At 48.1% G+C, this 61817-nt stretch overlaps 2 protein-coding genes and 7 gene segments (V, D, J or C); 4 read left to right on the plus strand and 5 right to left on the minus strand.

Moving 5' to 3' along the window:
• Positions 1–2455: 2455 nt before the first annotated feature.
• On the minus strand, positions 2456–26394 carry LOC116501615. The segment is given in 7 exon segments: positions 2456–2850; positions 4426–4752; positions 6227–6544; positions 9099–9404; positions 18684–18724; positions 25927–26233; positions 26340–26394. Coding segments are annotated over 7 exon segments (1749 nt in total).
• Positions 26395–29785: 3391 nt separating this feature from the next.
• On the plus strand, positions 29786–30328 carry LOC116501616. The segment is given in 1 exon segment: positions 29786–30328. A coding segment is annotated over 1 exon segment (543 nt).
• Positions 30329–34298: 3970 nt separating this feature from the next.
• LOC116501617 lies at positions 34299–34833 on the minus strand (the record flags this gene model as incomplete). The annotated part of the segment is given in 2 exon segments: positions 34299–34678; positions 34815–34833. Coding segments are annotated over 2 exon segments (399 nt in total), but the record flags the coding sequence as incomplete, so codon positions are not given.
• LOC116501618 lies at positions 34832–35477 on the plus strand. The segment is given in 2 exon segments: positions 34832–34886; positions 34993–35477. Coding segments are annotated over 2 exon segments (540 nt in total).
• A 2919-nt stretch (positions 35478–38396) lies between these two features.
• LOC116501619 lies at positions 38397–39716 on the minus strand. The segment is given in 3 exon segments: positions 38397–38669; positions 39427–39554; positions 39698–39716. Coding segments are annotated over 3 exon segments (420 nt in total).
• Positions 39717–42808: 3092 nt separating this feature from the next.
• LOC116501620 lies at positions 42809–43490 on the minus strand. The segment is given in 2 exon segments: positions 42809–43290; positions 43466–43490. Coding segments are annotated over 2 exon segments (507 nt in total).
• A 1148-nt stretch (positions 43491–44638) lies between these two features.
• LOC116501621 lies at positions 44639–45120 on the plus strand (the record flags this gene model as incomplete). The annotated part of the segment is given in 2 exon segments: positions 44639–44663; positions 44771–45120. Coding segments are annotated over 2 exon segments (375 nt in total), but the record flags the coding sequence as incomplete, so codon positions are not given.
• A 5734-nt stretch (positions 45121–50854) lies between these two features.
• LOC116501622 lies at positions 50855–55048 on the minus strand (the record flags this gene model as incomplete). The annotated part of the gene is made up of 3 exons (XM_032207209.1): positions 54665–55048; positions 52253–53824; positions 50855–52150 (listed from the first exon to the last, which is right to left on the minus strand). Coding segments are annotated over exons 1-3 (3252 nt in total), but the record flags the coding sequence as incomplete, so codon positions are not given.
• Positions 55049–59037: 3989 nt separating this feature from the next.
• On the plus strand, positions 59038–59999 carry LOC116501623 (immunoglobulin gamma-1 heavy chain-like). Its single transcript, XM_032207211.1, has 2 exons — positions 59038–59188; positions 59497–59999. The coding sequence occupies exons 1-2, from the start codon at positions 59038–59040 to the stop codon at positions 59997–59999; spliced, it is 654 nt and encodes a 217-aa protein (XP_032063102.1).
• The last annotated feature ends 1818 nt before the right edge of the window (positions 60000–61817 follow it).

Genomic DNA, 61817 nt, shown 5'->3' on the forward strand with positions numbered 1-61817 from the left:
AGAGCATGATGCAAAGATCGTGATGCAAAAAGCACGAAAAAAAATATAAAAAAAAGGATTTGCAAAGAGCAAAAAGCAAAGGATTTGCAAAGAAATGTGCAAGAAATGCAAAGAATTCGGAACGAGCACAATGCCAAGACCAAGATGCGAAGGATTTGCCAAGATCATGATGGAAAGACCAAGACACAAAGACCACGACACAAAGATTTACGAAAAACATGATCCAAAGAAGACGAAACGAAGGATTTACAAAGACCAAGACGCAAAGACCAAGAGTCAAGGATTTGAAATGACCAAGATGCAAAGATTTACAAAAAAAAAAACAAAAAACATGATCCAAAGAGGACGAAACGAAGGATTTACAAAAACCAAGACGCAAAGACCAAGATTCAAGGATTTGAAATGACCAAGACGCAAAGATTTCCAAAAAACCATGATCCAAAGAGGACAAAACGAAGGATTTACAGCGACCAAGATGCAAAGACCAAGATACAAAGAGGACGAAGGAAAAATTTGCAAAGACCACGACACAAAGATTTACAAAAAACGTGATCCAAAGAGGACGAAACGAAGGATTTACAAAAACCAAGATGCAAAGACCAAGAGTCAAGGATTTGAAATGACCAAGATGCAAAGATTTCCAAAAAAACATGATCCAAAGAGGACGAAGCAAAGGATTTACAAAGATAATGATGCAAAGACCAAGATACAACGAGGACGAAGGAAAAATTTGCAAAGACCACGACACAAAGATGTACAAAAAACATGATCCAAAGAGGACGAAACGAAGGATTTACAAAGACCAAGACGCAAAGACCAAGAGTCAAGGATTTGAAATGACCAAGATGCAAAGATTTACAAAAAAAAAAACACAAAAACATGACCCAAAGAAGACAAAACGAAGGATTTACAAAGACCAAGACGCAAAGACCAAGAGTCAAAGATTTGAAATGACCAAGACACAAAGATTTACAAAAAAAACATGATCCAAAGAGGACGAAACGAAGGATTTACAAAGACCAAGACGCAAAGACCAAGAGTCAAGGATTTGAAATGACCAAGATGCAAAGATTTACAAAAAAAAAAACAAAAACATGACCCAAAGAAGACAAAACGAAGGATTTACAAAGACCAAGACGCAAAGACCAAGAGTCAAGGATTTGAAATGACCAAGATGAAAGATTTCCAAAAAAAACATGATCCAAAGAGGACGAAATGAAGGATTTGCAGTGCCCACGATGCACGCAGCCGCCGCCTGCACCGCCGCGCGCCCCCCGCCCCGCCCAGCCCGGACAAAAATTGAGCTTTTGGTCAGTTTTTCAACAAAAATCCATCGTTTTGCTTTATTTCCGTCGGTTCTCCCTCGGGGAGAGGGGAGGGGGGGTACAAATCGCGGATACAAATCCCGAAGGGGGGAGGTTGACAAGTTTTGGGTTGCAGAAACAGAGTTTTTTTGGGGGGATTTGGGGTACATTTTGCATCAAAGAAACAATTCATATTTTTTTTTTGCACTGCAGAAACATTTTTTGGGGGAATTTTAAACATTTTGCATTGCAGAAACATTTTTTTTTGACATTGCAAAAACATTTTGAGGGGATTTTTGCCCTGCAGAATCACATTTTGGTGGAATTTGGACACTTTTCCCCCTGCAAAACCCAACTTTGAGGGGACTTTAACCCGTTTAACATCGCAAAAAGACGTTTTGGTGGGTATTTTACCACTTTTCCCAGCACAAAAGCACGTTTTTAGGGGACTTTATGAAATTTTGCATGGCAAAAAACAGCTTTTTTGGGGAATTCAACACATTTTGCATTGCAGAAACACGTTTTCGGGGATGTTTTGACACATTTGGCACCGCAAAATGAATTTCTGGGAGACTTGAACGTGTTCCTGATTGCAAAAAAAATACATTTAATGGGTGTTTTAACACATTTTGCATTGTAAAAGCAAACTTTTGGAGAATTTACTGCATTTCACACAGCAGAATGAAATCTGGGGGGGGATCTCAACACATCCCAATGTTGAAAAAAAAAAAAAAAAACGAATTTTGGGGGCGGTTGAAGGCGTTTTGTGTGGCGGAAAAGAGTTTTGATGGATGTTTTGATACGCTTCGCAAAAAGCAAATTTGGGGGAGAATCAGGCACGTTTGGTGTTGAAAAAAACGGATTTTGATGGAGCTTTTGAGAAGATCCACACTGAAAAATGAATTTTTTTGAGGGGGGATTATAACATCCCATGTTGAAAAAAAATAATAATGGATTATAGGGGGTAGGAGGAGACGTTCTGCATTGCAAAAATATCATTTTTTGGGGGAAGAGGAGGAGTTGAACACATTTTGCACCGAAACGGCTAATTTTTGGGGGGCGTCTTGAACGCGTTGAGGTGAAACCGACGGAAGGAGGAGGAGGAGGAGGAGGAGGAGGAGGATGGGGATGATTTAATATGATTTGATGATTTAATAGCAGGAGCTGGCGGTGTCGGAGAGCACCAGGGAGACGTTGACCGAGGTGGGTTTACCCGAGGACTTGTCCACCGACTTCTGGGCCACCTGCAAGGGCAACCTCTCGTGGCCGACCAGGCAGGTGAAGACGTTGCCGGCCCCCCAGTCCTCGGTGGCCACGCTCAAGGCGCTGTAGGTGAAGTAAGAGCGCGCCAGTTGCGATTCGGCGACGGGGGGCATGGTGACGTAGCTGGAGGCCGGCAAGGGCTCGCCGTTGCGGAGCCAACGGATGAAGAGGTCCGGGGGGTTGAAACCCTTGGCCAAGCAGGTGACGGTGGCGGTCTCGTGGGCGTTGAGCTGCTCCGGAGGAGGGGGGAAGACGTAGAGGGTGGGGGGCTTGGCGTCGCGCTCTGCAAGGAAGGGAGAAGGGCGGTGGGTTGAGGTTGGAGCGCTCTTTGTTCCATTTTTTTTATGTATTTTTCCCAATCCATGGTGGGATGGCGAAGCCCTTTCTACGTTTTTTCTAAATCTGTGGTGCAATTTCTATGCCCTTTTCTTCGTTTTTGCAAATTGGAGATGCAATTGCAACGCCTTTTAGTTCTGTTTCCAAATTTGAGATGCGATTGCAACGCCTTTTCCTCATTTTTCCAAATTTGCGATGTGATTACATTGATTTTTCTTTCTTTTTTACTAATTTGTGATGGAATTGCAACACCTTTTATTTCTTTTTCCAAATTTGCGATGTAATTACATTGATTTTTCTTTCTTTTTTACTAATTTGTGATGGAATTGCAACACCTTTTATTTCTTTTTCCAAATTTGCGATGTAATTACATTGATTTTTCTTTGCTTTTTACTAATTTGTGATGGAATTGCAACACGTTTTCTTCATTTTTCCAAATTTGTGATGTAATTACATTGATTTTTCTTTGCTTTTTACTAATTTGTGATGGAATTGCAACACCTTTTATTTCCTTTTCCAAATTTGAGATGCGATTGCAATGCTTTTTCTTTCATTTTCCAAATTTGCGATGCAATTACATTGATTTTTCTTTAGTTTTACTAATTTGTGATGTAATTGAAACACGCTTTATTTGTTTTTTTCCAGATTTATGATGCTATTGCAACACCTTTTCTTCATTTTTCCAAATTTGTGATATAATTTCAATGCCTTTTCTTTTTTTTTTTTGCAATTTTGCAATACAATTTCAATGCCTTTTCTTTCTTTTTCTAAATTTGTGATACAATTTCAATGCCTTTTCTTTGTTTTTCCAAATTTGTGATACAATTTCAATGCCTTTTCTTTTTTTTTTTGCAATTTTGCAATACAATTTCAATGCCTTTTCTTTCTTTTTCTAAATTTGTGATACAATTTCAATGCCTTTTCTTTGTTTTTCCAAATTTGTGATACAATTTCAATGCCTTTTCTTTTTTTTTTTTGCAATTTTGCAATACAATTTCAATGCCTTTTCTTTCTTTTCCTAAATTTGTGATACAATTTCAACGTTTTTTCTTTCTTTTTCCAAATTTGCGATGCAATTCCACTGCCTTTCCTTTCTTTTTGCGAATTCGCGATGAAATCACACCACACTTTTCTTTCCTCCTCAAATCCGTGACGCAACTGCAGCACTTTTCCCCTACTTTTTTCTCCCAAACCCTCAACAATTTCGCAACGCTCTTTCCCTACGCAAACCCGCAATGCAATCACACCACCTTTTTTATTTTTTTGCATATATTGGGAAAAAAAAAACAGCATCAGCAACGCCAACACCACCTTTTTCCCCCCAAACCAGCAAAAAAAAATCAACGGGTGATGTGATCGCATTCTCATCTCTCTTTTTTTTTGGTGCAATAACCCAATAAATTGGGAAGAGAGCTGCGAGCAATTGGTCGCGCTCTCCATTTTTGGTGCAATAACCTCACGAAATAGAGGAAAGGAGTCTCCATTTTCAACTTTTCCCCCCCGATTTGGCGAGGGGACTCACCGGTGGCCTTCTGCAGCTTCTCCTCGACGGGGAAGAGCAGCTCGGGGTGGCTGACCTTGCAGGTGTAGACCTCCTCCTTGTTCCACTCGTCGGCGCAGACGCTGGCCACCCCTTCCACCCCGTAGAGGCTGTTGGCTTGGAGGACGCGGGGCATGGTCTTGGTCTCCAGTTTCTGCCCGTCCTCCTTCAACCAGGAGATGACCAAGCCCTCCACCGTGGGCAGGTTGCTCACCTTGCAGGTCAACTTGGCCACCCTCTCGTTGAAGATGTCCACGAAGGACGGGGGCAGGACGCGCACCGCGATGTCGCTGCTCTCGGGTTTGTCCACTGGAAGAGGTGGGCGAGGGGGGGAGGGGGGGAAGTTGGGGTTTAGTTGGGTTTTTTCCCCCCCAAAAAATTAAGCAGGTGTGCCCAAAGGACAAGGAAAATCGGTCGGAGGTACTAAAGTTGGGATTTTGGCTGTTTTTTTCCCCAAAAAATAAGGGTGATGGCACCATTTCTACCTTATTTAAGGTTCAGGGGTGGGTTTGGTGGCACCAAAGTTGGGATTTTGCCTGTTTCTTCCCCAAAAATAAGGGTGAAGATATCGCTTCTACCTTATTTAAGGTTCAGGGATGGGTTTGGTGGCACCAAAGTTGGGATTTTCCCTGTTTCTTCCCAAAAAATAAGGGTGAAAATATTGCTTATACCATATTTAAGGTTCAGGGATGGGTTTGGTGGCACCAAAGTTGGGATTTTCCCTGTTTTTTCCAAAAAAATAAGGGTGACGGCACCATTTCTACCTTATTTAAGGTTCAGGGATGGGTTTGGTGGAACCAAAGTTGGGATTTTGCCTGTTTTTTCCCAAAAAATAAGGGTGAAGATATTGCTTCTAGCTGATCTAAGGTTCAAGGATGGGTTTGGTGGCACCAAAGTTGGGATTTTGCCTGTTTTTTCCCAAAAAATAAGGGTGAAGATATCGCTTCTACCTTATTTAAGGTTCAGGGTTAGGTTTGGTGGCACCAAAGTTGGGATTTTGCCTGTTTTTTCCCAAAAAATAAGGGTGAAGATATCGCTTCTACCTTATTTAAGGTTCAGGGATGGGTTTGGTGGCACCAAAGTTGGGATTTTGCCCATTTTTTCCCCAAAAATAAGGGTGAGCGCATCACTTCTGCCTTATCTAAGGTTCGAGGATGGGTTTGGTGGCACCAAAGTTGGGATTTTGCCGGGTTCCTCCCCAAAATAAAGGCGAGGGTATAACTTCTGACTTATCTAAGATTCAGGGCTGGGTTTGGTGGAACCAAAGTTGGGATTTTGCCTGGTTCCTCCCCAAAAATAAAGGCGAGGGTATAACTTCTGACTTATCTAAGTTTCAGGGTTGGGTTTGGTGGAATCAAAATTTGGATTTTGCCTAGTTTTACCCCAAAAGAAAGGTGAGGGTGTAACTTCTGACTTATCTAAGTTTCAGGGCTGGGTTTGGTGGACCCAAAATTTGGATTTTGCCTGGTTCCTCCCCAAAAATAAAGGCGAGGGTATAACTTCTGTCTTATCTAAGTTTCAGGGTTGGGTTTGGTGGCACCAAAGTTGGGATTTTGCCCGGTTCCTCCCCAAAAATAAAGGCGAGGGTATAACTTCTGACTTATCTAAGATTCAGGGTTGGGTATGGTGGAATCAAAATTTGGATTTTGCCTAGTTTTACCCCAAAAGAAGTGGGAGGGTATAACTTCTGACTTATCTAAGATTCAGGGCTGGGTTTGGTGGACCCAAAATTTGGATTTATGCCATTTTTCCCCCAAAACACAAAGGCGAGGTCGCCACTTACGTCCGCACTCCAGCGACTTGCTGCTGTTCCTCATCTCCCCGTCGGCCTGGCAGGTGTAGACGGTGCCGGCGTCCCACTCGGCCTCGGTGACGCTCAGCCAGCTGTCGGTGACGTAGGCGCCGGTGCCGTCGGTCCTGGCGCCGGTGGTGACGGCGCCGGCGGTGACGGGGGAGCCGTTCTTGAGCCAGGAGACGGGGGTGAGGCCGCGGGGCCCGCGGACGCGGCAGAGGAGGCTGGAGTTCCTGTAGGGGCCCTCGAAGTCCTCGCGGGACGGGGGGTGGATGGAGAGGAGCGGGGTGGTGGGGTGGGGTGGGGTGCCTAGGGGTGGGGTGGGAGAGGGTTAGGGGGGTGGTGGTGGAGAAAGAGGGAGGAAAATGGAGGATAAAGGGTTAAAATGGAGAAAAAGGGAGAAAAAGGGAGAAAATGGAGAAAAAGGGAGAAAAGGGAGAAAAAGGGAGAAAAAGGGAGAAAAATGGAGAAAAGGGGAGAAAAAGGGAGAAAAAGGGAGAAAAGGGGAGAAAAAGGGAGAAAAGGGGAGAAAAAGGGAGAAAAGGGGAGAAAAAGGGAGAAAAGGGGAGAAAAGGGGAGAAAAGGGGAGAAAAGGGGAGAAAAAGGGAGAAAAGGGGAGAAAAAGGGAGAAAAGGGGAGAAAAAGGGAGAAAAAAGGAGAAAAAAGGAGAAAAGGGGAGAAAAAGGGAGAAAAGGGGAGAAAAAGGGAGAAAAGGGGAGAAAAGGGGAGAAAAGGGGAGAAAAGGGGAGAAAAAGGGAGAAAAATGGAGAAAAAGGGAGAAAAAGGGAGAAAAAGGGAGAAAAGGGGAGAAAAGGGGAGAAAAAGGGAGAAAAAAGGAGAAAAGGGGAGAAAAAGGGAGAAAAAGGGAGAAAAGGGGAGAAAAAGGGAGAAAAAGGGAGAAAAAGGGAGAAAAGGGGAGAAAAAGGGAGAAAAAGGGAGAAAAAGGGAGAAAAATTGAGAAAAATGGAGAAAAATGGAGAAAATGGGACAAAATGGGACAAAAAGGGACAAAAATGGACCAAGAAGGACAAAAAAAGACAAAAAAAAAGGATAAAAAAGGACAAAAAAAGGACAAAAAAGGATCAAGAAGAGGTTCAGGAGAAGATGGAGGAGCAAGAATGACCAAGAAGGATCAAGAAGGACCAAGAAGGATCAAGAAGGACAAAGAAGGACAAAGAAGGACAAAAATGGACAAAAATGGACAAAAATGGACAAAAAAAGGACAAAAAAAGGACAAAAAAAGGACAACAATGGAAAAAAAGGACAAAAAAGGACAAAAAAGGACAAAAAAAGGACCAAGAAGGACCAAGAAGGACAAAGAAGGACAAAGAAGGACAAAAAAAAAGGACAAAAAAGGACGAAAAAGGTCAAAAAAGGACCAAGAAGGACCAAGAAGGACCAAGAAGGACAAAAAAAGGACAAAAAGGACCAAAAAAGACCAAAAAGGACAAAAAAGGACCAAGAAGGACCAAGAAGGACCAAAAAGGAGCAAGAAGGGCAAAAAAAAGGACAAAAAGGACCAAAAAAGACCAAAAAGGACAAAAAAGGACCAAGAAGGACCAAGAAGGACAAAAAAGGAGCAAGAAGGGCAAAAAAAAGGACAAAAAGGACCAAAAAAGACCAAAAAGGACAAAAAAGGACCAAGAAGGACCAAGAAGGACAAAAAAGGACAAAAAAAGGACAAAAAAGGACAAAAAAAGACAAAAAAAGACAAAAAAAGGACCAAGAGGAGGTTCAGGAGAAGATGGAGGACCAAGAAGGATCAAGAAGGACCAAGAAGGACCAAAAAAAGGACAAAAAAGGACCAAAAAGGACCAAAAAGGACCAAAAAGGAAGATACAACAAGGAGGACACCAACAAGGAGGACCCAACGAGGAGGACCCAACGAGTAGGATACAACAAGGAGGATACAACGAGGAGGACACAACGAGGAGGATACAACGAGGAGAACCCAACGAGGAGGCCACCAACAAGGAGGATACAACAAGGAGGACCCAACGAGGAGGATACAATGAGGAAGACCCAATGAGAAGGACCCAACAAGTAGGACACAACAAGGAGGATACAACGAGGAGGACACCACGAGGAAGACCCAACGAGGAGGCCACCAACGAGTAGGATACAACAAGGAGGACACAACGAGGAAGACCCAACAAAGAGGATACAACAAGGAGGACCCAATGAGGAGGACACCACGAGGAGGACACAACGAGGAGGATACAATGAGGAGGACCCAACGAGTAGGATACAACAAGGAGGACCCAAAAAGGAGGATACAACGAGGAGGACCCAATGAGTAGGATACAACAAGGAGGACACAACGAGTAGGATACAACGAGGAGGACCCAACGAGGAAGACCCAATGAGAAGGACCCAACGAGGAGGACCCAACAAAGACGATACAACAAGGAGGACCCAATGAGGAGGACACCACGAGGAGGACACAACGAGGAGGACACAATGAGGAGGACCCAACGAGTAGGATACAACAAGGAGGACCCAAAAAGGAGGATACAACGAGGAGGACCCAATGAGTAGGATACAACAAGGAGGACACAACGAGTAGGATACAACGAGGAGGACCCAACGAGGAAGACCCAATGAGAAGGACCCAACGAGGAGGACCCAACAAAGAGGACCCAACGAGGAGGACCCAATGAGTAGGATACAACAAGGAGGACCCAACGAGTAGGATACAACGAGGAGGACCCAATGAGGAAGACCCAATGAGAAGGACCCAACGAGGAGGACCCAACAAAGAGGATACAACAAGGCGGACCCAACAAGGAGACCCACAAGGAAGATACAACGAGTAGTAAACCCCGAGCAACCCCCCCCCCACACGCCGCCGCCTACTACTCACCGGGGTTAGTGATGGCCACCACGGGGTTGCCCCGCGGGTGGGTGGCGCGGCAGTAGAAGGGCTGGCGCCCCTTCCCCTCCTGCAGGGGCAACTCCAAGCGGCTGGCGGCCATGTTGCCCCCGGCCCCGCGGGCTTCTGGGTAGGAGACGGCGGCGGCCACGCTGCGGTTGGTGGCGTCGGTCCAGGAGAAGGTGACCCCGGCGGGGACGTGGCCCACGGCCACGCAGCCCACGGCGTAGAGGGAGGAGGAGGAGGAGGAGGAGGCGCAGGAGAGCAGCGGGAAGAGGGTGGGACCGCGGGGGGTGGCTGGAGGGGGAGAGGAAGAGAGTAGGGGGTCAGACTGGGGTGTACTGGGGGGTACTGGGGGGTATGGGGGGTGTTGGGGGGTATTGGGGGGTATAAGGAGGTATTGGGAGGTATTGGGGTGTACTGGGAGGTCATACTGGGTGGTATTGGGGGGTATTGGGAGGTATTGGGGTGTACTGGGAGGTATTGGGGAGTACTGGGAGGTATTGGGGGGTATTGGGAGGTATTGGGGTGTACTGGGAGGTCATACTGGGAGGTATTGGGTCATATAAGGAGGTATTGGGTCGTACTGGGAGGTATTGGGGTGTACTGGGAGGTCATACTGGGGGGTATTGGGCCGTACTGGGAGGTATTGGGGCATACTGGGTGGTATTGGGTCATAATGGGAGGTATTGGGGTGTACTGGGAGGTATTGGGTCATACTGGGAGGTCATACTGGGTGGTATTGGGCTGTACTGGGAGGTATTGGGGTGTACTGGGAGGTCATACTGGGTGGTATTGGGCCGTACTGGGAGGTATTGGGTCATAATGGGAGGTGTTGGGGTGTACTGGGTGGTTTTGGGTCATACTGGGAGGTCATACTGGGAGGTATTGGGTCATATAAGGAGGTATTGGGTTGTACTGGGAGGTATTGGGGCATACTGGGAGGTATTGGGGTGTACTGGGAGGTCATACTGGGAGGTATTGGGTCATATAAGGAGGTATTGGGGTGTACTGGGAGGTATTGGGCTGTACTGGGAGGTCATACTGGGTGGTATTGGGTCATATAAGGAGGCATTGGGTCGTACTGGGAGGTATTGGGCCATACTGGTCTGTACTGGCCCTTACTGGTTCAGTATGAGCACCCCATAGCCTCAGTACACCCAGTCCAGTACCACCAGTTTCAGAGATCCCCTTACTGGTTCATACTGGTCCTTACTGGCCTTTATTGCTCCATACTGGTCCCTACTGGCCTTTACTGGCCCTTACTGGTTCAGTAGGAGCACCCCATAGCCTCAGTAGACCCAGTTTGGCCCCACAGCCTGCATACTGGTCCTTACTGGTTTTTACTGGTCCCTATTGGCCCTTACTGGTTCATGCTGGGACATACTGGTCCATACTGGTCCCTATTGGCCCTTACTGGTTCATACTGGTCAAGTGCTAGCACACCATAGCCCCAGTACACCCAGTTCAGCACCAGAGAACCCCATACTGGTCCTTACTGGTTCATACTGGTCCTTACTGGCCCTTATTGTTCCATACTGGTCCATACTGGTCCTACTGGTCCAGTACCAGCACCCAATAGCCCCAGTACACCCGGTTTAGCTGCACCAGTACCAGAGCGCCCCATACTGGTCCTTACTGGTATTAGCGGCTCTCAGTATGGGCAGTACTGGTGGCAGCAAGGCCATACTGGTCCCAGTACGACCAGTACTGGTGCTGGAGCTCTTGTACTGGTCCCAGTATGGCCAGTACTGGTGCCAGAGCTCCTATACTGGTCCCAGTACCACCAGTACAGGTGCCCGAACTCCCCGACTGGTCCCAGTACAGCCTGTACTGGTGCTGGAGCCCCCTGCTGGTCCCAGTACCACCAGTACAACTGCCGGAGCCCCTGTACTGGTCCCAGTACAGGCTGCACTGGGGCTGGAGCTCCTGTACTGGTCCCAGTAACACCAGTACCAGTGTGGGAACTCCCGTACTAATCCCAGTACCACCAGTATGGGTGCCGGAGCCCCCGTACTGGTACCAGTACAGCCTGTACTGGTGCTGGAGCCCCCTGCTGGTCCCAGTACCACCAGTACAGGTGCCGGAGCCCCTTTACTGGTCCCAGTAGGGCTGTACCGGTGCCGGGGCACCTTTACTGGTCCCAGTACAAGCAGTACTGGTGTTGCAGCCCCCGTACTGGTCCCAGTGCTGCCAGTACTGGTGCCGCAACCCCTATACTGGTCCCAGTACTGCTAGTACTGGTGCCGGAGCCCCCGTACTGGTCCCAGTGCTGCCAGTACTGGTCCCGGAGCTCCCATACTGGACCCAGTATGGGCAGTACGGGCGCCGCAGGCGCCGTACTGGTCCCAGTACAGGTAGTACTGGTGCCGGCGTACCCGTACTGGTCCCAGTATGGTCAGTACTGGTGCCGGAGCCCCCGTACTGGTCCCAGTGCTGCCAGTACTGGTGCCGGAGCTCCCATACTGGTCCCAGTACTGCTAGTACTGGTGCCGGGGCCCCCGTACTGGTCCCAGTACAAGCAGTACTGGTGCCGGGGCACCTGTACTGGTCCCAGTGCTGCCAGTACTGGTGCCGGAGCTCCCGTACTGTTCCCAGTATGGCCAGTACTGGTGCCGGAGCTCCCGTACTGGTCCCAGTACTGCCAGTACTGGTGCCGGGGCTCCTATACTGGTCCCAGTACCACCGGTACTGGTGCCAGAGCTCCCATACTGGTCCCAGTACAGGCAGTACCAGTGCCGGGGCACCCGTACTGGTCCCAGTACCACCAGTACTGGTGCCGGAGCTCCTGTACTGGTCCCAGTACTGCCAGTACTGGTGCCGGAGCTCCCGTACGGGTCCCAGTATGGCCAGTACTGGTGCCGGGGGCCCCGTACTGGTCCCAGTACCACCTGTACTGGTCCCAGTACAGGCAGTACAGGTGCCGCACCTTCCCTACTGGTCCCAGTACTGCTAGTACTGGTGCCGGGAGCTCCTGTACTGGGACCAGTATGGGCAGTACTGGTGCCAGGGACCCCGTACTGGTCCCAGTACGGGCAGTACTGGTGCCGGAGCCCCTGTACTGGTCCCAGTGCTGCCAGTACTGGTGCCAGAGCTCCCGTACTGGTCCCAGTATGGTCAGTACTGGTGCCGGAGCCCCCATACTGGTCCCAGTACGGGCAGTACTGGTTCCACAGCCTCCGTACTGGTCCCAGTTTGGGTAGTACTGGTGCCAGGGCCCCTGTATTGGTCCCAGTACCACCAGTACCAGTGCCGGGTCACCTGTACTGGTCCCAGTACAGGCAGTACTGGTGCTGCAGCCCCTGTACTGGTCCCAGTACTGCTAGTACTGGTGCTGGAGCTCCCGTACTGGTCCCAGTACGGGCAGTACTGGTGCCGGAGCCCCCATACTGGTCCCAGTACAGGCAGTACTGGTGCCGGGGGCCCCGTACTGGTCCCAGTACTGCTAGTACTGGTGCCGGGGCCCCCGTACTGGTCCCAGTAGGGGCAGTACTGGTGCCGCGGGCGCCGTACTGGTCCCAATACGGGCAGTACTGGTGCCGGGGACCCCGTACTGGTCCCAGTACTGCTAGTACTGCTGCTGGGGCCCCCATACTGGTCCCAGTATGGGCAGTACTGGTGCCGCGGGCGCCGTACTGGTCCCAGTATGGGCAGTACTGGTGCCAGGGGCCCCGTACTGGTCCCAGTGCTGCCAGTACTGGTGCCGGAGCCCCCGTACTGGTCCCAGTACAGGCAGTACTGGTGCCGGGGGCCCCGTACTGGTCCCAGTACTGCTAGTACTGGTGCCGGGGCCCCCGTACTGGTCCCAGTAGGGGCAGTACTGGTGCCGCGGGCGCCGTACTGGTCCCAGTATGGGCAGTACTGGTGCCAGGGACCCCGTACTGGTCCCAGTGCTGCCAGTACTGGTGCCGGAGCCCCCGTACTGGTCCCAGTACAGGCAGTACTGGTGCCGCGGGCGCCGTACTGGTCCCAATACGGGCAGTACTGGTGCCGGGGACCCCGTACTGGTCCCAGTACTGCTAGTACTGCTGCTGGGGCCCCCATACTGGTCCCAGTATGGGCAGTACTGGTGCCGCGGGCGCCATACTGATCCCAGTACTGCTAGTACTGGTGCCGGGGGCCCCGTACTGGTCCCAGTACAGGCAGTACTGGTGCCGCAGGCACCGTACTGGTCCCAGTATGGGCAGTACTGGTGCCAGGGACCCCGTACTGGTCCCAGTACTGCTAGTACTGGTGCTGGGGCCCCCGTACCGGTCCCAGTACCACCAGTACTGGTGCCGGTACCCCTGTACTGGTCCATACTGGTCCAGTACCAGCACCCTATAGCCCCAGTGCACCCAGTTCAGTACCACCAGTACCTAGAGCCCTGATACTGGTCCATACTGGGCCAACCAGTGCAATTAAACTCATCCAATTACAACCATCAATTAGTGCAATTAGTCCCCAGCCACCCCTAATTAACCCGGCTCATTAAGTCCCCACACCATCCTCGTTAAGTGCCAGGCACTAATTTCTTTAAAAAAGCCTGAATTCAGGCAAAACCCAAATTAATGTGGTTTGAGGGCTGGGGGGGGAATCAGTGGCTAAATGTCAAAATTGGAGAATTAATGAAGATAATTAGTGCTAATTAATCCCTCCGGAAAGGTTGGAATTAAAAAAAAAAACAAACTTGAATGGCTTTTGATTTTAGCTAAAAGTGGGTGAATTTGGTTAAATTTGGGCGTCTAGGTTATCGATCGAGAAAGTCTAAGTTCTATCTTAATTATCTATTAATATAGAGCTAATTAATTAATTTTCTATAAATCTAAAGGGCATAATTAATATTCTAGGGATTAAAATCCCGTTAAGATAGAAATAATTACTGCCGATTAATTAATTCTTAGACTTATAAATATTTCTGTAAAAATTTACGGGTTTTCCTTCAGCTAATTAATTTAATTGAATTAATTTATGTATCGTGATATGTATCATTAAATAGCCTATAGTAGGTCTATAAAATATAATATATATTCGATATATTCGATATATAATATACGATATATATTATATATATTATATATACACTATATATTATATATTGTATATATATTATATATTATATATTATATATATCCTATATATTATATATGGTATATATATTATATATATATTCGATATATCTGTTATATATCCAATATCTTCTATGTATAACACATTCATTAAATATTAATTAGCGTTATATATTCGTTATAATACATGCTATACATATTAGATATTAGATATATTACATGCAGTAGATATATCTGTTGATTATATCCAATATATATTATCTATAGCTATTATATATTAGATATATCCGTTGTATATATCTAATATCGGTTATATATTATATATTATATATTATATATATCCGTTATATATATCTAATATTGATTATATAATATATTATATATATATATATATATAATATTTTAGATATATCCTTTAAACATGTATTATATATTTTATAGTTATTATATATTAGATATATCCGTTGTATATATCTAATATCGATTATATATTATCTATAGCTATTATATATTATATATATATGTTATATATACCTAATATCTATCTTATATGTTGGATATAAAACTATATACGTAAAACGTATATTTTATGTTATATTTCTATGTAAAAAATGTATATTTTTTATATATACAAAAATATATCTAATATATATGATAGATATAATAATATATATAGACACCTATATATCTAACATATACAATAGGTATTAGATATAATATATATAATAAATATACCTACTATATTAATATATTAGATATTAGACATAGCAGATTTATCTAATATATATTTATATTTATAATATATATAATATATATATGAAATATTACAGATATATCTACTAGATATATATATTAGAAGCCTGACATATATATTGGATATATTATATATATTGGATATATTATATATATTGGATATATTATATATAGGATATAATTTCTATTATACGCTTGCTACACTTAATATTTATATTAAATCTAATAATTCTATCTATATATTTCATCTAATAATTAAATCTAATAATTCTACCTATTATCTCTCTATATTTAATATATTACAAGGTATGTTATACATAGAATATACGTTAAACGAGGTGGAGTGGTGTTTCTATACATTAAAGCACGTAGCGAGGCTTAGAAATTATCGACATCTTTCGAGCCAAATTCCTCAATTTTCAGGGAAATGAAACCCGGCCAGAACCAAATGAATTTGCCTGAAACCCTCTGGTTTTAGCCCAAAGCTGCTGTTTACCACCTGCAAAGCGGGTTATTTTTCCCCAAAAACCAGGTGCTGTTTTTCAGACAGTATTTGCCTCCTCTTTGTTTTTCTTTTTTTTTTTCGTGTATTTAACATGCAAAAATGGTGAAAAACCCCCGCTTCCCCTTTTTTTTGCTGTTTTCGAAACCAGAACTGAGCTATTTCAGGCAATTCTAACCTCAAAATAAAGCCAGCTGAAAAACAAGCACAGCTGCAACTTCCGGCCACCAAACTGGGCTGAAATCAGCCATTTTAGGTGGAAAAGAGGAAAAAAAAAAGTGACTTTTAATTTAATTTCTTTATATTTTTAAAGCTTTGGGCCATATTGTTGGAAGTTTGTGGTGAAAAAAACACAACTTTTTAATAATATTTTATCACCAACTCCAGGCAAATAATTAAGCTCTTGGAGTCGATTTTAGGCTAAAATAAATGAAAAATATTTTAAATGATAATAATTATAATGATATCATTATATATAATTATTATACACTATATATAACACATATATAATAAATACTATATAAATTATGTATATTATATATTATATATTATATATTATATATTATATATTATATATTATATATTATATATTATATATGTGTGTTATATATGGTATATATTTTTGTTATATTATGATATAATATCATATATCATTAATATTATTATAATTACCAATTTAAAATAATTTTAAGCAATAAACTGAACCTGCAACCTCAAATTCCCCCCTTTTTTGACCTAAAAACCTTAAACATCACAAATTATTGAGTGAATTTAGCTAAAATTGTCGTATCTGCAGCCGGAGAGGTAAAATGTCTAATTATCTTTTTATGGCTTAATTAAGAAATGCAGTAAAATGGGTTCCCCCTCTAAAAATGTTCATCTCTGCTCTTAAAAACCCCAATTCCTGGCTCTTTTCAACCAATTATTCCTCCCTCTTAAAGAACGACTAAGACTATAATGAAAAATTGCCTAAAAATCACTATTTTGCCATAAACACCAGAAAAATCACTATTTAAGCACAAAATACCTCATTCCAAGCCTGCCTACTGCGTAAAACTATTAGAAATTGTCGTGCCAGAAACCCTAATTTTTGGATTATTAAATTAAAAATGAGACTTGTGGGGAGGTTTTGAGGAATTATTGGCGAATAAAGGCAAAAATATGCCAAAAATTGGCAATAATGGGTGAAAAATCAACGCTTAAGCCTCATTTAAAATTTAATAGTATCAGAATTTATCATTAAATAGCCAAATTTGGAAGGGAAGAAAAAAATTAACTAACAGTCTCAAGCCACTCCTGTTTTTTGTCTCAATTAATAAAGTCCCTACTAATTAATTAATTAAAAATGAGGATTATAATACAATATTATTTGGGTGGGTCTTTGCCCTAAGCAAGTCAAACTCCTCTAAAACTGCCCCAAAAATGTCCTATTAAACCTTTTCTGGGTAAAAAAGGGATTAGATTTCGACTCTGGTGAAATTTTAACAACTCTAAAAACTCCTAAAACTGCCTCAAAAGCGATTATCAATAAAATTAAGATATTTTTAGCCACCAAGACCCCCTGAAATTCACCCAAGAGCCCCCAAAATGCCTCATTTCAGGGAAAATCCATGAAAAAAGCCACAAAATCCAGGAGATTTGTGGGGACCTAGACTTAGGGACGTCAGCCTGGCAAATTTAACTCAAACCACCCCAAAACCAGCCCAAAATTAAAAGGAAGACATTACCTGAAATGTCGTCCTTCAGCCCCAATCTTCACCCACTATTTTGGGTCAGTTCACAATAATTTTTTCAATTAACTAACCTCCCTGGCCATTTTCGTTAAAAACAGGGACTTTTCTGTCCTTTTGCCCAAAAAGCTCTCAAAAAACCTCAGTTAGGGCTCGACCCCAAGACTCAACAATCAAACTGTCCTATTAAATAGAAATCTCTACTTTTTCTTCTTAGAAACTCAAACTTTGGGGCTAAATCACCAAGAAAACGAACTCCCTAGAGACGCCCCAACTGCGAAACCTAAAAAAAAACTGAAAAACTGCAAAATTCAAAGTCCTCTGTCTTCCCCTGTTCAGCCTTATCTGCCAAATATATTTTTCTGACATAATTTTGCCTGAAAAGTCCTTTTTTTCTCCACATCTTGCCCAAACTAAGCAATTTCTCCCCCAGAAAAAAAAAATATATATATTTTTAAATATAAATATCTATATATTATATAAATATTATATATATTATATATATTATATATAAACATATAGAAATATCTATTAAATATATATTATATATAAAAAAATATAAAATATATAAACTGGGGAGAGAAAAAAATCGACATTTCCACTCTACACAAAACCTCCACTAAACTCAACTCAACAAAAATGCCAAATTAAGCCCCAAAACCTTCCCTCGGGTCCCTTTTGCCCTCACACGTCCTATTTTCTCCTCCCCCCCCCAAAAAAAAATATCTAAAAATAGACATTTTAGGGCTGAGAAAGAGTTTTTGACCTAATCCTGCCGACAAATCACCTGCGCATGATTTTTTTCTAAAAGACCTGAAAATTGACTTTTTGACCCAATCCTGACATCAAACTGCCTTCAGTTAACATTTTTCCCCTAAAAACACCCTAAAATCATATTTTTGACATGATCCTGCCATCAAGTCACCTCCTCATGATTTTCTGCCCCCAAAAAGACCTAAAAATTGACTTTTTGACCCAATCCTGACATCAAACTGCCTTCAGTTAACATTTTTCCCCTAAAAACACCCTAAAATCATATTTTTGACATGATCCTGCCATCAAGTCACCTCCTCATGATTTTCTGCCCCCAAAAAGACCTAAAAATTGACTTTTTGACCCAATCCTGACATCAAACTGCCTTCAGTTAACATTTTTCCCCTAAAAACACCCTAAAATCATATTTTTGACATGACCCTGCCATCAAATCACCGCCATAATAATTTTTCCCCCCCGAAAAGACCTGAAAATCGACATTTTCACCCGGTCCTGACACCAAACTCCCTACGACCAAATTCCCCCCCCATCAAAATCAACCCCAAAAATCGACATTTTCACCCAATTCTGCCCTAAAAACCCCCTCTGGACGAAAATCCCCTGCCAAAATCGACCCCAAATCGGACATTTCCACCCATCGACGGCCGTTTTGCCCCGGTTTCGGCCCCCAAGATGGGGGCCGGCCGCCCCACGGACCCCCCACCCGGCCCAAAATTGAAGAAAATTGGCCCAAAATCGCCGTGGCGAGATTTTTGGCCGGAGGACTTACCGGAGGAGACGGTGACCTCGGTCCCGTGGCCCCACAGATCAATGCTACCAGCAGCACCACAACGGGGCAAAGTCATCGACCCGCCACTCAAAAACCCCTCCCACCTCTTTTCTGCAGCCAAAAATGTATATTTTCGCCAATTCCGGGCGTTTTCACCCCAATTCGGGCCCCTAGGGGCATCCTATGGGGTAAAAATGTGTGGGTTTTTTGGTCTTCTTGGGTGTTTTCTACGATGATCAAGTTTGGGTTTTCCTTCTTGAGTGTTGACTTGTGAGGTAGAAATGGTTGGAAAACGTAAAATGGGAACGAAAAGCAAAATATTCAACATATTTGGGGTAAAAATGGACAGAAAGAGCAAAAAAAAGCCCGTATTTGGGGAAAAAACTGTGAGAAAAGGCAAGTCAACACCAAATTGGGGGCAAAAATGGGCTTTGAGGGTATGACATCAACGTATTTCGGGAATAGCTGGCCACAAAATCTTGAGGAATGGCAATATTTGGGGCAAAAATGGGCTTAAAAGATTAAACATCCTTAAAATTTGAGTCACAGTGGCACAGAAATGTCCATATTTGGGGCAAAAACTGGGGACGAAGAGGGAAATATCTCCATGTTTTGGGGGAAAATGTCCATAAAGGGGCAAACTTTGTTGTATTCGGGGTAAGAATTGTCGTGTTTTGGTTGAAAACGTGCCATATGGGGTTAAAAAAAAGCAGTATTTGGAGGCATAAAAGGTAGAGAAATGGGAATATTGGGAGAAAAATGGGCAGAAAGGGTGAAATGTCCCCAAAATGTTGAGTATGGTTTTTTGTCATGGGATGTAGCATGGTGATAAGCACAACAATAACCGTAACCACAAGCATAACCACTACAACCCACAGTGACACAGGGTGGAACAAAATCCCTCCCCCAGAAGAGCCAAAAATGATGGGTTTTGGCCCAAATTTCCTCCCGTGGTGCCCATGGGTAGCTGAAATGGGCAAAAATGGGTAAAACGGCTCATAAAAGTCTCCAATGTTCATGGGTGTTTTAGAGGCAGAAATAGGCAAAAATGGCTCTAAAGTGCAAAAATGTGCCCATAGTAGGGGAAAAAATGAACTTAAAAGGAAAAACATCCCCATATTTGGTGCAAAACTGGCCATAAAGGGCAAAACCATCGAAATATGTAGAGGAAATATGTCCAGAAAAAAGGAAAATATTTGAGGCAAAAAAACAGCAAAAAGAGGCAAAACGTCCTCGTATTTGCTGGAGAAACGGCCATGACGGGGAAAGAAACGTCCATATCTGGAGGAAAACTTGCCCAAAATGTGAAGAAATGTCAGTATTTTGGGTAAAAATGGCTATAAAGAGTGAAATGCCCCCATATTTAGGGCTAAATTGTCCATAAAAAGGCATGGTCATATTTGGGGTAAAGAAGGTGGAAAGGGCAAAAGTTTCCCCAACGGTGTTGCAAAACTAGCCATAAAAGGCAAAAGCGTCCCTGTAATTAGGGCCAAATTGTCAAGAAAATGTAAAATTTCACTATATTTGGGGGAAAATGGGCTGGAAGAGGGAGAACTTCAGATGATTTGCTGGAAAACTTGCCAAAAAAAGTGAAAGTGATCCCACTATGAGGTAAAAAATGGATTTAAAGGGAAAAATATCCTCATATGTAGAGAAAGAATGACCATAAAGGATATGGGATTCTTCATATTTGGGGTAAAAATGGGCGTAAAGGGCAAAACAGCCCCAGATTTGCTCAAGTAGCGAAAATTGCTGTTTTTGTCATGGGATGTAGCACCGTGTAATAAGCACTGTAACCACCACCAGCACCCACGGTGACACAGCAGGGACCAAAATCCCCCGTGCCCCAAAATATCCCATTTTTGCAGCAAAAACGACAGCCCTACATGTAGGAAAAAATAAAGCCACAAAGTGCAAAATTTTTCCCGTATTTGGGAAAAATGTGGTCCTAAAAGGGGATAGCAGCCCCAAATTTTGCTAAAACTGGTGATAAGGAGGAAAAATATCCCCATAAAAAGGCAAGAAGTGATCACAAGGAGCAAAGGATCCACAGATTTGGGGCAAAATGACAGTAAAAGGGAAAAAATCCTGTGCTGAGTGTTAAAAAGAGAGTGGAGGTCCTTATTTAGTTAATTATTTAAGTGTGAAAAGTCCATTTTTAGGGCAACGCTGGCCACTGAATGTGAAGAAATGCCGATTTGGGGGAAAAAATGGTCATAAGTGGTGAAAAAAAATCATATATAATGGTAAAAGATCCATAAAAGGAAGAGAAAGGCCCGAATTTGGGACAAAGTTGGCCATAAAACACAAAAATTCTCCCACATTTGGGGCAAAACTGCTCATAAAAGGTGAAATGTTCCCAGATTTGGAGCCACCATGGCCATCGAGGACATGGAAATGTTTGCATTTGGGACAAAACTGGCCATAAATGGGAAAAAATCCCAAGATTTTGAGCCACCATGGCCATAAAGAGCACGGAAACCCTTGTATTTGGGACAAAATTGTCCATAAATGGGAAAAATCCCAAGATTTTGAGCCACCATGGCCATAAAGAGCACGGAAACCCTTGTATTTGGGACAAAATTGGCCATAAGGGTCAAAAAATCCCCAATTTTGCTCAAGGAGAGCTGAGTATTGTTTTTGTCATGGGATGTAACACCGTGTAATAACCACAACAAGCACCAGCACTCACGGTGACACAAAGGGCATCAAAATCCCCCAAAACGTCCCCCAAAACCACGAAGCTCCACGCCCGAGCGGTCGCAGGCTGAGTTCCTTCCTCCCAAATGGCCCCAAAAAAGGAGAAAAACCAGCCCTGATTTGGGGAAAGAGTGGCCAGAAAGGGCAAAATATCGCAACGTTTGGGGCAATAGTGACCAAAAAGAACATAAAAACTCAGTATTTAGGTAAAAAATATGCATGAAAGGTAAAGCATTCATGAATTTGGGGCAAAACAGAAAAAAAAAAAGTCAAGGGATGATTATATGAGGTGCCAAAATGTCCATAAAAGGACAATTTGACCCCAAGGGGTGTAAAATTCACCACAAAAGGCAAAGAAATGTCCTAATTTGAAGCAGAAATGGTCATAAAGGGCAAAACATCCAATTATTGCCCCAGATATAAAATATCCCCACATTCAGTGCAAAAAAAATGGCCATGAAGGCCAAATATCCTCATACTTGGTGGCAAATTGACAATAAAAGACAAAATTATCCCCATATTTTTTTGCAAATATGATCACGAAAGACAAAGACGATTCCATATTTGGCTAAAAAGCGCAATAAAGGTTCAAAAGTTCCTGGTGTATGGGGTAAAAATGGCCTTGAGAGGCAACACAGCCCCAAATTTTGGGGGAAAATAGGCCGTGAAGTGTAAAAGCATCCAATATTTGGGGCAAAACTGGTCATAAAGGGCAAAACGTCCCCAGATTTGGAGCCACCATGCCAATCAAAGACACAAGAATTCTTGTATTTTGGGCATAAAGGGTGAAACATCCCCAGATTTCGAGGCACCTACCCCTTAAAGGGTGTGGAAATTGTTGTATTTGGGGCAAAACTGGCCAAAAAAGGGCAAAAGGCCCCCAGATTTGTTCGTTGGCCACCAGGAATCCTTTTTGTTATGGGACGAAGCACTGTGTGCAATATTAGCACCCCAACCACCAGTACCCACAGTGACACAAAAGGGATCAAAATCCCCCGGTATGACCCCAAAAACCACAGGGCTGCACGCCCGAGTGGCCGCGAGATCAGTTCCTTCCTCAGAAATGGTCCCAAACGGCCCCAAAAAGGAAAAAACATGCCATATTTAGAGCTAAAATGCCCACAAACGGCAAAACATCCACGGGTTTTCTGCAGAAGTTGATTTAAAAGGTAGAGAAAAATCCTCATTTTGTAGCAAAAAGGGCTAAAGAGGGCAAAAGACTCTGGATATATTGAGATTTGAGAAATATTCAAGAAAAAAAAATGGTTGTTATAGGAAAAGCATTCACAAAGTCACGTCAAAAATAAGAAAAATCACAAAATGTTCCTATGAGGTGCTGGGATGAAAAAATAAAAGGGAAATTATCCCCATGTTTTGGGCAAATCTAGCCACAAAAATCCTAAGAAATGACTACATTTGGTGCAAAATTTGCCATATAGGGCAAAATATCACAACATTTGGCATGAAATTTGGTAGAAGAAGGGAAATTTTCATCTGTTTGGGGTAAATCTAGCCATAAGACACAAAACACCCCAATTCTCTTTGAGCAAATGACCCTAAAGGGGAAAAATACCACCGTAATTTGGGGTTCGAGTGCCTAAAATTGCCAAAATATCCCATATTTGCAGCAAAACCGACATTAAAGTTCAAAATATTCCATTATTTTCAGCAAAAACATCGCCATAAATATTGCATCTCCAGAGATGTTGACCAAAGGACCACCAAGGGCAAAATATTTGGGTACAAAACACTCATAAATGGCAGAAAAATGCTCATGGTTGGGGCCAAACTGGCCATAAAGGGTGAAAATTCCCCAAATTTGGAATCATCATGTCCATCACAGGCATGTAAATTCTTATATTTTGGGCAAAATTGGCCATATCAGATGAAATGTCCCCAGGTTTGGAGCCACTATGCCCATCAAGGACGCAGAAATTCTTGCATTTCGGGCAAAATTGGCCGTAAAGGGTGAAATGTCCCAAGATTTTGAGCCACCATGGCCATCAAGAACATAGAAATTCTTGGTTTTGGGGCAAAATTGGCCATAAAGGGTGAAACGTCTCCAGATTTTGAGCCACCATGGCCATAAAGGACACGAAAATTCTTGTATTTTGGGGCAAAATTGGCCATAAAGGGTGAAACATCTCCAGATTTTGAGCCACCATGGCCATAAAGGACACGGAAATTCTTGTATTTTGGCCATAAAAGGTGAAATGTCCCAAGATTTGGAGCCACCATGACCATAAAGGACACGGAAATTCTTATATTTTGGGCAAAACTGGCCATAGAGGTCCAAAAATGCCCAGATTTGCTCAAGTAGAGCAAAATACCGTTTTTGTCATGGGATGTAGCACCGTGCAGCCCAACCAGCACCAGCACTCACGGTGACACAGAGGGGACCAAAATCCCCCAAAGCGTCCCCCGATGCCACAAAGCTCCACGCCTGAGCAGCCTCAAGCTGATTTCCTTCCTCCCAACGGGCCCCAAATGGGGAGAAAAAAATAGATTTCCTCTAAAAATGTCATCTCGACATTTGTTGCTCGTACGAGAACAAAAGGCGAAGAGTTCTCCAAATTGGGGCAAAAGTTTGCAATAAGATTCCAAAACGTCCTCATTTGGGGGTGAAGATGGTCATAAAGGGCAAAGCATCCCCATAAAGGGTCAAGCATCACTGTGTTTGGGTCTAAAATGGCCAGAAAAGGTAAAAATCACCAGATTATGGGCAAAACTGGCCATGAAAGGCGATGGCATGCTAAATTGGGAGAAAACTCAGTCTACGTGGCAAAACATCCCAATATTGGGGTAAAATGGGCAATAGGAGACAAAACATCCCTAAATTTGCTGCAAACCTGGCCGAAAGAGGCAATGCATACCCACGTTTGGGGAAAAATGGCCATAAAACCATAAAAATCATCCTCCATAAAAATCATAAAAAAACATCCTTCTATCTGCTGAGAATAGGGCAATAAAGAGATAAAACTCACTATATTTGGGGTAAAAATGGCAATAAATGGGAAAATACTTCCATTTTTGGAGCCTGAATGCCCATAAAAGGCAGAGAAATGCCTGTATTTGAGGTCTAAATGGCCAAAAGGGCAAAAACGTTCCCGTTTTGGGGGCAGAAATGGCTCTAAAGCTCAAACTATCACCATCCTTGGGGCAAAACTACCCAAAAGAGGCAAAATATGTCGATATTTGGGTAGATATCAAGACTGGGTATTTGGTGTAGAAGATCTGGTCATGGTTCAGGAATTTTGGGCACGGTTCAGTAAATTTGAGCATATTGAGAGAAATTTAAACTCAGACCAAAACTGTGGGTTCATTTCAGGAAGTTTGGGCACGGTTCAGTAAATTTGGGCCTGGTTCAGCAAATTTGAGCATATTGAAAGAAATTTAAACTCAGACCAAAACTGCGGGTTCAGTTCAGGAAGTTTGGGTATGGTTCAGTAAATTTGGGCACGGTTCAGTAAATTTGAGCATATTGAGAGAAAGTTAAACTCAGACCAAGACTGCGGGTTTCGTTCAGTAAATTTGGGCACGGTTCAGTAAATTTGAGTGAATTGCAAAAAATTTGAACCCAGACCAAAATTGTGGGTTCGGTTCCGGAAATTTGGTCTCGGTTTGTCAAAAGTGGGCAAATTGTGAGAAATTTGGACTCAGACCAAGACCACAGGATCAGAGAAGAAAATCTGGGGGCTGTTGAGGAAATTTGGGCACGGTTTAGTAAATTTGGGGTGATACTGAGGAAACCTGGGCATGGTTCAGTAATTTTGGGGTGATACTGAGGAAACCTGGCCATGGTTCAGTAATTTTGGGGTGATACTGAGGAAACCTGGCCATGGTTCAGTAAATTTTGGGTGCTGTTGAGGAAACTCGGGCACGGTTCAGTAAATTATGGGTGCTGTTGAGAAAATTTGGGCACGGTTCAGTAATTTTGGGTGCTGTTGAAGAAATTTGAGCACGGTTCAGTAATTTTGGGGTGATACTGAGGAAACCTGGGCACGGATCAGTAAATTTTGGGTGCTGTTGAGGAAACCTGGGCTTGATTCAGTAATTTTGGGTGCTGTTGAGGAAACTTGGGCACGGTTCAGTAATTTTGGGTGCTGTTGAGGAAACTTGGGCACGGTTCAGTAATTTTTGGTTCTGTTGAGGAAACTCGGGCACGGTTCAGTAAATTATGGGTTCTGTTGAGAAAATTTGGGCACGGTTCAGTAAATTTGGGGTGATATTGAGGAAACTTGGGCATGGTTCAGTAATTTTTGGTTCTGTTGAGGAAACTTGGGCATGGTTCAATAATTTTTGGTTCTGTTGAGGAAACTTGGGCATGGTTCAGTAAAGTTGAGTACTGTTGAGGTAATTTGGGCACAGTTCAGTACATCTGAACGCGCCGCAAGAAAATTCGACCTCAAACCAAGACCGTGAAGGAAATTTGGGCACGGTTGATGAGCCTTGGGCACGGTTCAAGGTTCTGGGCACGCTTGGGCGGCTCTCGTCGCGTTGGGTTTTGTGACAGCCGTGCACGGGCTCTGAGCCACCGTGAGCAGCTTTCGCGCAGTAGTAGGTGGCGGTGTCTTCGGCCTTGAGGCTGTTCATCTGCAGGGTGAGCGTGCTCTGCCCGTTGTTCCTGGAGATGGTGAAGCGTCCCTTCACCGCCGACGCGTACAATGTGCTACTACCACCGCTGTTAATAGCTGCGACGTACTCGAGCCCCTTCCCGGGTGCCTGTCGCACCCACTCCATGCCATAGCTGCTGAAGGTGAAGCCGGAGCCCTTGCAGACCAGGGTCAGGGACCCCCCAGGCTTCACCAGGCCCCCTCCGGACTCATCCAAGGTCTCGGCCGCCCGCAGCCCTGTGGAGGAAGGACAGAGAGCGGTGGGCTCAGCCGCACGGCACGGGCCCCCGCACGGCCGTGGGGAGCCGGGGCCGCCGGCAGCCTCCGCGGGACCAGGTCCTACCTGGGACGGCGGCCAGGAGGAGGAGGAGGGCGAAGGCGTGAGGCCGAGGACTCATGGTGGGGAAGGGAAGGGGTGCTGGGTGCTGTTGGGACGCTGTTGACGGGCGTATTTGAAGGCGCCCGGAGTGGGGATTTGCATGGGGAGCGGGCTCCAAGGCGGGGGGGGGTCGGTTTCGTGGGGAGGGGCCAGGACCGGGTTTCGCGCCACGCTCGTTAGCGGCGTGCATCGGGATGTTTAATTGCCATCCTTGATTGGCGCCCGGCAGTTGAGCGCGTTGATTCGTTTCATTGCGCTCTCTGCCATGCGTTAATTGGGCGCGCTGAGTTGTTTAATTGCCGGCCTTGACAAGGACTCATCATATTCCCTCGTTATTTCACCCCATTCCCTACCATATCCTAATTAATTGGGTGTGTTTAATTCTTTAATTGCAATCTTTGACATGAATTTATCAAGTTTCCTCATTGATTTATTTAATTTTAATCTCCATCATGACTCTAATTGAGCCCACTTAATTATTTCGTTGCAATCGTCAACATAAACTCATCGTGTTTCCTCGTTGACTTCTTTCATTGCATTCCCTACCATGTCCTAATTAATTGGGTCTGTTTAATTCTTTAATTGCAGTCGTTGACATGAATTTATCGTGTTTCCTCGCTAATTCATTGCATTAACTACAATGGACTCATTAATTGGGATAATTATTGCATTGTAATCATTGATGAACTCTTGTGTTTCTTCATTGACTTATTTCCTTGTAATTCCAGCAATTTCATTGTGATTTCAGCTATACAATCACTAATTGAGTGCTCAGAACTATTTAATTGCAGTCTTTGACACAAACTCATGACTTTCCTCGTTATGTCATTGTAATCTTCACCGTGTGTTTGCTAATTGGGCTCATCAAATTATTTCCTTGCCATATTTGACGCAAACTCATCATTTTTGTGCGTGGGGTTATCCTGCTCCACTCCCCACCATCTTCTCATTACCTTTGTGCACTGGATTAATTAATTAATTGGAATCATTTCCGCATGCTCATCTCTTGTGTGCATTACTTCGTTGCACCCTCTGCCTGATGAGTTAATTAATTGCAGCCTCATCAGCGCCCTCATGCTGTGCACACGTCAAACTGCAAAGTCTCAGATTTTGGGTTTTTTAATTGCAGTCTGTGCAGAGCTAATTGCTCTGGGAGAGTTTTAATTGCAATCATGAGGTCATCACCTAGGTGGAATTAATTATTTAATTGCAACCTCTTCCATGCAATCATCGCTTAAGGACCTTTAATTGTTTAATTGCAATCTCTGCAGCCTGCTCATCAATTATGGATAATCAATTATTTAATTACAATTTCCCTCATGCACTCATCACTTATGGATAATCAATTATTTAATTGAAGACTCTTATATATAAACAACACTTATTGGGAATAAATTATTCAATTGCAGTCTCTTTAATGTAATTAACACTTATTGGCAATAAATCATTTAATTTAATCCCTTTTATGTAATCAACAATTATTGGGAACAAATTATTTAATTACGTGTTTTTTTTTTCCATGTAATCATTGCTCAAGGACTTGGAATTATTTAATTGCAGTCTCTGGGGTCTGCTCATCACTTCATTATTCAACCATTTATTTATTTATTTATTTAATAATTCAATCATTTAATTGTTCGATCGTCCAATTATTTATTTATTTAATCACCCCACTGTTTGTTTATTTATTTATTTATTTATTTATTTATTTATTTATTTATCTGTCTATCTATTTATACAATTATTTATTTAATTGAACGGTTATTTAATTATTTAATTATTTAATTGGTTATTTGATTATCCTTTAATAAATTATTTAATTGAAGTTTTCACCATGTAATCATCACTTATTGGGAATGAATTATTTAATTGTGATTTCTCCCATATAACTATCATTTATGGACCTTGAATTACTCAATTGCAATCTCTCCCATGCAATTATCATTTGTGGACGTGTAATTAATTAATTGCAATCTCTCACATGCAATTATCACTTATGGACATTGAATTAATTGTAATCCCTCCCATGCAATTATCACTTATGGGCACTTAGTGATTTAATTGCATTCTCTCCAGTGCAATTATCACTTATGGATTTGTAATTAATTAATTGCAATTTCTCACATGCAATTATCACTTATGGGCATGTAATTAATTAATTGCAATCTCTGCCATGCAGCCTCCTCCCCTACAACCTTCCCGGCACGGAGCTTTTGTGCCCACGGTGCCTTCCCGCCCCCGGCCCCAGGTGTGGAGGCAAAAAATGGGTCCAGAAAACAGAAAACAGCCACGTTTCGGGGCTGCTCCAGCTGCTGAGGTTTCAGGCAGTACCAAAATAACTCGTTTTCTGCCCAGAAATAGCCCCCGCGCAGACACCTGGCTGGCTGCGCTTGGGTGGGCACCCGAGGCCGGGCTGAAGGGCTCAGCAAAAACTTCTCAAATTGGGGGTTTCCAGCCCAGAAGTGGGATGACATTCCCGCATTTTGGACTCAGCCGGCCCCAAAATGTTAAAAATTAATTCGTATTTAGGAAAAAATGGGAAAAAGAGGGAAAAAATCCATCTGATAGGTGTCTAAATGGCAAGAATAATAATCAACATCCCATTTTGATGAATATTAGTGTTAAAAAGTAGGAATTGTGTATTATTTGCATCAAAAATGTCAAGAAAAGGCAAAGAATCCTCATCATGGGGCCACAATGCCCCCCAGAATGAGTCAAATACTCATGTTTTGGGGCAAAGAAGGCATATAGAACCAAACACGAGCACATTTGGGGCAAAAATAGTCACGAAAGGGCAAAAAATGCCCCTACTGAGGTAATGAGACCCTGTATTTGGAGGAAAGATGGTCAGAAATGGGAAAATACTTTTATTTTTGGAGTCTGAATGCTCAAAAAAAGGCAGAAAAATGTCCGTATTTGGGATCCAAATGGACAAAGGGGCAAAAGGATTCCAGTCTTTGGCAAATTCTTTAAGCCCAAATTCCCTTCTCCAAGCCCAAATTCCATTCTCCGAGCCCAAATTCCATCCTCCGAGCCCAAATTCCTTTCTCTGAGCCCAAATTCCCTTAACCGAACCCAAACTCCCTACTCCAAGCCCAACATCTTGCACCAAGCCCAAAGCCAGGCTCCCCTCGTCGCCTTGATGGCCACTTTTTCACCCAAATATCAGCAAGTTTGGGTCTGTACGTTGAGTTTGGGGGCAAATATGGAGATATCTTTGATTTGGACATCTATTTTCACAAAATACATGCAGATTTCGGCCATTTAGGGTTCTTTACTGCAGCAACCATCACAGAATGGGTTGAATATGCCAAAATTTGGCTACACCTGGGCCTTTTTATGTTCACCCTTCGATGGTTGGACGATGACTCTGCTCCGCCAGGTCAACCACAAGGCTGTGGGCAACCACGATGTTGGATGAGTCCGGAGGGGGCCGTGTGAGTCCCGGGGGGTCCCTGACCCTGGTCTGCAAGGGCTCCGGATACACCTTCAGCAGCTACTACATGGGATGGATCCGACAGGCACCCGGGAAGGCGCCCGAGTTCGTCGCGAGTATTAACAAGGATGGTAGTAGCACATGGTACGCGTCGGCGGTGAAGGGACGCTTCACCATCTCCAAGAACAACGGGCAGAGCACGCTCACCCTGCAGATGAACAGCCTCAAGGCCGAAGACACCGCCACCTACTACTGCGCGAAAAGTAGTAGTAGTTATACTACAGCTCCTGGTAGTGATATTGCTGGTGGTACTGGTGCTGGTTACATTGATGGTGGTGACATTGACAATGGTGGTGGTGATGTTGACGGTGTTGGCATTGATTGTGGTGGTGATGTTGGTGGTGGTTGTGGTGGTGCTGGTCACATCGCTCATCTTGATCACCCAAAACCCCAGCATTCCACCCCAAATAATTTGCTGAACCCAACTCATTCCATTGACCCCAAAGTACTGAACTAAGCCCAAATTTCCTGCTTGATGGCCCAACCTTGCCCCGGGGGGTCCCTGACCCTGGTCTGCAAGGCCTCCGGCTTCACCTTCAGCAGCCACCACATGGGATGGGTGCGACAGGCACCCGGGAAGGGGCTCGAAGCAGTCGCGGGTATTTGGAGTGATGGTAGTAGCCCATGGTACGCGTCGGCGGTGCAGGGACGCTTCACCATCTCCAGGGACAACGGGCAGAGCACGCTCACCCTGCAGATGAACAACCTCAAGGCCGAAGACACCGCCACCTACTACTGCGCGAAAGTTGATAGTAGTAGTTATAATTGGGGTTATCGGATTGATGCTGCGGGTGCTGGTGCAGCCATTATCGCTACTACTGCTGAAAATACCCACGATGAATTTGACTCTGCTGGACACCCTGCCTGTGTGAACGCTGCTGGTAGTGGTTGGGGTTGTAGTAGTGCCAGTGTTGGGGGTGATGCTGTTGGTGATGTTGGTGTTGGTGTCGGTGATGTTGATAACACTGATAATTATCATCGTGTTGATGATGTTGAGGGGGTTGATAATGATCATAGAACCACGGACTCATAAAAACTAGAATTTTGGAAAGAATCTACAAGGTCACCTACTCCAACCATCCTCCTATCGCTACTACTACTCACTAAACTACTAAGTGATGATGATGTTGATGACGATGAAGGTGTTGCTCACGCTGATATAGATCGTTATGTTAATGAGGCTGATGGTGCTGCTGCCTTCATGCCTGGCAAAAGGAAAGGGCCTGGACACAAATTCTCCTGGCCACAAGAAAAAAATCCATCAGCACCACCAGCTCTGCCCGTTGTTCCTGGAGATGGTGAAGCGTCCCTTCACCGCCGGCGCGTAGTATGTGCCACTACCACCACTGCTAATATCCGCGACCCACTCGAGCCCCTTCCCGGGTGCCTGTCGCACCCACTGCATGTTGTAGCTGCTGAAGGTGAAGCCGGAGCCCTTGCAGACCAGGGTCAGGGACCCCGCAACCTGAGCCCACCGCTCTCTGTCCTTCCTCCCCAGGGCTGCGGGCGGCCGAGACCTTGGATGAGTCCGGAGGGGGCCGTGTGAGTCCCGGGGGGTCCCTGACCCTGGTCTGCAAGGGCTCCGGATACACCTTTGGCAGCTACCAAATGGGATGGATCCGACAGGCACCTGGGAAGGGGCTCGAATACGTCGCACAAATTAGCAGCACTGGTGGTAGCACATGGTACGCATCGGCGGTGAAGGGACGCTTCACCATCTCCAAGAACGACGGGCAGAGCACGGCCACCCTGCAGATGAACAGCCTCAAGGCCGAAGACACCGCCACCTACTACTGTGCGAGAGCTCCAAGTGGTTATGGTGGTGGTGCTCCTGGTAGGATTGATGGTGCTGTTGATGCTGGAGCTGCTGGTGACACTGGTTGTGGTACTGGTCATGCTGATGGTGTTGGTGATGGTCTTTGTGATGTTTATGATGGTCCTCGTGAGGCTAATATTGTCAGCCATTAACACCACAAGCACTACCAGCACTACTACCACTCCAAGCAGTACCAGCTTCTCTCGCGCAGTAGTAGGTGGCGGTGTCTTCGGCCTTGAGGCTGTTCATCTGCAGGGTGGCCGTGCTCTGCCCGTTGTTCCTGGAGATGGTGAAGCGTCCCTTCACCGCCGGCGCGTAGAATGTGCTACTACCAGTACTGGTAATAGCTGCGACGTATTCGAGCCCCTTCCCGGGTGCCTGTCGCACCCAAAACATGTTGTAGCTGCTGAAGGTGTATCCGGAGCCCTTGCAGACCAGGGTCAGGGACCCCCCGGGCTGAGCCCACCGCTCTCTGTCCTTCCTCCCCAGGGCTGCGGGCGGCCGAGACCTTGGATGAGTCCGGAGGGGGCCGTGTGAGTCCCGGGGGGTCCCTGACCCTGGTCTGCAAGGGCTCCGGATACACCTTCAGCAGCAACAAAATGGGATGGATCGGACAGGTGCCCGAGAAGGGGCTCGAGTTCATCGCACGTATTAACAGCGATGGTAGTTACACAAACTACGCGTCGGCGGTGAAGGGACGCTTCACCATCTCCAGGAACAACGGGCAGAGCACACTTGTGCATTAAATGTGTTCTAAACTTTGTAATCGGTATGTTTTAGCCTTTCATGGCTTCTTTTGCCCCACATAATTAGGTGTTTTGTTGAAAAGTCCTTGGGCACGAATTTTCCTTACCACGGCCAGGTTATTCTGCAAAGTCAAATTCATTGCCGGTATTCACAGCAGTGGTAGAGGTACAGGCTGCAACAATACCAGCAGCACCAGCAGCACCATCAATCTGATAAACAGCACCACCACAATCACTACGAGCACATTTTGCACAATAGTAGGTGGCGCTGTCTTCGGCTTTGAGATTGAACATCTGCAGGGTGACAGTATTCTGCCCGTTGTTCCTCGAGAGGGTGAAGCGTCCCTGCGACACCCCCGAGTAGCTTTTCCTACTACTATCGCTTTTAATGGTGGCAAGCCACACGAGCTCCTTTCCTGGCGCCTGTCGCACCCACATCATGGTGTAGCTGCTGAAGTCAAAGCCGGAGGCCTTGCAGACCAGGGTCAGGGACCCCCCGGGACTCACACGGCCCCCTCCGGACTCATCCAAGGTCTCAGCCGCCCGCAGCCCTGTGGAGGAAGGACAGAGAGCGGTGGGCTCAGCCTGGAGGATACTTGACCCTTTTCTGCAAGGGCTCCGGATACACCTTCAGCAGCAACGACATGTATTGGGTGCGACAGGCACCCGGGAAGGCGCTTGAGTGGATCGCGACTATTAACACTGGTGGTAGTTACACAGGCTACGCGCCGGCGGTGGAGGGACGCTTCACCATCTCCAGGAACAACGGGCAGAGCACGGCCACCCTGCAGATGAACAGCCTCAAGGCCGAAGACACCGCCACCTACTACTGCGCGAGAGATGCTGATAGTTATGGTGCTGGTGCTCCTGGTTGGATTGATGGTGCTGTTGATGCTGGAACTGCTGGTTACACTGGTTGTGGTACTGGTCATGCTGATGGTGTTGGTGATGGTGTTTGTGATGTTTATGATGGTCCTGGTGACGCTAATATCGTCAGCCATCAACACACCAGCACTATCACCACTCCAAGCACTACCAGCATAACTTTTCGCGCAGTAGTAGGTGGCGGTGTCTTCGGCCTTGAGGCTGTTCATCTGCAGGGTGAGCGTGCTCTGCCTGTTGTTCCTGGAGATGGTGAAGCATCCCTTCACCGCCGGCGCGTAAACTGTGCTACTACCACTGGTACTAATACCCGCGACTGCTTCGAGCCCCTTCCCGGGTGCCTGTCACACCCAGAGCATGCCGTAGTTGCTGGAGGTGAGGCTGGAGGCCTTGCAGGAGATCCAACAGGTCTGGAAAGGTCCCAGACAAGGATTTTGGCCGCAGGACAGACGTGGGCTGCAATAGGGTTTGTACCGTGCGGCTGAGCCCACCGCTCTCTGTCCTTCCTCCACAGGGCTGCGGGCGGCCGAGACCTTGGATGAGTCCGGAGGGGGCCGTGTGAGTCCCGGGGGGTCCCTGACCCTGGTCTGCAAGGCCTCCGGCTTCACCTTCGGCGACTACAGCATGTTCTGGGTGCGACAGGCACCCAGGAAGGGGCTCCAGTGGGTCAAAGATATTAGCTATGATGGTAGTGACACATACTACGTATCGGAGGTGAAGGGACGCTTCACCATCTCCAAGAACGACGGGCAGAGCACGCTCACCCTGCAGATGAACAGCCTCAAGGCCGAAGACACCGCCACCTACTACTGCGCCAAAGACTATCGTGGTGGTCAGGCTCTTGATGGTGCTGGTGGTGGTGTTGACAGTATTGGTGCTCTTCATGATGATGATCATGGTGGCGTTGGTGCTGGTGCTGTCCATATTCATGGTGAGAAGAGCTGCGGGAAGTAGGGAATAGTTGTATCGGGTGTATTCCCTGGGCCATGAACAATGCCAGCAGCAGCAGCAGCACCATCAATCTCAGCAGCATAACTACAACCACCACTACCAGCACGTTTCGCGCAGTAGTAGGTGGCGGTGTCTTCGGCCTTGAGGCTGTTCATCTGCAGGGTGGTCGTGCTCTGCCCGTTGTTCTTGGAGATGGTGAAGCGTCCCTTCACCTCCGAAGGGTAGTATGTTTTACTACCATCGCTGTTAATAGTTGCGACCCACTCGAGCCCCTTCCCTGGTGCCTGTCGCAGCCAGTACATGTAGTAGCTGCTGAAGGTGAAGCCGGAGCCCTTGCAGACCAGGGTCAGGGACCCCCCGGGACTCACACGGCCCCCTCCGGACTCATCCAAGGTCTCGGCCGCCCGCAGCCCTGTGGAGGAAGGACAGAGAGCGGAGAGCTCCGTTGACTTATTACGAATTAACTCAATGCAATGAAATAACCCAGGGTAGAAAACGCAATTAATGCCCTCTTGAGCGCCTTCAAATATGCAGCGTCCCCACAGCACCCCTTCCCTTCCCCACCATGAGTCCTCGGCCTCACGCCTTCGCCCTCCTCCTCCTCCTGGCCGCCGTCCCAGGTAGGACCTGGTCCCGCGGAGGCTGCCGGCGGCCCCGGCTCCCCACGGCCGTGCGGGGGCCCGTGCCGTGCGGCTGAGCCCACCGCTCTCTGTCCTTCCTCCACAGGGCTGCGGGCGGCCGCGACCTTGGATGAGTCCGGAGGGGGCCTGGTGAAGCCTGGGGGGTCCCTGACCCTGGTCTGCAAGGGCTCCGGCTTCACCTTCAGCAGCTACGGCATGGGATGGATGCGACAGGCACCCGGGAAGGCGCTTGAGTACGTCGCGAGTATTAACAGTGGTGGTAGTAGCACATTCTACGCGTCGGCAGTGAGGGGACGCTTCACCGTCTCCAGGGACAACGGGCAGAGCCTGTTGTTCCTACTGATGAATGACGTCAAGGCCGAAGACACCGCCACCTACTACTGCGTGAAAAGTACTGATGGTTATCGTATTGGTGGTGACGATATTGCTGCTGCTGGTGCTCCTGGTGATCTTGGTGCTGGTGCTGGTGATGTTAATACTGTCAGCCATCAACACCACCAGCACTACCACCACTCCAACCAGCACCATAACTTTTCGCACAGTAGTAGGTGGCGGTGTCTTCGGCCTTGAGGCTGTTCATCTGCAGGGTGAGCGTGCTCTGCCCGTCGTTCCTGGAGATGGTGAAGCGTCCCTTCACCGCCGACGCGTAGTCTGTGCCACTACCACTGCTGCCAATACTCGCGACGTACTCGAGCCCCTTCCCGGGCGCCTGTCGCACCCATGCCATGAGGTAGCTGCTGAAGGTTGAATCTGGAGATGTTTGGGAGTACCCATGCACTGCAGCGAGCTCTGTTTTACCCACACTATCACAGCATTTTGTTCCAAAAAATAAAGTATTTTCCCATTTGTGGCTACTCTTGCCCCAAATAGAAGGACGTGTTGCCTCTTATCCATACTCTTATCCTCCATATGGGCAATGCTTTTGCCTTTTCATGGGTATTTTTGCCCCAAATACAGACCTGTTTGGCTCTAGATGCCCTCTTTGCCCCAAACATTTGCACCTGGCTCATTTTCAGGGGCATTATGGACACACGATGGGGGTTCTTTGCCCTAAATGGATATTTTTCAATGCAAATAATACACATTTCCTACTTTTTAACACCACTTTGAATGAAATTGGGGTGTCGATTATTTTCCTGGCCATTGACGCACCTATCACATGGATTTTTTTCCTCCTTTTCCCTTTTTTCCCAGAATACACGCATATTTTTAACACTTTGGGGCCAGCTGAATCCAAAATGTGGGAATCTCGTTCCACTTTTTATATGAAAATGCCCAATTTGAGAAGTTTTTGCTGAGCCCTGCAGCGCTGCCCAGCCAAGCGCAGCCAGCCAGATGTTTGTGCGGGGGCTATTTCTGGGCAGAAAAACGAGTTATTTTGGTACGGCCTGAAACCTCAGCAGCTGGAGCAGCCCCAAAACATGGCTGTTTTCTGTTTTCTGTGTCCTTTTTATAGAGATTGCAATTAAATTACTCAGCATTAATATTAAATAATCCATCCAATTAAATATTTCCATGTCGTAAGTGATCAAGGATCACGATTAAATAAATAAAAGATCCCCATGAATTAGTGCGTGGTAGAGAATTAAATGAAATACAGAAGAAATGAAACAAATGCTTGTCAAAGATCTAAATTTAATGATTCCACAGGCACAATTAATTAGAACATGGTGGAAAATACAAAAAAAAAAAAATCAAGTTTGTTGAGTTCCTTGTCTTCAGGAAAGAAACATGATGAGTTCCAGTCAAGAATCAACCATGAAATAATTGAGTGCATGCAATTAATTATTGCATGGTGTGGAATGCAATGAAATAGGCCAAGGAGGATACGTGATGAACGACCCCTCCCGGCACCTTCAAATACGCCCGTCAATAGCATCCCAACAGCACCCAGCACCCCTTCCCTTCCCCACCATGAGTCCTCGGCCTCACGCCTTCGCCCTCCTCCTCCTCCTGGCCGCCGTCCCAGGTAGGGCCCGGGCCCGCGGAGGCTGCCGGCGGCCCCGGCTCCCCACGGCCGTGCGGGGGCCCGTGCCGTGCGGCTGAGCCCACCGCTCTCTGTCCTTCCTCCACAGGGCTGCGGGCGGCCGAGACCTTGGATGAGTCCGGAGGGGGCCTGGTGAAGCCTGGGGGGTCCCTGACCCTGGTCTGCAAGGCCTCCGGCTTTGACTTCAGCAGCTACTACATGAGATGGGTGCGAGAGACGCCCGGGAAGGGGCTTGAGTTGGTCGCGAGTATTAGTACCAGTGGTAGTTACACATGGTACACGCCGGCGGTGGAGGGACGCTTCACCATCTCCAGGAGCTACTGGTACAGCACGCTCACCCTGCAGATGAACAGCCTCAAGGCCGAAGACACCGCCACCTACTACTGCGCGAGAGCTGCTTACGGTGGTGGTATTTATGGTCACGCTGATCAGATTGATGGTGCTGCTGGCATTGCTCATGGCCTACAGAAAAGCCCCGACACAACTCAACCCAGCAGGTTCTCCACCCAGAGCTCTTCTCACCATCAATATCAAGAGCACCAGCACCAATGTCACCATGATCATCATCATGAAGAGCACCAACACCAAGATCTCCAAAACCATCCTTGTAAAGAGCACCACCAGCAACACCTCCAACATTACCAGCATCACCACCAGCACCATCGAGACCCCAACCACCACAACAGTCTTTGGTGCAGTAGTAGGTGGCGGTGTCTTCGGCCTTGAGGCTGTTCATCTGCAGGGTGAGCGTGCTCTGCCCGTCGTTCCTGGAGATGGTGAAGCGTCCCTTCACCGCCGGCGCGTACAATGTGTCACTACCATCATTGTAAATACCCGCGACTCTTTCAAGCCCCTTCCCAGGCGCCTGTCGCACCCATCTCATGCCCCAGCTGCTGAAGGTGAAGCCGGAGGCCTTGCAGACCAGGGTCAGGGACCCCCCATGCTGAGCCCACCGCTCTCTGTCCTTCCTCCACAGGGCTGCGGGCGGCCGAGACCTTGGATGAGTCCGGAGGGGGCCGTGTGAGTCCCGGGGGGTCCCTGACCCTGGTCTGCAAGGCCTCCGGCTTCACCTTCAGCAGCAACGAAATGTTTTGGGTGCGACAGGCACCCGGGAAGGGGCTCGAAGTAGTCGCGGGTATTTACAGCAGTGGTAGTCCCACATACTATGCGTCGGCGGTGCAGGGACGCTTCACCATCTCCAGGAGCTACTGGTACAGCACGCTCACCCTGCAGATGAACAGCCTCAAGGCCGAAGACACCGCCACCTACTACTGTGCCAGACATGATCGTGCTCCTGCTAGTGCTGCTGGTGGCGGTGGTGACTGTGATGTTGACAGAGGTGTTAGTGGTGGTGATGGTGCTAGACATGATGATGCGAGGCGGTATGGTCGTGGTGGTTGTTGTGGTGATAGTGCGTGAATCTGTAACTATCAGCACCACCAGCACCATTAAGATGACTGAGACATCAATCAACATCATGAACACCTTCATCAAGATCAACGTCACCATTGCACAATTAACACAACAATATTAACATCACCAACACCAGCACCAGCACCAGCAATATCATCAGCACCAACACCATAACCATCAGCACTTTTCGCGCAGTAGTAGGTGGCGGTGTCTTCGGCCTTGACGTCATTCATCAGTAGGAAGAACAGGCTCTGCCCGTTGTCCCTGGAGACGGTGAAGCGTCCCTTCACCGCCGGCGCGTACCATGTGGTACCTCCATCGTTGTTAAAACCTGCGACCCACTCCAGCCCCTTCCCAAGCGCCTGCCGGATCCATGCCATGCTGAAACTGCTGAAGGTGAAGCCGGAGCCCTTGCAGACCAGGGTCAGGGACCCCCCAGGCTGAGCCCACCGCTCTCTGTCCTTCCTCCACAGGGCTGCGGGCGGCCGAGACCTTGGATGAGTCCGGAGGGGGCCGTGTGAGTCCCGGGGGGTCCCTGACCCTGGTCTGCAAGGCCTCCGGCTTACACCTTCAGCAGCTACCCCATGCAGTGGGTGCGACAGGCACCTGGGAAGGGGCTCGAGTGGGTCGCGGGTATTACCAGCAGTGGTAGTTACACAGTCTACGCGCCGGCGGTGAAGGGACGCTTCACCCTCTCGAGGAACAACGGGCAGAGCACGCTCACCCTGCAGATGAACAGCCTCAAGGCCGAAGACACCGCCACCTACTACTGCGCGAGAGAGGCTTACAGTGGTTGTTGTAATCCTGCTGAAATTGATGCTGCTCCTGGTGCTGCTGGTGACATTTGCTCTGGTGCTGGTCGTGATAATCGTACTGGTGATGTTACTATTTTGACCCATCAACACCACGAACACTACCGCCACACCAACCACTGCTCTAACCTTTCGGGCAGTAGTAGGTGGCGTTGTCTTCGGCCTTGAGGCTGTCCATCTGCAGGGTGAGCGTGCTGTACCAGTAGCTCCTGGAGATGGTGAAGCGTCCCTGCACCGCCGACGGATACTCTGTGTAACCACTATCGCTGCTAATATGTGCGACGAACTCGAACCCCTTTCCGGGCACCTGTCCGATCCATCCCATTTTGTAGCTGCTGAAGGTGAAGCCGGAGCCCTTGCAGACCAGGGTCAGGGACCCCCCGGGGCTCACGAGTCCCCCTCCGGACTCATCCAACGTCATGGCCGCCCGCAGCCCTGTGGAGGAAGGACAGAGAGCGGAGAGCTCCGTTGACTTATTACGAATTAGCTCAATGCAATGAAATAACCCAAGGTAGAAAACACAATTAATGCCCCCTTGGGTGCCTTCAAATATGCAGCGTCCCCACAGCACCCAGCACCCCTTCCCTTCCCCACCATGAGTCCTCGGCCTCACGCCTTCGCCCTCCTCCTCCTCCTGGCCGCCGTCCCAGGTAGGACCTGGTCCCGCGGAGGCTGCCGGCGGCCCCGGCTCCCCACGGCCGTGCGGGGGCCCGTGCCGTGCGGCTGAGCCCACCGCTCTCTGTCCTTCCTCCACAGGGCTGCGGGCGGCCGCGACATTGGACGAGACCGGAGGGGGCCTCGTGAAGCCTGGGGGGTCCATGGCTCTGTTCTGCAAGGGCTCCGGCTTCACCTTCAGCAGCGTTGGCATGTATTGGATGCAATAGACACCTTGGATGGGGCTCAAGTTCGTCGCGAGTATTTACAGTGATGGTAGTGGCACATACTACGCGCCGGCGGTGGAGGGACGCTTCACCATCTCCAAGAACAACGGGCAGAGCACGGTCACCCTGCAGATGAACAGCCTCAAGGCCGAAGACACCGCCACCTACTACTGCGCGAAAAGTGCTGGTAGTGGTTATGGTTATGCTTATGCTTATGAGTTTGATCGTGCTGCCTGCAATGGTGCTGCTGGTGATGTAGGTTGTGGTGTTCGTCATGATGGTAGTGTTGGTGCTGCTACTGGTGTTGGTGGTGTTAATGGTGTTGGGGATGTTGAAGGTGTTATGGCTCTTCATGGTGTTGGTGCTGTTGATTATGTTGGCCATGGTGACGATGAAGTTGATGAAGGTCTTGGTGGTCTTAATACTGCTTGTGAATGTGATAGTTACATATTCGAGCGCTATCACCACTCCAACCACTGTCACGATACCACGATACTCTCTCTCCTCATTATGACTAGCATCATCATCACCGCAAACACCTCTATCAACAGCGCAGTCACCATCACCACCAGCAGCAGCAGCAGCACTACCTGGAGCACGATCATGTCTGGCGCAGTAGTAGGTGGCGGTGTCTTCGGCCTTGAGGCTGTTCATCTGCAGGGTGAGCGTGCTCTGCCCGTTGTTCTTGGAGATGGTGAAGCGTCCCTTCACCGCCGGCAAGTACCATGGGTTACTACCATCCTTGCTAATAACTGCGACCCACTCGAGCCCCTTCCCTGGTGCCTGTCGCACCCACCACATGTAGTGGCTGCTGAAGGTGAAGCCGGAGGCCTTGCAGACCAGGGTCAGGGACCCTCCGGGACTCACACGGCCCCCTCCGGACTCATCCAACGACACGGCCACCCGCAGCCCTGTGGAGGAAGGACAGAGAGTGGTGGGCTCAGCCTGGGGGGTCCCTGACCCTGGTCTGCAAGGCCTCCGGCTTCACCTTCAGCAGCTACAACATGTGGTGGGTGCGACAGGCACCCGGGAAGGGGCTCGAGTTCGTCGCGGGTATTTACAGCGATGGTAGTTACACATACTACGCGCCGGCGGTGAAGGGACGCTTCACCATCTCCAGGAACAACGGGCAGAGCACGGCCACCCTGCAGATGAACAGCCTCAAGGCCGAAGACACCGCCACCTACTACTGTGCGAGAGGTTATGCTGGTAGTGCTTGGAGTGGTAGTAGTGCTGGTGGTGTTGCTGGCTGTCAATATGAGCATTACCAGGACCATCATAAACATCACAAACACCATCACCAACTACGTCAGCATGACCAGTACCACAACCAGTGTCACCAGCAGCTTCAGCACCAGCAGCACCATCAATCCTACCAAGAGCACCACCACCATAACTATCAGCAGTTTTCGCACAGTAGTAGGTGGCGGTGTCTTCGGCCTTGAGGCTGTTCATCTGCAGGGTGAGCGTGCTCTGCCCGTTGTTCCTGGAGATGGTGAAGCGTCCCTGCACCGCCGGCGCGTACCATGTGCTACCACCACTGCTGCTAATACGCGCGACCAACTCAAGCCCCTTCCCGGGTGCCTGTCGCACCCACTCCATGTTGTAGCTGCTGAAGGTGTATCCGGAGCCCTTGCAGACCAGGGTCAGGGACCCCCCAGGCTGAGCCCACCGCTCTCTGTCCTTCCTCCACAGGGCTGCGGGCGGCCGCGACCTTGGATGAGTCCGGAGGGGGCCGTGTGAGTCCCGGGGGGTCCCTGACCCTGGTCTGCAAGGGCTCCGGCTTCACCTTCAGCAGCTACGCCATGTATTGGGTGCGACAGGCACCTGGGAAGGGGCTCGAATACGTTGGAGCTATTAACACTGATGGTACCACATACTACGCGCCGGCGGTGGAGGGACGCTTCACCATCTCCAGGAACGACGGGCAGAGCACGACCACCCTGCAGATGAACAGCCTCAAGGCCGAAGACACCGCCACCTACTACTGCGCGAAACCTGCTTACAGTGCTTATGGTTATACTCCTGATCCGATTGATGGTGCTGCTGGTGCTGCTTGTGATGGTTCAGGACGTACCACTACCACCACAGTAAATAACCACAAGGAATTGGACTCTGCTGGACACCCTGTCTGGGGGAAGGACAATTCCTGCCCAAGGTCTTCACAGCACAGCACCGCTAGATCTGGGGAAAAGTAGCCATGAAATAATAAAAGTGTAATCATAGTAATGTGAACAGTAAGGCAATAAGAGTCAACGTGTGCCTCTATTTGTGGTGTCCCCAACTTCCCCAGCTTCAGCAGCTACAACATGTGGTGGGTGCGACAGGCACCTGGGAAGGGGCTCGAATACGTCGCACAAATTAGCAGCAGTGGTGGTAGCACATACTACGCGCCGGCGGTGAAGGGACGCTTCACCATCTCCAGGAACAACGGGCAGAGCCTGTTGTTCCTACTGATGAATGACGTCAAGGCCGAAGACACCGCCACCTACTACTGCGCGAGAGCTCCTAGTGCTGATGCTGATCGTATTGATGTTGCATGTGGTGGTGGTGTTGGCCTTGTGTAGAGCACACGGAAGGGCCTTGGACATGCATTTTGGGGTCTCCTCCGCCATCACCCTTCCATTTTGTGGTGTTTTAATGACCACCCTTCATCCATTGGCCAACCTCCATCACCCTCTGCCCACGCAGCGCATCCATCGGGAGATTCTTCAGTAGGATCCGGGCCATGCGGTGGTCCAGCCCTTGCAGAAACCCAAGGGGGACACCAGTCAACCATCACCCTGAGAATTTCATGGGTGAAAAGGCTCAGAATCGATGACCCCAAAGGCCAGTGCTGCGTGAGAAGAGCTGCAGGTGGACAACCCGCTGGTGGCCGGGGTGAGGTGTGTCGGGGCCTTTCCCTGGGCCATGAACAACGTCAGCAGCACCAGCAGCACCGCCAATCTGTCCTAGATAACCATAACTACCACCAGTGTAAGCAGATTTCGCGCAGTAGTAGGTGGCGGTGTCTTCGGCCTTGAGGCTGTTCATCTGCAGGGTGAGCGTGCTCTGCCCGTTGTTCCTGGAGATGGTGAAGCGTCCCTTCACCGCCGACGCGTATCTTGTGGTACTACCACTATCGCTAATACTCGCGACGAACTCGAGCCCCTTCCCGGGTGCCTGTCGCACCCAGTCCATGCTGTAGCTGCTGAAGGTGAAGCCGGAGCCCTTGCAGACCAGGGTCAGGGACCCCCCGGGACTCACACGGCCCCCTCCGGACTCATCCAAGGTCTCGGCCGCCCGCAGCCCTGTGGAGGAAGGACAGAGAGCGGTGGGCTCAGGTTGCGGGGTCCCTGACCCTGGTCTGCAAGGGCTCCGGATACACCTTCAGCAGCTACAACATGAACTGGGTGCGACAGGCACCCGGGAAGGGGCTTGAGTACGTCGCGGGTATTACCGGTGGTGGTAGCACAGCCTACGCGCCGGCGGTGGAGGGACGCTTCACCATCTCCAGGAACGACGGGCAGAGCACGCTCACCCTGCAGATGAACAGCCTCAAGGCCGAAGACACCGCCACCTACTACTGCGCGAGAGAATCTGGTAGTGGAAGTAGTGCTGATGAGATTGTTGCTGCTGATGATGCTGAGGCTGCTGGTGATATTGGTTGTGGTGCTGGTATTGATAATGGTGCTGGTGATGTCAATATTGTCAGCCATCAACACCAGAAGCACTACTAGCGCTCCAACCACTACCAGTGGTTTTCACGCAGTAGTAGGTGGCGGTGTCTTCGGCCTTGAGGCTGTTCATCTGCAGGGTGGCCGTGCTCTGTCTGTTCTTCCTGGAGATGGTGAAGCGTCCCTCCACCGCCGGCGCGTACTCTGTGTCACTACCATCATCGTCAATACCCGCGACGTATTCGAGCCCCTTCCCAGGTTCCCGACGCACCCACTGCATGGTGTAGCTGCTGAAGGTGTATCCGGAGTGCGTAGAAAGGTGCTGGTATTGGTGTTGGCACAGCTGAAGGTGTTGCTGGTGTTCCTGGTGCTTGTGGCCAGGGTGAGTTGTGTCGGGGCCTTTCCCTGGGCCAAGAGCAATGAAAGCAGCACCAGCAGCACCATCAATCTGACCAGCCAGAGGGTAACCGCTATTATCCATTTCTTTGGCGCAGTAGTAGGTGGCGGTGTCTTCGGCCTTGAGGCTGTTCATCTGCAGGGTGAGCGTGCTCTGCCCGTTGTCCCTGGAGATGGTGAAGCGTCCCTCCACCGCCAGCGCGTAGTATGTGCTGCTACGGTCAGTGATACTCGCGACAAACTCAAGGCCCTTTCCAGGCGCCTGCCGTATCCACAACATGTCGTAGCTGCTGAAGTCAAAGCCGGAGCCCTTGCAGACCAGGGCCATGGAGCCCCCAGGCTTCACCAGGCCCCCTCCGGTCTCGTCCAACGTGGCGGCCGCCCGCAGCCCTGTGGAGGAAGGACAGAGAGCGGTGGGCTCAGCCGCATGGCACGGGCCCCCGCACGGCCGTGGGGAGCCGGGGCCGCCGGCAGCCTCTGCGGGACCGGGTCCTACCTGGGACGGCGGCCAGGAGGAGGAGGAGGGCGAAGGCGTGAGGCCGAGGACTCATGGTGGGGAAGGGAAGGGGTGCTGGGTGCTGTTGGGATGCTGTTGACGGGCGTATTTGAAGGCGCCCGGAGGGGCATTCATTGCGTTTACTCCTTGGGGTATTTCATTGTTCTGAGGTAATTCATAATAAGTCAACGGAGCCCTCCACTCTCTGTCCTTCCTCCCCAGGGCTGCGGGTGGCCGAGACCTTGGATGAGTCCGGAGGGGGCCGTGTGAGTCCCGGGGGGTCCCTGACCCTGGTCTGCAAGGGCTCCGGCTTCACCTTCGGCGACTACGGCATGGAGTGGGTGCGACAGGCACCCGGGAAGGGGCTCGAAGAGGTCGCAGCTATTAACAAGGATGGTAGTAGCACATGGTACTTGCCGGCGGTGAAGGGACGCTTCACCATCTCCAGGAACAACGGGCAGAGCACGCTCACCCTGCAGATGAACAGCCTCAAGGCCGAAGACACCGCCACCTACTACTGCGCCAGAGGTTATGCTGGTAGTGCTTGGAGTGCTGGTAGTGCTGGTGCTGTTAATGGCTGCCAATATTAGCGTCACCAGCACCATCATAAACATCACAAAGACCATCACCAACACCATCAGCATGACCAGTACCACAACCAGGGTCACCAGCAGCTCCAGCATCAACAGCACCATCAATCCAACCAGGAGCACCACCACCATAACCACTAGCATATCTCGCGCAGTAGTAGGTGGCGGTGTCTTCGGCCTTGAGGCTGTTCATCTGCAGGGTGAGCGTGCTCTGCCCGTCGTTCCTGGAGATGGTGAAGCGTCCCTTCACCGCCGACGCGTAGTTTGTGAAACTACCACTCTCGCTAATACGCGCGACCAACTCGAGCCTCTTCCCGGGTGCCTGTCGGATCCATCCCATGGCGTAGCTGCTGAAGGTGAAGCCGGAGCCCTTGCAGACCAGGGTCAGGGACCCCCCGGGACTCACACGGCCCCCTCCGGACTCATCCAAGGTCTCGGCCGCCTGCAGCCCTGGGGAGGAAGGACAGAGAGTGGTAGTTATGAATGCGCGGCAAGGAGAGTGGCCCTGGTCTGTAAGGGCTCTGGCTTCACCTTCAGTGACTACTACATGTATTGCCCGTTATAGGCCCAATAAAGTTGCTTGAATACGTCGCAGATATTAGCTATGATGGTAGTGACACAGCGTACGCGTCGGCGGTCGAGGGACGCTTCACCATCTCCAGGAACGACGGGCAGAGCACGCTCACCCTGCAGATGAACAGCCTCAAGGCCGAAGACACCGCCACCTACTACTGCGCGAAAACCACTGGTAGTGGTTGGAGCGCTAGTAGTGCTTCTGGTGTTGATGGCTGACAATACTGACATCACCAGCACCATCATCAATACCAGCACCACAACCAATATCACCAGCAGCCTCAGCAGCAGCAGCAGCAGCAATCTCATCAGCACCACCACCATAACTATCAGCAGGTTTCGCGCAGTAGTAGGTGGCGGTGTCTTCGGCCTTGAGGCTGTTCATCTGCAGGGTGAGCGTGCTCTGCCCGTCGTTCCTGGAGATGGTGAAGCGTCCCTTCACCGCCGGCGCGTAGGATGTGATAATACCATAGCTGTCAATACCTGCGACCCACTCGAGCCCCTTCCCGGGTGCCTGTCGCACCCAGTACATGAAGTAGCTGCCGAAGGTGTAGCCGGAGCCCTTGCAGACCAGGGTCAGGGACTACTGAGGCTGAGCCCACCACTCTCTGTCCTTCCTCCACAGGGCTGTGGGCGGCCGAGACCTTGGATGAGTCCGGAGGGGGCCGTGTGAGTCCCGGAGGGTCCCTGACCCTGGTCTGCAAGGGCTCTGGATACACCTTCGGCAGCTACTGGATGTATTGGGTGCGAGAGGTGCTCAGGACGGGGCTCGAGTGGGTCGCACAAATTAGCAGCGATGCTGGTGACACAAGGGACACAGCAGCAGTTCAGGGACGCTTCACCATCTCTAGGAGTGACATTCATCACGTTCATCGTGCAGATGAATAGCCTCAAGGCCGACGACACTGCCACCTGCTGCTGCATGAAATGTGCCCATGGTGGTTATGGTTATGGTTATGGTTATGGTTATGGTCATGGTTATGGTTATGAGATTGTTGGTGCTGCTGGTACTGGTGCTGCTGGTGATGTAGGTTGTGGCGCTGGTGTTGATGATGGTGGTGGTGACGTTAATAATGTCCTCAGCACCACCAGCACTATCAGTACTCCAACCACCACTACCAGCTTCTTTCGCGCAGTAGTAGGTGGCGGTGTCTTCGGCCTTGAGGCTGTTCATCTGCAGGGTGGCCGTGCTCTGCCCGTTGTTCCTGGAGAGGGTGAAGCGTCCCTCCACCGCCGGCGCGTAAACTGTGGTACTACCACTGCTGCTAATACGCGCGACCAACTCGAGCCCCTTCCCAGGTGCCTGTCGCACCCAATACATGGCGTAGCTGCTGAAGGTGAAGCCGGAGCCCTTGCAGACCAGGGTCAGGGACCCCCCGGGACTCACACGGCCTCCTCCGGACTCATCCAAGGTCGCGGCCGCCCGCAGCCCTGTGGAGGAAGGACAGAGAGTGGTGGGCTCAGCCTGGGGGGTCCCTGACCCTGGTCTGCAAGGGCTCGGGATACACCTTCAGTGACTACTACATGTATTGCCCATTATAGGCCCAATAAAGTTGCTTGAATACATCGCAGAAATTAGCTACAGTGGTGGTAGCACAGTCTACGCGCCGGCGGTGCAGGGATGCTTCACCATCTCCAGGAACAACTGATTCAAAGATCGAAGCCGAAATTCCTTTAAGTGGTATATTCTTTATTGCAGCGCTGGATGCACGGGGGATCTCTCCACCTATCGTGCATACCCAAAGCAAAAAGCAGTCTTGAATTTATACAATCAATCTATCAATATTCTACAAGCACCTATACATATGCATTACCTATCCCCGCCTTCCCTCGCTTCTCATGCTAATTAGCCTTTTGGCACCTTGCGCCTGCGTAGAGCCTTCCAAGAATTGTGGGCAGGGGTCTTTGGGACGTGGGCAGGGGTCTCTGGGAGGAAGACCCCGAGTCTTCCTCACAGTGTACTTTTCACCTTTGGTCAGGAATCTGCTGAATTGGCATGTTTCTTAATTGCGAGAGCTGGTTGTTGCCAATTCTTCCGTTTGTTGTATCTTTATAATGAATTCCAATGTCCAGTTTTGAGATTTATAGTCCTTACGTTTGTTTCTCTGTCCGTCTGCCGCTTCCTTATCATGAGTTTCAGTGTCTTGTTTCGAGATATACAGTCCATGTCTGGGGATTGTCCTTGCCTCCCCAATGCCTCCCCAATACCTCCTTAATCAATCCCCCCTTTTCTTTTCCCATGCAAATTCTTTTGCATCAGATACTTTCATTATTTACAGTAACACAACAAAGCAGGCATCTAAACAACATGCACACAAATATTCCTAATACTACTAATGCGATTAGAGCAATGAACACTTGTTTCAACCATTGAAAATTGGGCAACCAGGAGGTTAACTTATTCCATATTTCACTAAAACTCCACGAAAGATCATCTTTACTGATATCATGTAGGACCCTTGTCTGCTTCCATATTTCTTCCAGGTCAGTAGAGATCCTTCCACTCTGATCTACATACACACAACAACTTGTATTTATTACTGTACAGACTCCCCCTTTTCTGGAAAATCTAGTAAATTCTTTACTTAATATGGAAATTTTCTTTCCCAATCATTATGATATGTACCCCTCAATACCTTACCATGCACATTTGTCAAGGAGGCTAACATGGACATTCGTTGTAACAATTTCCAATTCCAAACAAGTAATACAAAAGACAATATTAAACTTATACCAACTAATATCAATAAAACAATAATTGGGTGACTCAGTGTGTTCAAAATCCCAGTTGCAGTTGGCGACCATCCAAAAAGTGTATCCCACCAGTTGTGACTTGTGTCTCGTTTCACTCTTTGCAAAACTCTGCTTATTTCCTTTGTATCATGATGGACAGTAATTAGAGTCTTCTCTCCATTTTCCTGAATACCTTTTAAAATTCTAATCAGGTCTTGGTGTTTAACTAGTTGCTTCACTAGTGTGAGGTTCATCCCAATAGGTGTAGGTAGTAACTTATGATACATTGTGTTGTTAGACTTGATCAGCTGGTGGGATACCACTGGTGCCAAATATTGAAAATCACACCCGACGATTCTAACAAAGTTACAAATACAAAAATTAGAATGATTTTTGCTATGGAGAGTTATATTCTCCTTGTCTATTTCTACAAAATCACAAGCAGTTCTTAAACACACGCACCCTTTACCAACATATACAAGCACAGTCTTTTGACTAGTATTTGGATGAATTTCAAAGTGGCAGATACCTTGCTCCGTGTCAAAACATACGTCCTGAGCATCAATTGTATTACTTTCACAAATAAATCCTTGTTGTTCCCGGGTAACACATGATTCTAGATTTACGGACTGCCATTTCCCATTCTCCATTCGTGCCCATGTTCTATGCTCTGAAGGATAAAGCACTGTCTTCTCATGGTTTAATCCTAGTGCAAGGATTGGGTGTATAACATAAACTGTAGCATTACGTATAGTAAGCACGAAGGCAGTAGCCATGTTAACAACGGGATCATAAGTAAAATTCACCAGGGTCCACCAAGACTGGAACTTCTTCTCAAAATCATTGGCATTGTCCCAAACTGCCTTTCGGATTTCAGCTGGAAAAATGCCTTCACTTCCTTCCCTAATAATCAGGGCAGCCGTTGCCTGCAACCATAACTGTGCTTGCATACAACTAAGAGCTAAGGATACATTATCTTGAATCATACTAAGTGCATCTATTATTAGTTTGTGGTCTTGGTCTTCTGCATTTTCCCATTTCGGTAACACCTTTGAAACTTGCCATTGGCTAGTTCCCAATGCCAATAAGGATGATTGTAAGGGTTGTTTTAATTTTGTCAAATCACTTGTTGCTGTGGCTAGCTTATTCATTAATATTTCTGAATCAATTCCATTTAAAATTCCTAACCCTGTTCCTAGCATTCCAGTTAAGTCTCTTCGTGTCCTGCCCCTGAAGTGCACTTGCTTCTGTGACCATATTGTCCAGTCTTCAAATGATGTTCTTAAGAAAGGAGAACAGGCTGGTTGAACTGCCGAGATGTTGATTTGTATTAGCAACTCAACACGCTTGAGTGACCATTCTGGATTAAATAACAATTGCTGTTGGCCCGTGTTCCTTACTACATATGGGCCAGTTTCATAAATTTTGGGTTCCAGTTTGATTAGAGGTGGGGTGTGGGTTGTAGAGGGTCTCACTGTTGTAGGAAGTGCCGCATATATTGTAAAATTTAACATGAGGCCCTCACCATTATTGTCTTTGGACTGTTGGCCATTATTATTATTCCAAAAACAGCTGATTTCTACATTCTCTGTTAATGTAAAATTATACCAGCAATCCAATTTACCTGGGCGAATACAACCCTCTTGTTGTCCATTTTTGGAAATCGGTTTAACCAGAATCCCCGTTGCTTTCTCGTCAGTCGTTCCATTAAACATTTGACACCCTATTTTAATTTCATCTCCTATGGTTCTTTGATGTGTCCACCCTTCCCCTAATTTTTGCCATTCTGATGGTTTATATAAATAGTTAACATTTGTTCGCCAGATGACCATGACTGATAACCTTCCATTAAGATTCTTATCCTCTGTTGTTACGGCTTCAGTCCAAGGCCACCCACCATTCTCTATGATCACAGAGGCACCTTCTTGAATCACAATTACAAATATAAGCCATAAAAACAAAACAATTCTCTGAACAAATCTTCTGCCAACCATATTACCAAATACTCTCAACCTTAATGTCCTCATTTTGATCGACTAAGCTTTAGTTTCAGTTCATCGTCACCTGGTGTTACTTTCCAAGGAGCTCCTGGAGCCTTCTTCACTCGGGAATAGTGGATCCAAGCAGCTTGTTCTCTAATCTTGATAGCAGTGTGAGTTGTCAGCAACACTTGATACGGTCCATTCCATTTTTCCTCTAGGGGTTGTCCTGAAAAAGTCTTTATATATACATAGTCCCCAGGCTTAAAGGGGTGGATTGGTTGATCCAACCCTCTAGCTCTGGTCCCTAACACAAATTTATGTACTTTATTTAATTGTTTTTGAAGTTCAGTTATATAAGTATATAAATATTCTGATCCCAGCTGCGTTAGATCCTCCCCACTAAATAGAAATTGATATGGCCTTCCATATAAAATTTCAAAGGGGCTCAAATTCTCTTTTACTCTAGGTTTAACTCTAATTCTGAGTAATGCTAAAGGGAGGGATTGAGGCCATGACAAATTAGCCTCTTGTCCGATTTTAGCTATTTGTTGTTTAATTAAATGGTTCATTTTTTCTACCTGTCCACTTGCCTGTGGTCTATAAGGAGTGTGAAGATGCCAATCTATCCCTAAAGCCTGGCTTATTCGCTGAACAATCTTTGCACCAAAATGCGAGCCTCTATCTGAGGAAATGGTTGCTGGGATCCCGAATCGGGGTATTATTTCATTCAATAATGCCTTAATTACCTCCTTAGCCTTATTAGTTCTGCAAGGGAAGACCTCGGGCCATCCCGAGAAGGTATCTGTTAAAACTAATAGGTACCGATACCCCCCTTTTCTTGGTAGTTCCGAGAAATCAATTTGCCAATGCTGCCCAGGATAGTTCCCTCTATCAATGACACCAAATGTCACCCTATTTCCTGTATTGGGATTATGACGCATACAGGTGTCACATTGTTGGGTTACCTGCCTTATTGTGGTATACAGATTTCTTGCTACCAAGACTCGATTTAATAGTTTATACAGGGCATCGGCTCCCCAATGGGTTTTATTGTGTTCCCCCAAAACCATAGGCCACACCAAATTAGAGGGCATAACAACCCTGTTGTCCTCCAAATGAGCCCACCCATCAACATTCAGCTTCCCTTTTAGATCCTCGATCAACTTTAAATCTTCTTTTGAATATTTAGGAGCCTGTCCTTTCTCTAATGCCTGAATTTTACCGTCTGGTATTAAAGCAAGCACTTCCACTTGGCCTCTTTCCGCCACCCTTCTTGCCTCTTTATCAGCCAATCTGTTCCCAATCTCAGAGTCGGTGGATCCTCTTTGATGCCCTCGGCAATGCATAATAGCCACTTTTTCTGGTTGTTTTACAGCCTCTAACAATTTTAAAATTTCTTCAGCATGTTTTATCTGTTTTCCCTGAGCAGTCAGTAATCCACGTTCTTTCCAAATCGCTCCATGAGCATGTACCACGCCGAATGCATATTTAGAATCTGTCCAAATATTTACCCTTTTTCCAGCTGCCAGTTCCAATGCTCTCGTGAGAGCAACTATCTCCGCCTTTTGAGCTGATGTTCCAGGGGGTAAAGGCTTAGACTCAATTACCTGTTGAGTAGTTGTTATAGCATATCCAGCTTTACGTTGTCCTTGTGTAACAAAACTGCTCCCATCCGTGAACCAAGTTTCTTCCGCATCTTCCATGGGCTCCTCCTTAAGGTCTGGTCGGCTGGAATACACAGTCTCCATAGTTTCTAAACAATCGTGAATCACAGGTTCCGCCGGAGCATCACTAAGAAAAGAGGCTGGATTCACAATATTAGTTACCACAATTTCCACATCGTCCTGTTCTACCAATATTGCTTGATATTTCAAAAATCTCTGAGGAGATAACCAATGAGCCCCCTTTTGTTCTAAAACTGCTGACACAGTGTGTGAGACAAACACTGTTATCTTCTGCCCCATTGTAAATTTCCGGGCTTCTTGTATATTCATAATTACGGCTGCCACTGCTCGCAGGCAGCCTGGCCATCCTTTACTTACTTCATCCAATTGTTTAGAGAAATAAGCCACTGCCCTTTTGTAAGGTCCCAACTTTTGTGCTAGTACCCCTAAGGCCATACCCTGTCTTTCATAGGAGTATAACCAAAAGGGTTTAGACAAATCTGGTAAACCAAGAGCTGGGGCTCGCATCAACTCCATCTTAAGCTTCTTAAAGGCTGCTCGGGCTTCTCCTGTCCATATTAGTCTTATGCAGTTATCTTTAATTAAATCATACAAAGGCCTTACAATTAATCCATAATTGTTGATCCATAATCTGCACCAACCTGTCATTCCTAGGAAAGTTCGTAATTCTTTAACAGTCTGTGGTTCTGGGGTACGACAGATTGCTTCCTTGCGTTCCGTCCCCAATTCACGTTGTCCTCCTGAGATCTCAAATCCTAGGTACGTCACGTGGGTTTGAACCAATTGTGCCTTCTGTTGTGAAACCCGGTATCCATTCATTCCTAGGAAATTAAGGAGGCTCACCGTCCACTGTATGCAGCTTCCCCTGTCTTCGGTAGCAATCAAGAGATCATCAACATATTGCAGCAGGACCCCTGCAGAATTGGGGGCTTCCCAGGATTCAAGTTCCTTTGCAAGTTGATTACCAAAAATCGTAGGGCTATTTTTAAACCCCTGAGGAAGCACTGTCCATGTCAACTGGACTTTTCGTCCTGAGTCAGGATTTTCCCATTCAAAGGCAAAGAGGTTTCGGCTTTCTGGGGCCAAGGTTAAACAAAAGAAAGCATCCTTTAAATCCAGTACGGTAAACCAGACCAACTCGTCCCTTAACTTGGTCAATAGCGTATAAGGGTTTGCTACCACAGGGTGTATGTCTTCAGTGATCCTGTTTATTGCTCTCAAGTCCTGTACTAACCTATAACTCTTCCCATCCGGTTTCTTAATTGGTAAGATGGGAGTATTATATTCTGATTCACACTCGACCAGTAACCCATATTTCAAAAACTTATCTATTGTATCTTTTATTCCTCTTCTATCTTCTATTCTAAGGGGGTACTGCTTAACCTTTACTGGCTTCTCTCCTGGTTTTAATTTTACCACAATTGGTGCAGCATTCTTTGCTTTCCCAGGGACATCAGGTTCCCACACCCCTGGATAAACCTGATCCTGGATTTCCGGAAGGGTTTCATTAAAAGAATCAGTTTGGATCAATACCAAACTTAGTGCACTTATAAGTCGGTCTTCTTTTACTCTTAACTCTACCCTTCCCTTTTCAAAAACAATTTCAGCTTCTAATTGCTCTAATAAATCCCGTCCCAATAAAGATCTAGGAGATCCCGGCAAATACAAAAACCTATGTATTCCCATTTGCTTCCCCAATTCATATTCTAATGGCTTTAAAAAGAAAGCTTTTTCGTGCCTACCCGTTGCCCCCACCACTGTCACAAAATCTTTATCTTCTGGCATCAACTTCTGATTTAACACTGAATATGTAGCTCCTGTATCTACTAAAAATTCTACTTCCCGACCCAATTTCCCTAGCTTAATTTTAACCAGTGGATCTGCTAGGGTAGAGTCCCCCGGTCTCCTTCATTGTTTTGTAGCCATTAATAGCTTGTTTTCCTCTTGCCGCTTCGGGCATTCCCTTTTCCAGTGTCCTATCTCTTTACAGTAAGCACACTGTTCAGCCCGCAAGGGGAGTCGAATTACCTTCCCCCCCCTTCTCCTGCCTCGAAAAGATTCTTCCTGCTTTCGCAGGGCTGTCACAGTGGCTGCTGCAATCGTCTCACCTAACTTTTGCCTTTCATTCCCCTCGCGATTTCTAAACACTCTCCAGGCTTCTTCTACTAATCTTTCCAAATCCCTTACGTCTGGTTCTTTCATTTTCTGAAGTTTTCGTCTAATATCTTCCGCCGATTGACCCAAAAATAGAGATACTAATTGAAGTTTACCCCCCTCAGAGGAAGGGTCTATAGTGGTAAACTTCTGCATTGCTGCCCTCAGCCTTTCAAGAAATTCGGATGGGGTTTCTGAGGTCCCCTGTTTTATTGTATATAGTCTTGACCAATTCACAGATTTAGGTATTGCATTTTCTAAAGCAATCCTAATCCATTCTTGATATCTTTTTAGCATTTTATAATCATTCTCATCATTATAATCCCAATTGGGGTCTGCCCTAGGCACATGTACTTCCACTGTGCCGGGCAGGGCTCCCGAGGCTACCTGGATTTGTACCTGCGTTCTAGCAGTTTTAACTATTAGCTGTTTCTCGGTTTCTGATAATGCAGCCAGCATTATCTCTATATCCTTCCAATCCGGGTCTAAGTTTTTCACAATCAATTCAAATCTTTTAGCCACCACCTCTGGATCATCTCGATACCCTTTCACCGCCTCCTTCCAGGCATCTAGTTCATTAGTTGTGAAGGGTACTTTAATTCTAGCAGGTCCATTAGCTCCCATAGCCTGACGCAGAGGGGCTTGGATTATTGGTCTTATTTTACTTCGTGTACGAGCAGTTATCGGAGTAAACCCCTTAGAGTCTATGTCATTTCCAGCGCCTTCAACTTCTATTCCAGCACCTACATCACCATTTATAGGTGGTAAAACATAATCTTCCATCCTTTCTTCTGGCTCATTTAATTTTAAACACCTCTGCCCAATGCTACATGCTGAACAACACCTCTTTAATTTCCCCACTCCATCCCTTCTCATATCCTTTTCTATCGATAAAATCAAAGGGTCTTGTGGGGCCAAATTAATGCCACACTCCTTCTGCCATTCTGGGTGGTTTCTTAGAGTAAAAAACATATCCGCATATGAAACTTCATCCCATTTCCCTTCCCTCCTTAAGAATAACATTAATTGCAATAGCGTGTTGTAATTCAAGGTCCCATTTTTGGGCCATTTTTCCCCTTCTTGTAATTTATAAAGGGGCCACCACTGATTACAATATTTTATCAGGGTTTTCTTATTTTCACTTCCACCCGGAGCCCCCCCTATATCCTTCCAATGACTCAAAATACAACCCAGCACACTTTTCTTAGGAATTTCACTGCTTACTCGCCCCCCCATTTTCCAGTTTACACTTTCAGAATACACGTGTTACTTACAAAAGTGTATCACATAAATGTATCACTCACAAAATTACAGGCACGCAATATCTTTCAGTAGCGATGTCACAAAGCTACTATTACCAGCAATATTGCTAAAATCACAATAACAATAGTCAGAGTCAAATTCCACATGCGATAAGTCAGAAAACCGAACTGTGTAACACCGTAACGATATCTTTCTTATAACAATGCCACGAACCTACTATTACCACCAGGAAAATAGCCAAAATCGCAGTAACAATAACCAGAGTTAAATACCATACTCCATGAGTCAGAAAACCGAAATAGACGACACAATTCCAGATGGACCTTAAAGCGAGCTCCTTCCTTAAGGTCCCCAAATATACTTATGGTGCTTACCACAAAGTATATACCAAACACTGCCTCGCAGAAGATCACCTTCTGACTTACAGACAGTTCCAGATACAGATGGACCCCAAGGTCCCCAGATATACTTGTGGTACTAACCACAAAGTATATACCAAATACTGTCCTGCAGAAGTCACCTTCCGACTTACTGGACAGTCCCAGATGACCGGTCTACCAGAAAACCAAACCAGAATAAAGAATATACTCACTTACAATGATGGGGTCCTTGTCTGCCTCCGCAGTGATCCGGTGAGTCGAGGAGTCCCTCCGGGAAATCCCGGGGGTACCCTAGGGAGTCCTGTTCCCAGCGGGTCCTGCGGTCCGGCAGAGAGGTCGTCCCATCTGGGGTGCCAGATTGATTCAAAGATCGAAGCCGAAATTCCTTTAAGTGGTATATTCTTTATTGCAGCGCTGGATGCACGGGGGATCTCTCCACCTATCGTGCATACTCAAAGCAGAAAGCAGTCTTGAATTTATACAATCAATCTATCAATATTCTACAAGCACCTATACATATGCATTACCTATCCCCGCCTTCCCTCGCTTCTCATGCTAATTAGTCTTTTGGCACCTTGCGCCTGCGCAGAGCCTTCCAAGAATTGTGGGCAGGGGTCTTTGGGACGTGGGCAGGGGTCTTTGGGAGGAAGACCCCGAGTCTTCCTCACAGTGTACTTTTCACCTTTGGTCAGGAATCTGCTGAATTGGCAGGTTTCTTAATTGCGAGAGCTGGTTGTTGCCAATTCTTCCGTTTGTTGTATCTTTATAATGAATTCCAATGTCCAGTTTTGAGATTTATAGTCCTTACGTTTGTTTCTCTGTCCGTCTGCCGCTTCCTTATCATGAGTTTCAGTGTCTTGTTTCGAGATATACAGTCCATGTCTGGGGATTGTCCTTGCCTCCCCAATGCCTCCCCAATGCCTCCTTATTCACAACGGGCAGAGCACGCTCACCCTGCAGATGAACAGCCTCAAGGCCGAAGACACCGCCACCTACTACTGCGCGAAAAGTTATGCTGGTAGTGCTTGGAGTGCTGGTAGTTCTGGTGGTGTTGCTGGCTGCCAATATTAGCATTACCAGTACCATCATAAACATCACAAACACCATCACCAACACCATCAGCATGACCAGTACCACAACCAGTGTCACCAGCAGTTCCAGCATCAACAGCACCATCAATCCTACCAGGAGCACCACCACCATAACCACTAGCAGCTCTCGTGCAGTAGTAGGTGGCGGTGTCTTCGGCCTTGAGGCTGTTCATCTGCAGGGTGAGCGTGCTCTGCCCGTCGTTCCTGGAGATGGTGAAGCGTCCCTCCACCGCCGGCGCGTAGTCTGTGTAACTACCATCGCTGTTAATTTTTGTGACGTATTCGAGCCCTTTCTGGTTTCCTGTCTCACTCACTGCATGCGGTAGCTGCTGAAGGTGTATCCGGAGCCCTTGCAGACCAGGGTCAGGGACTACTGAGGCTGAGCCCACCGCTCTCTGTCCTTCCTCCACAGGGCTGCGGGCGGCCGGGACCTTGGATGAGTCCGGAGGGGGCCGTGTGAGTCCCGGGGGGTCCCTGACCCTGGTCTGCAAGGGCTCCGGCTTCACCTTCAGCAGCACCGATATGTATTGGGCGCGACAGGCACCTGGGAAGGCACTCGAGTGGGTCGCAACTATTAACAGTTATAGTAGCACATACTACGCGTCGGCGGTGAAGGGACGCTTCACCATCTCCAGGAACAACGGGCAGAGCACGCTCACCCTGCAGATGAACAGCCTCAAGGCCGAAGACACCGCCACCTACTACTGCGCGAAACAAGCTGGTAGTGGTAGTAGTGGTCCTGCTGGTGAGATTGATGGTGCTGCTGGTGCTGCTGACATTGCTCATGGCCCAGGGACAGGCCTAGACACAACTCATCCCAGCTACCAGCAGGATCTCCAGTTGCAGCTTTTCTCGTCACCATCAATATTGACCACACCAGCACCAATGTCACCATGGTCATCGTCATGAAGAGCCCCAACACCAACACCACCAACACCATCATCGTAAAGAGGACCAACATCAACATGTGAACATCAATACTGTCAACACCACCACCAGCACCATCAAGAGCCTGACCACTACGATAGTCTCTCGCGCAGTAGTAGGTGGCGGTGTCTTCGGCCTTGAGGCTGGTCATCTGCAGGGTGACCGTGCTCTGCCCGTCGTTCTTGGAGATGGTGAAGCGTCCCTCCACCGCCGACGCGTAGTCTGTGTAACTACCACCAGTGTTAATAAATGCGACGTACTCGAGCCCCTTCCCGGGTGCCTGTCGCACCCAGTTCATGCTGTAGCTGCTGAAGGTGTATCCAGAGCCCTTGAAGACCAGGGTCAAGGACCCCCCAAGCTGAGCCCACCGCTCTCTGTCCTTCCTCCCCAGGGCTGCAGGCGGCCGTGTCGTTGGATGAGTCCGGAGGGGGCCGTGTGAGTCCCGGGGGGTCCCTGACCCTGGTCTGCAAGGGCTCCGGATACACCTTCAGCAGCTACCCCATGTTTTGGATGCGACAGGCACCCGGGAAGGGGCTCGAAAACGTCGCTACTATTGGCAGCACTGGTAGTGGCACATCCTACGCGCCGGCGGTGAAGGGACGCTTCACCATCTCCAGGAACAACGGGCAGAGCACGCTCACCCTGCAGATGAACAGCCTCAAGGCCGAAGACACCGCCACCTACTACTGCGCCAGAAGTGATGCTTGCAGTGGTTGTACTGCTATTGATTGGATTGATCGTGCTGCTGGTGCTGCTGGTGCTGCTGGCCTCATCCACGGCCCATGGCAAGGTCCCAGCACAACTCATCCCAGCACTGCCTGCGTGTAGGTCTGCTACTACTGCTCATAACGGGTTCGTGCCATGTGCTACCATCGCTCTGAATACCCGCGATGTACTCAAGTCCCTTCCCGGGTGCCTGTCGCACCCAGTCCATGTGGTAGCTGCTGAAGGTGAAGCCGGAGCCCTTGCAGACCAGGGTCAGGGACCCCCCGGGGCAAGGCTCGGCCATGGAGCAGGAAATTTGGGCTTAGTTCAGTACCTTGGGGTCAATGGAAGGAGTTGGGTTCAGCAAATGATTTGGGGTGGAATGCCAGGGATTTGGGTGATGAAGATGAGCGATGTGACCAGCATCATCACCACCAAAACCACCATCACCACCACAATCAATACCAACACCGTCAACATCACCACCACCATCGTCAACGTCACCACCATCAATGTAACCAGCAGCAGTACCACCAGCAATGTCACTACCAGGAGCTGTAGTATAACTACTACCACTTTTCGCGCAGTAGTAGGTGGCGGTGTCTTCGGCCTTGAGGCTGTTCATCTGCAGGGTGGCCGTGCTCTGCCCGTTGTTCCTGGAGATGGTGAAGCGTCCCTTCACCGCCGGCGCGTACTCTGTGTAACTACCACCACTGTTAATATATGCGACGTATTCGAGCCCCTTCCCAGGTGCCTGTCGCACCCAAAACATGCGGTAGCTGCTGAAGGTGTATCCGGAGGCCTTGCAGACCAGGGTCAGGGACCCCCCAGGCTGAGCCCACCGCTCTCTGTCCTTCCTCCACAGGGCTGCGGGCGGCCGAGACCTTGGATGAGTCTGGAGGGGGCCGTGTGAGTCCCGGGGGGTCCCTGACCCTGGTCTGCAAGGGCTCTGGCTTCACCTTCAGCAGCTACGCCATGATGTGGGTGCGACAGGCACCCGGGAAGGCGCTCGAGTGGGTCGCGGGTATTGATAGCTATAGTGGTAGCACATACTACGCGCCGGCGGTGAAGGGACGCTTCACCATCTCCAGGAACGACGGGCAGAGCACGCTCACCCTGCAGATGAACAGCCTCAAGGCCGAAGACACCGCCACCTACTACTGCGCGAAAAGTGCTAGTAGTGGTGCTTGGAGTTATGGTGAAGGTATTGCTGGTGCTGCTGGTGCTTGTGCTGGTTGTGCTGGTCATGACGGTGGTGCTGGTGGTGTTACTATGATCAGCTGTCAACCCCACCAGCTCTATCACCACTCCAACTACCACTATCATAACTTTTCGCGCAGTAGTAGGTGGCGGTGTCTTCGGCCTTGAGGCTGTTCATCTGCAGGGTGAGCGTGCTCTACCCGTTGTTCCTGGAGATGGTGAAGCGTCCCTTCACCGCCGACGCGTACCATGGGCTACTACCATCACTCCAAATACCCGCGACGTATTCGAGCCCCTTCCCAGGTGCCTGTCGCACCCACATCATGCCGTAGCTGCTGAAGGTGTATCCGGAGCCCTTGCAGACCAGGGTCAGGGTCCCCCCAGTGCAAGGTTGGGCCATCAAGCAGGAAATTTGGGCTTAGTTCAGTACCTTGGGGTCAATGGAAGGAGTTGGGTTCAGCAAATGATTTGGGGTGGAATGCTGGGGTTTTGGGTGATCAAGATGAGCGATGTGACCAGCACCATCACCACCAAAACCACCATCAACACCACAATCAATACCAGCACCGTCAACATCACCACCACCATCGTCAACGTCACCACCATCAATGTAACCAGCAGCAGTACCACCAGCAATATCACTACCAGGAGCTGTAGTATAACTACTACCACTTTTCGCGCAGTAGTAGGTGGCGGTGTCTGTGGGCGGCTGCGACCTTGGATGAGTCCGGAGGGGGCCGTGTGAGTCCCGGGGGGTCCCTGACCCTGGTCTGCAAGGGCTCCGGCTTCACCTTCAGCAGCTACGCCATGATGTGGGTGCGAAAGGCACCCGGGAAGGCGCTCGAGTGGGTCGCGGGTATTGACAGCTATAGTGGTAGCACATACTACGCGTCGGCGGTGAAGGGACGCTTCACCATCTCCAAGAACGACGGGCAGAGCACGCTCACCCTGCAGATGAACAGCCTCAAGGCCGAAGACACCGCCACCTACTACTGCGCGAAAAGTGCTAGTAGTGGTGGTTGGAGTTATGGTGAAGGTCTTGCTGGTGCTGCTGGTGCTTGTGCTGGTTGTGCTGGTCATGACGGTGGTGCTGGTGGTGTTACTATGATCAGCTGTCAACCCCACCAGCTCTATCACCACTCCAATAACCACTATCATAAGTTTTCGCGCAGTAGTAGGTGGCGGTGTCTTCGGCCTTGAGGCTGTTCATCTGCAGGGTGAGCGTGCTCTGCCCGTTGTTCCTGGAGATGGTGAAGCGTCCCTTCACCGCCGACGCGTAGCCTGTCCAACTACCATCGTTCCTAATACCCGCGACGTATTCGAGCCCCTTCCCGGGTGCCTGTCGCACCCAAAACATGGCGTAGTAGCTGAAGGTGAAGCCGGAGGCCTTGCAGACCAGGGTCAGGGACCCCCCGGGACTCACGAGGCCCCCTCCGGACTCATCCAACGTCGTGGTTGCCCACAGCCCCGGGGTTGACCTGGCGGAGCAGCGTCATCGTCCAACCATCGAAGGGTGAACATAAAACGGCCCAGTGTAGCCAAATTTGGGCAGATTCAACCCATTCTGCGATGGGTGCTGCAGTAAAGAACCGTAAAGGGCTGAAATCTGCATGTATTTTGTCAAAAAAAGGTGTCCAAAGCAAAGATATCTCCGTATTTGCCCCAAAACGCAACATACGGGTCCAAACTCATCAATATTAGTGAAGGGAATTTGGGCTCGGAGTAGGGAAGTTTGGGTCAATAACGGGAATTTGGGCTTGGAGTAGGGAAGTTTGGCTCAATAACAGGAATTTGGGCTTGGAGTAGGGAATTTGGGCTTGGAGTAGGGAATTTGGGCTCAGTAAATGGGAATTGTGTTGAATGAAGGGAATTTGGGCTCAATAATGGGAATTTGGGCTCAGTAAAGGGAATTTGGGCTCAGAGAAGGGAATTTAGGTTCAGTGAAAGGAAACTGGGGTTCAGTGAAGGGAATTTGGACTCAGTGGA

Source organism: Aythya fuligula, unplaced genomic scaffold (genome assembly GCF_009819795.1).
Source record: "Aythya fuligula isolate bAytFul2 unplaced genomic scaffold, bAytFul2.pri scaffold_54_arrow_ctg1, whole genome shotgun sequence".
Lineage (NCBI taxonomy): Eukaryota > Metazoa > Chordata > Aves > Anseriformes > Anatidae > Aythya > Aythya fuligula.

What these genes read in the sequence shown, in the direction of transcription:
- LOC116501623 (XM_032207211.1), top strand. Translation starts at nt 59,038, where the DNA reads ATGAGCGATGTGACCAGCATCATCACCACCAAAACCACCATCACCACC. An exon ending in CAATGTCACTACCAGGAGCT is followed by an intron (nt 59,189 to 59,496) that starts GTAGTATAACTA and finishes CTTCCTCCACAG; the next exon opens with GGCTGCGGGCGGCCGAGACC.